Genomic DNA, 72,089 nt, shown 5'->3' on the forward strand with positions numbered 1-72,089 from the left:
TCTTCTTTGTGGTGGGGTGGGGTGGGGTGTGGGGGGGGGGGGGGGGGTGTTATTGAGGGTTGTGAACGCGTCGTCGCGCGCGGCATGAGAACTTTGTGGTCTTCGCCGTGGTTTGCTGTGATAGTGGAGAGGCCAAAACTCACTGCATCTGAGCCCCGAACATTTTGATATTCTTCTCTTTACCACTGTTGTGTTGGTTAATTGTGTTGTGTAGGTTGGACAAAGCTGAAGATGACTATGAGGAACTGGACAACAAATACCTAACACACACACACACACACAGATATATATATATATATATATATATATATATATATATATAGTTTTTTTCAAGTGCCCACCTACCACATCCACCACCATGTCCACCAATGATGTGACACTATTCTATTGGATGTGATAAAAATGTGATAAATTGTAGGTCAATAGAATAGTGTCACATCATTGATGAACATGGTGGTGAGCATGGTAGGTGGGCACTTGAAAAAAACTCTATATATATATATATATATATATATATATATATATATATATATATATATATATCTTACAACATTTTTTTTAGGATTTACAAAAGAAAATATATTACAAATAAATTATAATATATAATATAATTTCTTTTTATAATTTTTTGAAATAATCCACAAACTTTCTAAACATTTTAAAATACCACTCGCGCCATAATTTGTCACAGTGAAGATGTACGTACGTACATATGTATTTCCTACATATATATATAGAAAATAATTAATAGCAGTACCATATATATATATATATATATATATATAATATATATATATATATATATATATTATATAATATAAGTAATAATAATAATAATATTTGTGGCATTAATATAAACTCATGGTCATTAGTCATTGCTGTTTTATATCTAAAATGTATATGTCTTGTGAAGAAAAATGGATTATTCTCTGTTACACATGAAGTGCTTCTTCCTAGGGTTGGGGAAAAATACCGAATACCGAAAACACCGTCATACCGTACCGAAAAATTTACCGAATATACCGAAAAATCGGTATATCAAAAATTTCGGTACGGTATCGGTATCGGTATATAAAATTTTTTATTTCGGTATATCGAATATACCGGATTTTTTTTTAAAATTTTTCACGGTATACCGAGTTTTTTTTCGGTATACCAAATTTTTTTTATTTTCGGCACAGTATCCGGTATAGAATATCTCAATATACCGAATTTTCGGTATGGTACCGGTATGAATTTTTTCATACCGATACGGTACAGTACGGTATACGGTATCGTAGTTCGGTACGGTATACCGTACCGTACCCAGCCCTTTCTACCCCATGATGTGGTCAAATTATAATCATTGGATCATCAAAACACATGTCAATTTTCATTAAAAAAAAATATAAGGGTTCCACGAGATCTGATGGTATTGAAATAAGAATAAAGACACTTCCGGTATAACATAGACTAACCCAAGAAAAAATAAGGCCCCTAATATTTATAAATACTTAATTATATTCAATTTGTGAGCTCCATCATCGCACAAAAAAAATATAATAGAAAAAAAAGAATTAGTTGGGTAGTAACTTATAAGTATAACAACACAACACATAAATTTGATTTTATTGAGAAACCATCTAATTACATACGGAGGATTTGCAAACGTGCACACATGACACATATATGTTTACAAGTTATTATTACAAAAGACAATAAATGAATTTTACAGATTGAATCCAGACAGTGAGAATAAAGAATTAATTACCAATATACATTGAACTGAATAATTAATAAAATAAATTTGCCAATTGTTTAATTTGAGGTTCCATTGATGGAGGTACGTGATTTTGAGTTCGACTGGCGAAGCCTTTTTTCTTCGGATAGCATTTTTGCAAACCTGCAATCAAAAGCGACAAACAAATAAACTTTGTAATACGCGATAAAATTAAATTTGAGTTATATAACTTTCAAATTAATATTAATCTTAAATACTTTTAGGAAAAATAATAAAATCGGTCATGTAAATTTGTTTATTTGCGATTTTGATCATCTATCAAATTTTAATTTTATTTTGCTATCTTTATTTATTCACAATTTTAATGGTCATCTATCAAATTTCAATTTTATTTTGCTATCTTTATTTATTCACAATTTTAATTCTTTTCCGACGTAAATATGAATGCGCTACATCATGAACATTGTCAATGAAAAATACAATTTTCCTATACCATCATTATGATAGAATATATGAATTAATTTAATTTATAAAACAAAATTTTAATTAGAGCAATACGAAACGGAAAACATTGGAACTTACTTTTCCAAAGCTTCTTCATTTGTGCCACCATTTTCGATTGGCTCGAAGAGACCAGTTTCCAAGTTCACCCTTGAAACTGGTTTTTTCAATAGATTTTTCCCAATTTGGACAAGTTTTTCTAAATTCTCATCCGTTGAAAGATCGACCGCGGACACACTCCCTGTTAAATTATCCTCCTAACATAAAAAAACAATATATATATATATATCAGCATGAAAAAGACAAGAATTTTACCAAAAATATAAACCTTTATATGATCTACATTTGGTTAATAACTAACTGGTAATCAATTATTCTACAATATCAACTCGGCATGCATATATATATTATATATAGTGTGATACCTGTTCCACATGAAAAAAATGATAGATTTAAAATGATTTTATAATGGGTTATATTGAACTTCTATAACAACTTGAGTTAATTATTTTTGTAAAACGAGGATGAATACGAACTAGTTACTATAGAGATCACTGTCCAGTCACGCAAAGTTATATTGCACCTAGATTATTCTTGTTAATTTTAATCTTAAACATACTTGGACTCGAAGATAGTTGAGTTCAGAATGAAGAGCTTGGAAAACCACAGAAACATGCAGATCAACCATGTCTGCACTGGCTTGCATGAACACGTCTATAATCGGCGTGGAGCCTCCGTTGAGGAGCCAACCCAGAACGCCCCATTTCGCCGCGCTTTTGGCGCTGTAATTCTCCGACTTTCGGGTACCAGTGCCCACAGATATCACCAAGAACTTCCCATAGTCCATAGGCTTAATGGGGAAGAAGCCTGGATTTCCTTCGAAAACTTGTTTGGTCACTTCGCTGAGAGCCAATAAAGTCTGCAGAATCAGGGTTTGTTAATTACAAGTTAATCTAATCAAGATCATTAATATATATTCTCTGTAAAAAATTTTAAAGGAAAAATTGCATATATCACCCCTGTGAAATCTCAAGTTTGCTAATAACTCCTTATGAATTTTTTTTAAACTAATAACCTCCATGTGATTCTAGATATGTAGCATACACACCCTTTTTAGTTAAAAATTTACAAAAATACCCTTGCTTAAATAAATAATTAAATTAATTTTGTTTTATAATTCTATATTTAATTGAGTAAAATAATCAAATTTTATTTAAATAACTATGAAAATTATATATATTTATTTTATCATAATATTTGTCATACACGAAATATATTTTAATATTAAATTATCTTATAACATTAAGGGCATTTTAGTCATTTTTTAGCCAGAAGGGTGTGTATGCTACAAATTTAAAATCATAAGGGGCTTCTAGCTAAAAAATTTTCATATGGGGTTATCAGCAAACACGCGATTTCACTGGGTGATATATGCAATTTATCCAATTTTAAATTACATAGTATAATATATATGTCAAGTTTGATATAACTTGGAAAAAAAAACATTGAATTGAATATTCTAACATATTATGATTTTCGTACCGGATTGTTTGCTGCAACACCACCATCTACAAGGTTGAATGCCCGGGAGTTGCCTTGTTCGTCTTGGTTCTTGAAGTAATATGCCGGAAGATAGGTCGGAGCTGCTGATGTACCGATGCATATATCTGACAGTCGAGCATCCAACACCGCTCTTCGTTTCGCCTGTTATATATTGGAACATAATGTTAGATAACTTTTGTGTATATATGGGCTTCTTTTCAAATGATGTAATTATTTGTTGAATAAAAAAAATTGTTTGTTCATTTTAAGAAGCAAAAGAAGTATGTATAAATTAGTGGGAGACCTCATAAGTTGAGAAGATTGTGGGCTCCAAAGTCTTGATATCAAAAGTTGGAATGGAGATATTAGTCAAGGTCTCATGCAATCTAGTGTCCCCAAGATTCTTCCTTATAATTTGGTGAAGATACTTCCCATTGTATTTTGGACCCATTACAGAATTCAGCAATCCCATTAACCATCCCAGCAAGCCACTGCAAATATATTATATCAAGCAGCCACGCAAAAATTAATTTTCTTTCAAATTAATTAACACATCAGCATTAATATAATTAACTTCATATTGGCTCTCCCATATGGTTTGTTAATTCCTAAGTTAACAGGACGTATGAAGATGGATAATCATCTTAATTAATACCGTCTTTGAGGAAATATTTTCGGGGAATTCTCGAGATAAAAAGGCATGATATCTTTAGCCGCATAAAGAGGACGATTATTCTCGTTCGGAGCAGCTAACATCGCGGTCACTAGACCACCGGTGCTTGTTCCGGCAATCATGTCGAAGTAGTCTGCTAGTCTTGCATCCTCTCCATCTAGCTCCTGGCAAAGGAAAATGAAATATAAAGTTAAATTTAGGATGAGTGTAGAATTGCCTTCTTCTTATAAGTATGTTTGTTGAGCAATATGCTCACAAAACAACAACAATATTTGTTCTTATGTCGCCAAATCAGTGGATTAAGACTGTACGTTGACCGATGATATATATATATGACTAAAAATGAAAAACATGCAAATTTACATGACCAAAAATATAATTTTCGTTTTGACTTCGGAATTTTGAAAAATCATGCATGCCCATAATGTAATCTCCTGGCTTTTCTATAGTTATGCAATATATTTTTTGTGAAAGGTAAGGTGGGCTAAAAATGAAAAACTTTTACCTGAAGCTGAGCTTCAAGAAATTCAAGAATGGTGGCAGGAATAATCCCTCTGATTCCTCCACCATCGATACTTAGAATTGTGATGAGATTTCCATTATTAGTAAAGGATTGCATTTGAGAAAGTGCACTAATATCCATTTAATTTGTAAATGTAGTTGATTTATTTTAAATAACAAAGAAATTAAATTAAAGAGCCTGAAATGTAAGAATCAGGATATAAACCCTAATCAGCTTTTTCGAGTTTGGTGTTTTGCATGGGGTTATGGTGGGATATTTATAGGAGTTGTTGGACATAAAAAAGGAAAATTTAGTAACATCTTATGATATCATTTCTGGATAATACAGTAATTTAAAATTGGATATGCCTTAAAGACCAAGAATAATTGACAAATGACAATTAATGCATGCATGTTCCAAGTCACCCTGTTTTAAATATATATTTAGGCAACTCTACGTATGTTTGGTTATATTTTGTAAAAATGATTTCAGAAAATTAATGTATTTATTTGGCAGAAATAAATTTGGTAATGTGACATTTGTATATATATGTTCAACTGATTGTGTTTTTGGAAGGAAAATATATTATAGGAGTGGTGAAAAATTGAGAGAATTGGGATTAATTTAGTTTCGTAAGTTGGTATATTTTTTTGGTTTTAATCATGTAATTTATGAAAGTTCGATTTTTATCTAACAATTTGAGTTTTTTTAAAATCTTTACAAACATTATAATTTACTATCATCACCTGAGTCATGTAACATCGATGTCTATTCAAAAATATTTGTTGGATTTAGTTATTTCGGGCCAAAAAATTGACCAAAACCCAAAAAAGATCCAAGTTACTAGATGAAAAAACACACTTTCACAAATTACAGGACTAAATCCTAATTTTTCGTAAAATATGATGTATTGATGATTAGTTTTAAAGTATTATTTCATTATCTTGAAGTTTGAAATATATAATATTATTTTATAATATAGTATAGTAATGGAATTTTTCTTAGGGGTGAAGAGAAGTTGCATATAAAGTTGCATATGCGCATGGTGTAGGGAAATCCAAAATTAATGTGAAATTTTTTATTTTTAGATAAGAAATATATAAAATAATACACTCTGAATGTATATATGCTCAAGTATACTTTTTGCAGGATAATAGAATTTCCCAAAAACATAAACAAAACGTCGATTGAGCCCAAAGTATATGTTCTTAGACGGGTTATACCACATGATTTGTGTATATTGTCTCCGGAATTGAAACGAAATCTTAGTTCGGACCATATATGTTCTATCAGTATGATAACAGTTTGGAAGCTAAAAAAAATGCCGTCTAAAGGTCACGTATCGATCATTCTCTTACTATAAGATTTTTTTTTTACATTTCAACAGTCTATTTATCAACAATTTCACTTCTTATAATAAATTATATATAATTGATAATACGTGACATTGACTTTATACGATCGACATGTAGAATAAATTGATCGTAGATGTTTTTCCAAAACATGTAGCTAGTTGGTAGTGTTTAGATTCAAATATTTTAAATCGTACAAAAAGTGTTGACCACTCTCTTAATTAGTAAGAACAATTATCACGTTCGATAGTTTATCCAATGCGCACCGAAAATAGCGGCCGCGGGTTCCCACGTCACAAAAAAAAACAATTATCACGCCCCAAAACAAATTTCTTATTTGTACGTATTTATTGACTTTTCTTTTTTCTAAAATAGTAAAAAGAATAAGTTGTTTTAGTATTACTTTGAACTGATCGTATCATCTTATATGGTTGCCGAAACGTAAGTTGTTTTCATTAATTAATTAGCATCGTCCAAAAGAAGATAGGTGCATTGAATTCATAACTTAGTCTATATATTCGTGCATGATATCACTCCAATTTCATTGGCGAACACACAAATTATATGAATTTCAATATCTTCTCCATTATTATTAATTAATAAACGAGTCGTTAATTTGACATAATCGTGAATGTTAAGGTTTTACAACAATGTTGTGCTTAATTTTTCATAAAAATATGAATAATTAAGATTGATACGCAACCACATACGTCATCTATAATTAATCAATAATATTTCTATGAAATAAGAACTGATCAAGCACGTGTTGAATTAAATCATATGCAGATCATAATTACTTGGATTTGATTAATGATTATCATGAGTAATATTTTTAAATTAATCTAACTGGGACCTACCAAAAAAATCTATCATAGTATTATTTATAATTAGTATCATACGCGTACAATTAATTTTTATATTATGTATGTATTTTACAACTAATTTTAATTATAATATAATATAATATAATATAATTGTAAGAGATGATATATATTAAAAAGATAGTAAAATGATGCCAAATATAAAATATGCTTCTGAGAAATAGATTAAACTGAAAATGACAATGAAGCGATGCTGATTGTCTTTGTGTTTTAAAATGAGAATTATTTTTCTTACACGATAAAACTTTGGTTGTTATAGATGATGATGATGATGATGATATGTGTGCATGTACGTACAGCTAGATAGATTATTAACGTTAGTTATTAAACTAATTAGTCAGCAAATAAATATCAATATATCACGATATATAGAATATATATTTATAAATATATACACACACTTGACCCATGTAGGAAATCATTGTGTATTTGGTCTCAAATTACATGCATCATCGTAGAATTAAGGATGCAATTGTAAGCAAGCAATGTTTGAATTTACGTACACACATGAACGTTAATTATCTGGTATAAATCAATTCTTGATGACGAGGATGGATCACTTGATTTTTGGGGATTGGTTTAAATTTTTTTAATTTTCTTGAAATTGATCAAGTCATGTGAAAGTTAGAAACGAGTTTATGTGTCGACCGCCTCGAGCTCAAACCCGCACAAGTTTGACCATCTATGATTGGGTTTGAGTGGTCCGTATTTATTTTCAAAGGTGAGAATAACAATTCCCATCCAAAATGGATGGAATGAATATGCTCTTTGTCATGTCAAATACAACGTGTCCATATAAATCTAATCGGTGGGCCTAGACTCTAAAGACTGGGCTCGTGCAATTTTTTTTGCCGAAAGTCGAAATAGTGAATTTTTTTTATTTTTTATTTTGCCAGGGAAAAAAGTCTAAATAGTTTTTTTTTGGTGGAAAAGTCTTCAATATTTTTTTTTTTTTAAAAAAAATATTTGTGTGTAAACAAACTTGGGGAAAAAAAGAGAGGAAGAAAAAGTTTTTGGATTAAAAAACTTAAGATTTGTGGGTTTTGTCTGATATAAGATCTAATCCGTGGCCCAACAAAAGTTGGTGAGGCTAAGGCCCAATAAGAACGCATACAAAATGTTTGAATAATTGAGCCCAGTTAGTATTAGCAAGCTGGGTAGCAATGGAGTACTTGTCTCCTGCAACAACGCTCAAGCCTTCTACTCCATTGCTGCTGAAAATCTTAGCGCCCAAAACAATCCCCAAATCACTTATCAATGTCAGCAAAACAATTTCAAGAAATGGTCGAATCTATAAAAACTGCACAAGTTTGAGCAGGCCGCCCGCCTTCGTGTCCAGAAAAGAAGCTGAATTTGAAACAGAAGAAGAGTACGATTCCACAGAAGAATACGAAGAGCAGTACGAAAGCGAAATAGAAGCGTTAAAGTTTGAGGAAAATGGGCCGCCGCGGGGGAGCCGGCAGCGAGAGCGTAGGCGGTATCGGAAGCAGTATCCCGGTGAAGTGAATGGTATTACTGAAGAGATGAGGTTTGTGACGATGAAACTGAGAAACGGTGGGAAAAGGAAAAGTGAAGATGATTCTGCTAGGGCCGGTGCTGGGAGTGACGCGGGAGAATTGGGAATTAAGAGGAAAGAGGACGAGGGTCTTGAAAATAATGGTGGAAAAGATGAGTCTTGGGAGCCTAGCATGGAGGGGTTCTTGAAGTATTTGGTAGACAGTAAGCTTGTTTTCGATACAATTGAGCACATTGTTGATGAGTCCAGTGATGTTTCCTGTAAGCTCCCTTTTCTCCTTTTTCCCCCCCTTTCAATTATTTACGTTCATTTGATGTTTATCTTTGTATTATGTGCAATATTTTCTTTCTTTCATTTACTTCGTTTTCTATTGAGTAACTCGTCTTTCATTTTTTAATTCCCCCTCTTAATCTGTTTATCTGATCTTACAGGTTGTTTGCGCTTGTTTCAAGAATTTTTTTGGTTGGTTTTGGTTTTCTACTGCTCTCTTTTTTTTCTTCCCGAAATTTTATGTATTGGCCTGTTGGAAATTGAAAATATTGAAACTTTTAAACATCTTTCGAGGTGTAAAAAACTAATTGCTATTCATTCAGCTCACTCGAAAAGATGAGGTTTTGATCTTTGATGCGGTGGGAGTAATCTGTATCATTGTTCTGTAACAAGAACCGCGAGTCATCACGTGATTGTGTGATTGAATTTAACATAAATTTTTTAACTGTCTTCCTCAATGCAGATGTTTATTTTCGTAAGACTGGATTAGAGAGGTCCAATGGCCTTTCCAAAGATTTAGAGTGGTTACGATTGCAGGGAAATTTAATTCCACAACCTAGCAATCCTGGGACCGTGTATGCTCGATATTTGGAGGAACTTGCCGAGAAGAGCCGGCCACTGTTTCTGTCTCATTTCTACAATATTTATTTCTCTCACATAGCTGGTGGGCAAATGATTGCGAAACAGGTACTACTTAGTTCTTCAATGATGTGCTTGTTTATAGCTTATGGTGTTCTGATGCTGATGTTAGTTTATATTAGCAAATGAGGTATTTCATTGTTTCGAAATTTTGTTTTGAATGACATGCATGGTTTTAGCTTTAGTTCTCTGGTAGACTAGTACACATGACATATTCTGAAGACTCCAAGCTTGTTTTCTCGACTAAAATTGCTCAAAACCAGTGGCAGAACCAGATAAAGATGGAGGGCAGGGGAACGGAAATTTTGGAGGGATGAACCTGATTTTATCTAGATATGCAGTATAAAAGATTGTTGGAATCTTTTTTATGTGATTTGGAAATGAGAATAATGGTTTGGATAAAATATCAGTTTGAACTTGATTCAAGAATTAGATTCTTTTTCCTTAAGAAAAGATTGATGTAGACTTGTTTGATAAATTTGGTTCAATCTTCATTAAATGGAACCCAGTTAAATTATTGATGTAGACTTGTTTGATAAATTTGGTTCAATCTTCATTAAATGGAACCCAGTTAAATTATTGGTTAAAGTCCAATAAAGTTGGGTTGAACCAAACTTTTGTGATTCCAGTTTACTACAGAAATGCACATTTATGTACAAATATATAACACAGATACAAGTGTCACCTCTGCTGACCCCTCACTGTCTCCTTCTACCAGTGCTCAAAACTTCCAAAGGTTGAACCGTTGAATTCATGATATGATTATGATAGTGTGTTACAAGCTATGAGCATGCCTGAAATTCTCGAGCCTTGACTTGTTCGCTTGGCTTGAATCTAAACTCAAAGCTACCATGGATTTGATAGACCAGTTTCAAAATGTTCAAAACTTTGTGTCGCATCATGTTTTGCACACGTTCCGCACGCGTAGTTATATCTAGTTCCTTACTTTAAAAGCTTAAAATTTCTACAACTAGGTTTCTGAGAGGCTCTTAGAGGGAAGAGAACTCGAGTTCTACAGATGGGAGGGGGACGCAGAAGAGTTATTGAGGGGTGTTCGTGAGAAGCTCAATGCTCTAGGAGAGGTAAAGGTTCTAATGTTCTCATATTTTGTTAACAGACATTGGGCTTAAAATTTTAGTTTTAATTTGGTTTTGCAGCATTGGTCCAGGGATGAGAAGAACAAATGCCTGAGGGAAGCAACCAAAACTTTTCGTTTCCTGGGGCAGATAGTACGGTTGATCATTTTGTAAACCAGTTTTTTTCGGGGTAACCCAGGTATCTGGGAATCGTCGAAAAAGTGTATGTAACGTGCCTGGATCCCTCTTCGGATTTCTACGCTTTCTTGTATACTTTTATTTGCAAGGGCAGATCCATTTATACCGATCAATTTATAGTCAATTATCGAATGAAAGATTTGTTTATGATTTATTTTCGCATAAAAATTGATATTGCTATATAAATATGCAACTTCGATTTTTATGATTCCCAAAAATTAGAGAAGTCGATTATTTGATTGATTTTCTGTGGTAATTTGGTTATTGATATTGAAGAAGGCTTGTAGCCTATCAAATGACAATTTTCTTAACTTTGTCAAACAATATATTAAGAAAATTTGTAGATCTCAACCGCAGAGGTAACACATATAATCCAACTACATGATACCTTCCATATATAATAATAGTAGAGGGTAAAAGCAGAGCTTGAATATAATGGCATCAAAAAAAGACTGCAAGAATTTGTTTTTTCACAAGAAAGATCATAAAGTTCTCCTTAATACGATGAAAAGGAGAACTTTGATCCCATCATCTCGATTTTCAAGGATAAAAAATGGCTGCAGAAATGTGTGCTTTCTTAAGTACGGATTACATGTAGTAAACATTGTGTTATTGTGTGCTAATATGCGTGTCTGTGTCTGCTTTGCCATTTTTTTTTTTTTTTTTTTTTTACAATTTTATTTTTGTAAATTAAACTTTGTGGTTCTCGTGCATTTTACAAATGTTTGTTAAGGATACTGAATGAAAATGTTTTCCTTGCTCTGAGTTGATATATTCCATGAAGATGATGACTCTGACCCTTTCTTTCTGCATATTTCTCTAACTGAGCAAACACAATAATAAATAAAAAATTAATTAAAAAAACCAAAACCCAATTCAGATTTCTATTTTTTTCCCCATAAGGTTTCATATAATGGAGATTTTTACATGGAAGCCACAGGTTAGGTTCAATAAGCATCTTGTGACCTTACATTTTTCACTAAGAAAAGACAAAACCTTTTTTATTTTGTTTGTAAATGCAGGATTTTTTGGCTGCAAAGGCACCTAAAAGGTCTCCATTGATACTGAGAATGGTGGTTTTGTTTCTTGCCATGATCTGTGGGATATACATATTTTCAATCTGTTTAAACCAAACAAATCCTTTCAAAGAAAGATCTCGTCCCACCAAAATCCAAGTGCTTTCGCGACAAAGTCGAGCTTGTAGACACGTTCAAGTTCAAGCACATGATACCCCTTATGTTCATTTCCCAGATCCTGAAACATTTAGCAGGTAAAAATCCATATGATACTAGATTCATTGAAACGATCGTCGGCGTATTCAGATTCGTAACAAATCTAGCACAGAATCGATATTAGAGTTCCAACTAACATAAGTAAAGATTAATGGATGGAAGGCAATTTACCAATGCTTAAAAAGTGATCATATTCTAATCTATTTAGTTGTTTTAGTTCGATTATGTAATAAATTACTTTGATTTAGTTACACGACAACTTGCATGAACTCAACTCCTACGAGAAACCATTTCGAGATAACTGATTTCTCTACGAAGAGCAAGATTAAAGCATGCAAGAAGGCATGTTTATAGACTAGTTTGGATTTTTTTTTTTCCCTTTAGACAGGAATGTTCCTGCAATCCAGTACGATTTTTCGCTATTGTGTCGATGCAAAGATCCGGGAGTGGATGGTTCGAGACATTGTTGAACAGTCACGTGAATTTGAGCTCGAATGGGGAGATTTTCGGGGCGCAAAGCCGGAGGAACAATGCTTCAGTGATATTGAAGACATTAGACAAAGTTTATAATCTTGATTGGTTTAGCAGTGCATCAAAGAATGAGTGCTCAGCAGCAGTTGGCTTCAAATGGATGCTTAATCAGGTCAGTATTTCGGATCTTGAAAACTAAGATTCATTTAATTACTCGAAAATCAAACACACAAGAAAAATTAATGAAATTTTTATGAAGGGATTGATGAAGTATCATGAAGAGATAGTAGATTACATGAAGAGAAGAGGAGTGTCTGTAATATTTCTCTTCAGAAGAAATCTTCTAAGGAGGATGATTTCATTGCTAGCAAATATATATGACAAGAATGCTAAGCTCTTGAATGGAACCCATAGATCACATGTTCATTCCACTCATGATGTAAGTAGCAAGTTCTTGTCTTTTTGCCTGTGTTCATCATGTTCGTTTTTCGACACGAATCCCGGAATGCGGATTATCATCGATCCAAACAGCATGTTGGTAATGTTGCAGGCTCAAGTGCTAGCGAGGTATAAGCCAACACTTAATGTAACAGTACTCCTCTCGGAATTGAAGGCGGCGTCGCAGACCGTCGCGAAAGCTCTGGACTACTTTAAAACCACTCGCCACATTCTTCTCTACTATGAAGATATTCTTACAAATCACACTGTAAGTACGTGCTTGTTTGATTCATTTTGTTTTCTATTTAATTTGGATTTAATTAATTATTCTATGCCTTTTTTTTCCTTGTTTTGGCAGAAACTTGTAGAGGTTCAAGAATTCTTGAAGTTGCCACGAAGAAATCTAACGAGCCTTCAGGTTAAGATACACAAAGGATCCTTATCTAACCAAATAGAAAACTGGGACGATGTCCAAAAAACACTAAAGGGAACCTCGTATGAAAATCTTCTAACAAATGATTATTAATTCATTGTAATTAAACTTCATGCATGGCATACGTACATACATATATGATATAATTAATAATGTCCCAAAAATATTTCTTTAGATTACAAACGAATCATAACAATCGCGAACAAAATTTTTCACCCGATTCGTTTAATTTGCTTACCACTTAGGAGTTTTAATTTGATCGTAATTTTTCGGGATGTTCTTACACATTTAGTTCGTATGATTGATCGATTTCGAAATAGTTGGAATTACAAATGGTTTTGTGTTCGGACAATTTAGTTTTTATTAGATTTAAAAATTCTAAATTCCATTTTGGTACACATTATTATTAATACATTTATAACCTATCTCATCCAATCTTGTTCTTCTCGTCATATTATTTATCCATCTACTAATTATTAATTTTACATCAATCAAATCATTAATAATTTATCTTACATTAATCAAATCATTGAATTTAAATTATTATATTATCCCTTATAAATAATATTATTTATATTTCATTTAATATTGTTAAAATGACAAAATGGTCATTAACATTTTTTATATAAAATTTAATCAATCAAATCAAATAAACTATAATCTATCAATCAAATTCAATACTATATTAACTATCATTTCTTATTTATTTTTTTATTACATTATATTACTTATCTATTTATTATTTATATTATCCCTCAACCAAATGATACCTAATAAATAAAATAGTTATTACACCGTATAATTTCCCGCTTCCACCTCTAGGAAACTGGAAATCTGGATGAACTTCAAAGTTTATACATGATATCACAGTGCCATAAACTTTATGGGATAAATCTTGGTTATGTTTGTTTGCGTTGGTAGAGTAAGTAAGCGTTAAACAAATGATCACGTGTTCGATTACTTCTATGATCAATACCTTATCGGACGAGTTTGTTGAGTACAAAGATTTAACTGGGTAATGTAATTTGCAAAGCCACTGTATTAGCTTGAGGATTTATTTAATGCATATCTAAAGTTAGTGACTGTGAGTTTCATTTTTCCTCTTGGCCATGAACCTCTACTTTGGTCATTGGATGAAATAATAATAAAATACCATAATTATTAATTCGTGTTTTAATTATTTGAAATAATTCTCTATGGTTGTGTTTGGACTAATGAATTTTAAATTTATAGATTTCAAATGTATCTAAATGTATTTTTTTTTGTTAGTTAGGGAATTAGTGAAACCAAAAACTTCATATTCACCTCTTACATGTTTATACAATGTTTCATATATATTTATTGGGATGAATTTATGGTCTACCCAATAATAATGTAATTTAAAACTATTAACCGTTCTATTCACCATATTACTAATATATGTATAACTCATCTCATCCCATCACACGTTCTTCTCATCATATTATTTATCCATATATTAACTATTTATTTTACATCAATCAAATCATTAATTATTTATCTCACATCAATCAAATCATTGAATTTAAATTACTATATTACCTCTTATAAATAATATAATTTTTATTTATTTATTGTTAAAAGGACAAAATAGTCATTTAACATTTTTATATAAAATTTAATCAATCAAATCAAATAAACTATAATCAGTCAATCAAATCCAATACTATTTTAACTATAATTTTTTATTTATTTTTATTATATTATACTATTTATCTATATATTACTTATATCATAACTCAAACCAAACGGTGTCGAGAAACGCGAAATTGAAAATGATCGATTGCATTTGGGCTTTATCTGAATTAGAGACCCAATAATAAATTGGCTTCCATTTGGAGACCGAAAAAATAAATCGATCTACAATTTGAGTGAGACGGATATGAAAAACCCGGTCTTTAAATTAGAAACCAAATTTTATATTCAGTTCTCAATTTGTGATTAATTATAAAAATTCCATAACAAAAATTGATATTTAATTATAAAAAAAAAACAAAATTAATTTAATGATAGGTGAGTCCAAAAGTGGTCTCTAATTAGAAACCAAATTATAAATTCGCCAATTCCGTAGCAAATTTGCAATGTAGTCACTCTAGGGGTTGGGCGTTCAGATTCGGATATTGGTTATCCGATCCGATCGGGTTTTATCCGATCAGGTCGGTTAATATTTAAAATTATCGGATTCGGGTTTTCAGTGTTGGGTATTTTTTGTTGGGTATACGACCATGTACTGAATTTTGTGTTGTTCCAATATACCAACCCGTAGTCTAGATCTAAACTTGTCTTCTTCTTTAGTTTTCGCCTGCCAAGCTAGGGTTTCAATTTCTCTCTCCCACCGTCCTGTGGCTTTCTATCACGATCCTCGCTCTCTCCCATACGTGACTTCATTACATTGACGACTTGTAGCACTGAAATTGTTCGATCAACACCAAGCAAAACATTTATAGTGGGTTGAGATTTGCAAAAAAAATTTAAAAAAATTATTGATTGTTTGCATTTTCAACAAACAAGAACAAGTTACCGCTTGGCTTCTTCATTTCTTTGGTGTTGGTATAATTTGGATACATCAATTTGATGCTTACGTACCTACGGTGGGTGAGTAGAAGATCAAACCGATAATATATATATATATATATATTTAGATTATCTATTTAAGTGTTTTATTTAGACCACTAAAACCAACCTTTCTCATGCTCACAGCCTAGCACACCTCTTCAACTATTCACAAAAAACCTTCCACTTACTCCATATTTTGATTTTAAAAAAATAAATAAACTTTTATTTTGCGTGTGCATTTTTTTCTAGCATTATATAAGGTAAGAGGACCTTTTATTAACTAATTTGGTCCGACCTAATTACATATAATTTTATATAAATATCTCAAACACCATCATGATATTCAAATATTTTAGGGACAAAATGGTCATTAAAACCTCACCACTTTTTCTCTCACTCTTTTATATATAGTCGCAATAATGCAATTTTCTCTTCCACAAAATTCTCTCATCTTTCATTTTTTTTTTTACGTTTTGTTTATAATTTTTTACTCTATTTCAATTGTACTGATTTAAAAATATTACAGTTTTCTCCCTCATGATTGTTCAAATATACAATGCAAAATTTTTGTTTTCTTTAGATTGTATACACACGCATTGGATGTGTCATAGTTACTAGTATTATATATATAATTTATAGGTAAGTTTTTTGTGAAATGATCTCCCGAGTTGACTCGGTCTATACATACGGTGAAAAACAATATTTTTAGCAAAAAAAAACAATATTTTTCATGGTTCGGATCGAATAAAAGATATGTCTCACAAAAATAAATCGTGAAACATTGTTAAATGAGTTTTGGTGATTATTTATTATATCAAACTAAAGCTCGATCGATCACCTCAATTCTAATTTTTGGATCTCTCTTTGAATTTGTGAGTAACGAATAACCAAACCTAACCCGCGACTTCTGCTCAACCCCACGTGTAGTGGTAGAGAGATCCCAAATTCATTTCGTACCTAAAAAAAGATTCCAAAATTTTTGAGAACATGAAGATACCTTCCCAATTTCGACGGCCAGGATTCATGACGCCCGTAATTACTAAGGTTTGGTCAAAGGTGTTCTTCAAAATTCAACTGCAAGATTCATGAATGTACAACTCAAAAAGTACAACAGTAAAAAGCTGCCCACCACTTACAATGTTCAACAGTCCAAATCACCAGCTTCCCCGGAATTGGGAGCCAACCAGCAAGAGTTTCTTTTACACCCATTTTTTTTCCTTCTATTTATTCTTTTTTAAATAAAAATATTTTTTTTCAAAAGAAACTCTAATCTCCCAACATATGTAATTACAAATATTACATGATAAACTTAAAAAACCAAGTTTACTTCAAATTTCATCACTTCTAAAGGTTTAATTTATATATACTCAGTTACTTACATTATTATTTGATTGTTATAATAAATCTTAAGCCTTTTTAAGGAAATTAACACCTTAGAATTTATTTGTTTTTCATTGTCAAAGACAAGATCAAACATAAACATCATTTTTCAATTTATTTTTATTAAAAAAAATTCATTCGTAAATACAAACATCCAATAACAATGAAAAGCAAAGCAAAACAAAACAAAACAAAACAAAACAAAACAAACATTCATTTTACAATTTTTTTAAACAAGTAAATAAAATGTTTTTTAAAAGAACGAGCCATTGAATGTACTGATCATTATAAGTTGATAATTTTGATACACGATTGTGACAAACTCTTGCACGTTCCTACATGTAACCATTAAGGTAGTGTTTAGGATAATTTTTAGGAAATATTTCTCAGTTTTTTCTTAACAAAATTTTGAAATTGCTCTCTCAAACACTACCTAAAGTGCAACTAAAGATGATTGATAATTCATTAATTTTGATTCGATACACGATTGTAACAAATTCTATGTTTAAAAAAACCCCCAACAGGCAATAAACTTCGAGAGAATATGCAAATAAAATTAAATATGATTTTTTTAAAAAAATTTATGTTTTCAGCAAAATACTTTTTCGTAAGGAATTGGCTGACCAATTGAAGTTAACTCGCCTAGTACTATTTATACATGTAGGACTTCCACTATTTTTATAAAAATAGCGGAGAATAGCGACGAAATTAGCGACATAAGAAATAGTTTGGAAATAGTTTTTTCGCCCGTACTTTAAAATAGAGTTACATCTTTTGTGAGATGATTTTACAAAAATATATTATTCTCATAAAATTCTCATAAAATTAAATTAACTCTTGAAATGCATCTTATAAGATTTTTTTTATTCAAAATGTTCACCAAACCTAAATACTTTTTTGTGACAAATTGTTTTTTACTTGAAATAAATTAATAGGATCAAACACTTGCTACTATAGACAGCGATAATAATACAACGTAACTTCAACACATATCAACTCAAATGTCATGTATTGATCACTCTTTTGGCAAAGACAATTACACTACTACACCAGTACACCACCACGCCACCTTTAAAAGCAAAAAAGACTTCATTAATTTGTTACTGCAATTATAGAATTTTTAATTTTATTGAAGTATAAGTTTAATCTATATATCAATTTCGTAAAATTTACTTTTATTTTCAACATAAAATTTTCGCTAAGATTCATCCTAAACGATTAATATAATAAAAATAATTTCTAGTACAATGTTCTTTTAGTTACGTGTTAAGGTTTTTAATATAGCTGGAAATAAATTAATTTTCCGCGTATGTATGTAGCAGCGTGTACGAAAATTAGACAAATTAAATATGGGGTGGATGAAAGACGCTAAAGTTGACTTTTTTTATGGATCCTTCATTGAGGGCTTTGGAGATCAGTTGATTGTGAAGCCCACGTTCAGAATCAACCAAGTACCTAATTTAATTTAATTTAATTGTATACATTCTGGTAAACTACACGTGTATGTGTGTGTACTTTTTGTGTAAATTATAGCATATATATATATATAAGAGATCTATTAATTAAGACTAGCGATCTAATTAAAGTTCCTTTGTTGAGATAGTATGATGTGACTAATCTATATATTATCATCGTTACATCTAATAATCATCATTGATTCAAAATACGTACGTGACGTTTATATATGACTTTCCGTGAAAAAAAATCTAATAATTGGAAGTATATATTAAGATAATAATAACCTCTCGATCGCTATGAATTCAACCCTAAAATTTAGCATGAAAGTTGATGGTTAATTAAGCCAACTTGTCACGCTTAGCTACATGCACTACTTGGTTCTCCTCTATAAATACTAACAAGAGAAACCAACCACAAAGCACAACAATTCTTCCTCCCAAGAAATCAAACAAATTAAAGCTAAGGCATCATCACCATTATAATAATGGCTATTAATTCCAAGCTCATCTTTGTTACTTTTTTCATTTTTTCACTAATTTTCAGCTATGGAATTATTTCCACTGAGGAAAGGCACCTGATCAACATAGGCAAGAAAGACGTGATGAATCTTGAGGTAAAGATTGATTCGAAAAGGCTCGAGTTGAGTAGAAGCCATGCTAGTGAGGATGAACTCGCAACAGTGGATGATGATTTTCGTCCTACGACACCGGGTCACAGTCCTGGTGTTGGCCATGCTCGTGGACCATCAAGCACCGAGCCATGAACGTTGGAATTAATGATCAGTCATGTAATTGGCATGGTATATGTTATAAAAGTGTGTGCATGTGTGTGTGTATAGTGTGGTTTGGGACACATCACATCATGGTGATATATATTGATGTATGTATAATTGTATAATATATTTGCAATCTTTAATATTCTTATTGTATTAATGTTATTATTGTTTTCCATGGATGATTGTAGAATGTGTTAAAGTTGATGCATACAATATTAAAAAATGGTAGTTGAGTATAAATTTGAAAGAGTTTTTGTAAATAATTTATCAATTGTCCTCATGATCTTGACAGCGAAACTCCACGACTCACACAAGAATTCTCGATCGATTGGTGTTTGTTAATTAATTTGTTAAAACTTCTATGAATTAATAATGTTAGTACCATGAAATTTTATTAATTTATAAATGTGTTAATTAATTGATAAATCAATAATTTAATATTATATATATTAAAGAGTATTTTTTGCGATTCAGAAAATGTAAATTTAATTACGTAAAAAATCACACGTTTCACTAATTAATGTGTATATCATATTTGTTGAATTGATAGAAGAAAAAAACTAATTATGCATGCATACATACATGATATACATATTTATAAAAATAACTAAGTGATATTCGCTGTTTTTAATAATTAAACAATATTACATTGTCTAATCAAATAAAATTCACCGTTTAATATAAGTACAAGTATCTGTAGAACAAATAATTATATGTGTGTGTGTGTGTGTGTGTGAAAGGAAGCATCAATAGCAATGATAATTCCTCACAATCATTTTTTTTCGATAGGAAATATAGAAACGTTTGGATGTAATCAGATAAAATTATAGATGAATCAAACTAGATTTAACTAAATTAAATTTTAATAAAAATAAACAACATTAAATCGTATTTTACTAACTTGTCTGTCCTACTATATATGGATATAATGTTAGAGAATATTGTTATTTAATGAGGTGCCATAACAATTTTTCAAAAAATTATTATCTTATTAATTTATAAAAATTATTAAGTTGGCTTAATCGAGTTTAGAAAAAATATTATCCTAAAAAAATCATTGATTTATCCATTATTAATTTACAGTGTATATATATATACATATACATATATATACATATATAGAAGTTTTCAGCTACCCAATAAATTCCTTTTCACTTCATCCCCGACTACTAAAACACGGTGGTGAGTTTTAGTTGTTTTTGTTTTGATTTTTGCACCACTAAAACACACCACTGAGTTTTAGTGGTCGGACATGAAATGAGAAGGAATTGTTGGGCTGCTGAATATATATATATATATATATATATATATATATATATATATATATATATATATATAAATTTTCAGTTTTTCAACCGTGTTTCCCCACTTGGTCCGCGGCTTTTGTTTTTTTTTTCGCATCACTAAAACCCGTATATATATATTTTCAGCTGCCCAACAAATGATGTCCACTTCATGCCCGACCACTATTGCGAAAAATAAAAAACAAAAACAACTAAAACCCGACACCGAGTTTTATTGGTCGGAGATGAAGTGGACATGAATTTGTTGGGCAGCTTAAAACTTCTCTATATATATTTACTATTTTATAAAACTTGAGTCATCTTTAAAAACCACTTTTATATGTTTTGATGACATCAAAATATATTTATCATTTAACCCTTGATAGTTATTTAAAATTTAATATATTTACATTGAAAAAAAAGGTAAAAATAAGTGAAATAAAAACGAAAAAAAAACCACTTGCATTTTGAAAACTGTATTCTACCAAATTATTAATAACTGCACCCACTTTTCTTATGTTGAAAAAAACTCAAATTAATTTGGTTTATGTTATATTAATCACATAGCGTGTGCACTTTTGCTATTATATATAAAAGCAGCCCATTCTTAAAACCACGAAAGGAACCGATCTGGGAATGATTTAGCCCAACTACTGGCCCGATTCAAAATCTGATCACTCACCAGAATTTTTTAAGGGTATCCAGTATCCTAATTAAGTGATACTCGTTATGAGCTATCAGCTATGCATATCACTATTATAAAAATAAAAAAAAAAACAAAATCACGTGATAAAGAAAACCAATCTGAAATTAAGTAGGAAAAAATTTGAGGATTAATGAGTTTAATTTTTCCATTTTTTTTAAAAAAGAAGGAAATCGAAATATATTGGCCTTTTTTAAGCTCGAATTTTTAAAAGCTTTGATTCCGTTTGGACATGTATTTATAAAACGTTTTTATAAAAGTGTTTTTCAAAAAAAAATTATAAAATATTTTAAAAGTTGTTTTAAAAATAAATATGTGTTTAAACAACTATTATATAAAAACTCAAAAGTAATTTTGTTCATCTTTGTCTTCCATAGTTTCATTCTAAAAATTATCTTAAAATACCTCTTAACTGTTTTTTAAAAACTTTGGATAAGATTTTTATAAAATATTTTTAAAAACTATACTTCAAAAACACCTTTTTTTTAAAAAAAATTCAAAAATATTTTATAAAAATCTTATCCAAACACATTCTTAAAGTTTTCTTCACTTATATAAGATACTAAAAACGTTTTAAAAGTACATGTTTAAATGAAACCTTAGTCTGAATTGAGATTTAAACTTTTCATCAGAATGGAGAATTTTGAGTGGATTGAAATCCATGTATCTCCGAGTCACAGTAGAACGGATGGATCCTATTAGGGTAGTAAACTAGTCGAGTCAAGCTCGACTCATTTTAAAATTTGCTTATTCGAGCTCAATTGAGTAATTTATTTAAAGCTCGAGCTTGAAAAGCTCGAAACTCTTATTTAAAACATATAGAGCTCGAACTCATATTTGAACGTGTATTAATTATAACACAAATATATCTTATTTTTCATTTTTTAAATAATTTTTTTTTTACTACTTAAGTAGCTCGTGAACTACTCAAAAACAAATAAAAAAAACTCGAATTCGACTAAAAAAATACTCAAACTATTTGAACTATATCAAATCAAACTCGAGTCAAATTATTCACAAAATGCTCACGAGCACCTCAGACTCACTCCCACCATCAGAATCCTATATCCTTATCATTAGACATGCTGACATTGGTGTGGGTAAAAAAAAATATAAATAAAATGCAAAAAAACTTCCAAAAAGGAAAATTGCCTGTAAAAGTTGAAAAGGGAATGAAAAATGGGGGCTGACAACTTACCAAATCCGCCAAGTTTATTGTTATGAACTTATGGTGGTTGTAAAACTATTTCAGTTGTAGCTGACTGACATTTTATTCTAATATATATATATATATAATAGTTATTATTATTAGTTATTTTGGGTCAGAATTATGTTAGTATTTTGGTGACTTGGTGATAATTAGGGATTTATATAATAATTATAATTAGTATAATAATTATGAATGAAATATGATTATGATAAAAGAGAATATATTGTGCAGGAATGAACGGGGTAGATTGCAAAGAAGTTTGGAGATCCAACGGCTGTAAGAGGTCACGCGTCATGTAAGGGCATCCTTTCATTCAGCCTCCACAGCTCCTTCTCCTCTCTCAGAAACTCAGATTCACCTATGCATACAACTTCCCCACATCTCTGTATATTACAGTAGCCCGATTTATTCTTATTCTTATTCTTATTATTATTATTTTGGTAATAATTGCACAGTCGTTAGATTTATTTCTTGGAGGGAGATGGAAGCAAATAACGATTCCGAATCTCAGCAGAGTAATTCTCAAGAGAACAGCAATAACGACAATATCAACACCAAGGTGGCGCAGCCGCAGCCGCCGCCTCACGTGGTGACGCCGGTTCCGGCACAGCAGTGGGTTGCGATGCAATACCCAACCGCGGCTATGGTAATGCAGCATGGGATGATGCCGCCGCCGCCGCCGCATTATCCGCCGCACTACATGCCGTACCACCATGCCCACTATCACCCACCTCCTACGCCGCCGCATCAGAGTCAGAACGCCAATGGGAATGAGGAGAACCGCACGCTCTGGGTCGGCGACCTCGATTATTGGATGGACGAGGAATATCTGCGCCGCTGCTTTGCTTCCACTCGAGAGGTATGTGTGTGTGTGCATACGCATCTGCTTTTGGGTAAAAATTTAGTCTTTCTTTTATTATTATTTTTTCCCTTAAAAATGGTTGCTTTTCTTGATGGGTTTCTGTAATTATTATTATTTTTATGTTGTTTGGTTAATTTATGTTGTATGGGACATATTGTGATAGTATAAAAGGAAGGATACTTAAATAAAGGTAGCATTTTTAGTTTCAGAGATTGGTGGTGTAGCTTTGTTATTTATCGTTAAGTTAAGAGAACTTAAACTTACGATAATTGGATTTTTTGGAAAGTTCGTTTCTCAAGGCTGGAAACTTTAAGTGAAGTGATTTTGAATGCACTCTGTGGTGTTATAGTGTTTGGTAACTGATTTGTTATCCCATCTGCGGTATTGTCTTGGATAGATATTTTGGTAAAAGTTAGCACCTTTGGGGGGAAACGATTTCTTCTTTCATCAGTTTAAAGTTATGCCTTCTAGATCTTGTCGGTAAATAAGAAGTATTCCAAATTGTTAAAGTTGGACTTCATTTAATGCGTGGTTTAGCATAAGGAGTAATTCAATCTCTGATTTGATATTTGGTTTGTCTGGTTTAAAGGGACATAATTACCTTTCTGGAAGGTTTCTCGATCACTTTAGTATTGAATGCATGAATTTCAAAACATAGAGGTCAAACAAGTTGTTCAGTCAAGTATTTACATCAGTCTTTAATTGCCGTTCATTTTTCTTTTAAGAAAGATGATCTCGATTTCTCTGGTGAATTTTTTTTAAGATAAACCTTTCTCTTACTTCTTTTATTTATTTATTTTTAATTAATTTGATCATCTTCACCTGAGAAGGAGGAACCGTTATATATCTTCTATCAAAATAACTATTCAGACATGGCTATGGGAGTTTATTCCACACTAAAAGGCTATCTATATCCTTTACGTGGAATTGACTTTGTATCACTTTGGCCTGGAGTTAGAAGGAGTTGCTTATTTATAGGGTCGGAGGTTGAAGATGTTTCTTGAAATAGAGTTGAGGAGGTCAAGACCTTTCGAGCATTCTTTATTAATTTGAAAGGAGATCCTGATTGGAGGATATTAGTAGCAGTTTCTTTCAAATAGGCACATGAGAGCAATACGAATTATTAGTAAAATGCAATTTATCTGCAATTGAACAATGTAAGTTCCTATTTGACTTCCATATGATATCCATTTGAAGATCTACCTTGTCTTCCTTATTTTAAAGTTGGGTAGGCACTTACAATCCCCTGCACGGATTATTAGCCATGGTGCGCCCTTGACTGATGTGGTGTAAGATGTGCCTAGTACACTTTTAACAACTACTGACTTTGACAGAGACACAAATTCAAAGATTTTAATAGATGTGACACCAACTTCTCTAACATAAGTTCAGATACATTGATTTCAAATTCCACATTGTATGTATCTGTTATCCTTGCATCTTCGCTACAAGGAAAATATACCCTGTGCAGGTTGCATCCATAAAGGTTATCCGCAACAAGCAAACAAGGTTTACTGAGGGATACGGATTTGTGGAATTCTTTACTCACACAGCTGCCGAGAAAGTACTGGAAACTTATGCCAGCTTTATCATGCCTAAAACTGATCATCTTTTCCGTTTGAATTGGGCTACATTTAGCATGGGTGATAAACGCTCAAATAATTCATCTGATCTTTCTATCTTCGTAGGAGATTTAGCTGCAGATGTTACTGATACTTTACTACATGAAACTTTTGCTAGTAAATACGCATCTGTTAAAGGAGCTAAAGTAGTAATTGATGCCAACACTGGCCGTTCAAAAGGCTATGGTTTCGTAAGGTTTGGAGATGACAGTGAAAGATCACAAGCTTTAACTGAAATGAATGGTGTCTATTGTTTGAGTCGTCCCATGCGCATTGGCGCAGCAACACCACGGAAGCCATCTGGTTATCTACCTCCATATTCACCACAAGGTATCTTACAACTGGTGAAAACTTTATGTGCAATTTTTTATTTCCCTTCTAGTTTGAATTACCATGTAGAAATAATATTCGCGGATTGTATATGTTTAAAAGGTTTAAAAGGTAATCTTTCGTGTTTCATTCCTGCGTGATTCATTTAAAGAATACAAGGATAAATCTGACTGGTTGCCAAGAGGGGGACTAGTAGAAAACAAAAACATGAAAAATTTTAGTATTTTTACTATCATTATGTGCACTAGATCATGGTATCTTTGTTATGAATCATGAAGCGGCATGTTGATATGTTTCTGTAAAATTATGTTTGGTTTCAATTCAGAGTTCTGGTTCTGCATTGTTCAGTTTAAACAATTTTTTTTACCACCTTTCTTCCTCAAGACCTTCCTATATGTATTTTTTTTTTCCTCTGGTATTTGTCAGCAGAGTGTTAATTATTCTGAATTATTTTAGTAGGTGGGTACTCCAATGGTGTATTAGCTCAGGGCTCGCAGTCCGATGCAGAATCTGTGAACACTACAGTTGGCTATCTAATCCTTCTTGTTCTCTTCTCTTTGTCATGAAAAATCTTGTATAACCTATGATTTTTGTAGATTTTCGTTGGAGGACTTGATCCCAATGTTACTGATGATGAACTCAGACTGCCTTTCCTAGAATACGGTGAAATCATATCCGTTAAAATTCCGGTTGGGAAAGGATGTGGCTTTGTACAATTTGCTAGCAGGTAAATTTCACTAGTTAGAAGTGTCTTAGTTTTTGACTGTACCATATTGCCATGGTTAAGCTACAATTGGAAGAACGTTGTGCATTTTGGCAGAAATGAAGCTGAAACAGCGTTGGAGAAGTTGAACGGTATGACAATTGGGAAGCAAACCGTACGGCTTTCTTGGGGACGCAATCCCATGAACAGACAGGTAACTTGACTTTTCACCTCATATTCTTTCTTCATGTGATTGTATATTTCTACCACATCTACTTCTATTCCAGAACAGTATTTTTTCTCTTGTTTCAAATACTGCTCAACTTAATAGATATTAGACAATATACAGAGTGTACCATTCGATGCAATTCATGAATACGAGACCACCCATCACTCTAAAACGAGTACTTTTACGTTTCATATTAACAAATTGGTATTTAGTCTCTTACAGTTCAATTTCTACTATAAAACGTCATATCCGTGGATCGGAGTAGGCTGTAGTACTGTTAGTTTTTTCCCCAGTGTACTCTCTAACGATGAATTGGTCCGCGTTCCATACCTCCTCTCATTTCTTGAGAATTTAGTTCCCTTTTTTCCTCGCTTAGATTTAGTTTTCGGCATCCCATGTTAACTATTTTCCGCAACCTGCAGTCGAGAGCTGAATATGGACAGCAATGGACGGGGCAATATTACGGAGTACCTTTCTATGATGGCTATGGCTATGCCCTGCCACCACCAGCCCACGACTCAAGCATGTACCCGGCAGCTGTCTATGGTGCCTATCCCATGTACGGAAGCCATCAACAGCAAGTAAGCTGAACACGCTCCCAAAAACAAACACATGTCCTCTCACTGAGGAGCACTACATCACAGATTTCACCTCTCTGTTGAGCGCCTGGGTATGTAGAATCTTGATGTGCGGCTCCAGTGAGCGTTGGAGCCGGAACTGAATTTTGACCTGCTTTAGGTGTTAGCTCCATAGGGATTTCATTAAACATTTGTTTAGAAGTGTGAGACTTGACACGAAACTTCTTGGTTCGAATAAACGAACTTCCGAGGACGATACCATCACATGCTTATCAATATGAACGCTAATTCAAAATCTCCAACTTTATGGCGCCAAACTTGCTTGGGAGGTGCTTGGTGTGAGTCCGGATTGTATTATTTAACCGGTACCCTTTGCATACAAGGCAATCCTGGAACGATTCGGCGAAACGACCAGATTATCTGGAAGATGGTGATGAAAATAAAAACATCCAACTTGCCTTGAGTAGTAATAATATCATCAATTTTCCAAAATTATAAATCAGAACTCGAAATCTTCATTTCTATATATTATTAGGGGGGGAAAAAGAAAGAAAATATTCATACTTAAAAATCATGATTATCAAGGTTGAATGTATTTAGAATGTGGGAGGAGCATTGTGGGCTGGCAAAGGGCAAGATCCAAGGTGGTAGAAGACAAGGACTGGTCTTTACACACATCTTCTTCTTCATTGATTATTTTATTTTTGTCTCATTACTAAATTTGCAAAGCTCCACTGATTTTGGAGTCTTCCTCTAATACACACTCTAAAGTTTTCCCAATTTTATCATGTTTACAAAATGTGTGTCGATCAACCCATTTTGTTGGACGTTGGAATCATTAATTATTACAAATTAGTTGAGGATTCCTTCTGTAAGCAGACAACATCGATCAACCAGTTGTTTTCTTTGTTGGCTGGCGACCTTCTGGAGTTCTGTAGTACATCTTTTATATTTCGAATAAAAATTAAAAATTCTTTAGATAGTTCATCACACAAGACTTATTCAGTGTGGTTTACTTAGCTAACGTGACTTACAGATTATTACGTTAATTCGAGATTTGCCCACTAGAGAGTAGCGACTGCGGTTTTCACGTCATTAAATAAATAAATAAATAAATAACTCTATTATTGAGTTCTTTTTTATTAGCCATTAATAAAGGTGATCACTTTATTTTAACGTTTTGATATACAAATTAAAGTGTGTGATGTTATTATTTGATTAAAACTTTAGGCTTCTAATCTACTATGTGCATAAATATTAATTACCACATTATTATTAGTATTAAATCATCAAACTTAATTATGCATCCAAATACATTGTACGAGACAAAGCATTTAATTGATACGACTTAAGTTTGTTATTTAGTAACATATTTGCAATCCAAATTATGACCAAAAGACAATAAGATTAAATAATTTTATGCATAATTTTTTTTTATGGATCAAATCTAAAAGTTGCCCTTGACAATAGAAATGTATAGTTTGTGGGTGGAATCACTAGCTAAGCTCTGGATGCTTTTGGCATGTGGGATGCTTTCACTCTTTTTATCACCTCCATTATTATTATCACTTCACACACCAAAAAGTGAATGATTTCCTATTTTGTCCTCTTGCTCATAAAAAGTGAACGATCCCAAGTTTCATAATTGTTTGTTGGATAAAAGATTAGCTTCAATTCACCTAAAAGAGGTAAAGGGCATGATTAATTACTCAAAATATCATATTATAATACCCAGTAAATTATAATTTATTGCATGCCTATTTCCTTTCCCCAAGTGTGAGCTGCTGATCCAATCTTGCTGTTTAGTTCGTTTAATTTAATTAATCTGCTGAGATAAAGCAACAGTTGCATAGCAAAGCGTATATTTAATTTGGAGAAAATGTGCTACATAGAACATATTTGATATTTTTTTTTATTAATTTAGAGTAAAATTAGACTCTCTTATTCTATTGAGTAAGGTTTAAATACGGGTCTACTAACATTTTTTTGGGTCTTATTTCACATTGAATCGTATATACAATCATCCATGAAGATGATCACATTGAAATTGTTTCTAAAAATATCTTTCGACGTTCAAGTGAGAGATAAAAAGAGGATCAACATATGTATCTAGTCTAGCTAGAAATGTGGAATATATATAATATTTTGGAAATAGTGAATGAATTTATATGTACTACTTGGCATCAATATATAATTATAGGTGGAGGTTTTATTTTTATTAGCAAGCGGAAGTTTATGTGCCACTGGATTAAATGGATGTTTCTTTATTTACTTGGATGACATGGAATTACTCGATATATTTGAATATATTTCTTTATTTAATTTACCAAAACAACATTATTTACCTAGACAAAATATATGTCGAGTTTGTCGTATAAAATTTACTCTGTTTTTCGAGCTGTGGTAACAGGTTAGCTAAGTTAGTCAACGTGATTTCATATAAGTTACTAGCAAAAGTGCAACCATGCATGCATAATGCATTGGCAATGACGTAAGAGATATACACGATGCTCAGTATATATATATATATATATATATATATATATATATAAATAATTGTATGATCGAACTATATTTATCAAAAATTATAATTAATAATAATGGGGCATTTCGAATATTCTAAACAATACAACAACTTAAATGTCTTGCTCTCCTATCAAAGACAATTATCGCATCTAATAATTGAGTTTTTTTTTTTTTTTTTTTAATCTATGGTAATCAAACACGTCACCTTAACTACTCTGATCTTAGTAATTGTATGATATTGATTATTTGTCGCTCTTTCAAAAGCTATAATTTGTCGTAATGATACAACTTTAATATTTAAAACTGTATAACAATACAAACGCTACATTTGAACGTTCTTGTAGCCGAAAAAATTATTGCACCCAACAGATTGTTTAATGAAAACACGTGAAATTTATGTTGGGGTGCAGGATGAAAATTACCATGAGAGACAAGGACGAAGATGAAGATGAAGATGAAGATTTGTGGAAAGTTGAATGGGAAGAGAGTACAATTATTAAATGAAAATGGAATGATGATATTGATTTCCAAATGAACCATCAAGTAGTCCCCACACAACACATGTCCCCTTTGTGTATAAGCTCTCATCATCATTTTGAAGTACGTATAAAGCTAACATTAATTACCTCGCTTAATTCATCATATATAACCATTAAATTTCAATGCTAAGCTTCATTTGGATGGATCGATCTGAAGTTAGAGGTTTCAATTCCATAACAACAAATTTATTAGTTTGTTTGACAAAATTTATTTGACAAATAATTTCAAATCCCACCAATAATTTAAGTTGATTATATATATATATATATATATATATATATATATATATATATATATATATTGAAACCTATATATATATATATATATTTGAGGGATTGATTCTTGTCCACAACCATCAAGTCAACCCCTATAACATGCCATTAAAGGTGAAAGGAATCGAGGTACCTCAAATTTCATAAAATTTGATTTTAAAAAATTTAAAATCTTATACAAGATTTTTATCATAGTTGAAGTTATATTCTATGTTTAAAGAATTAAAGTTAATAAAACATTTTTCCATGGACACCCGCGGAAAAAAAAGAAGGGGAAAACGAAGAAGAAGAAATTTAGAATCCTCGAGTTTTTAATTTGAGGTGAAAATTATTGTTAGAAAAAAACTTGTACGTTCCGATATTTATTATGTTAATGATTCCTATGCATGAAAAACATTCCTATTTTGGTACAATTAAATGAAATAGAGACAACGATGACATCAAAAGTTTAGTACGGTTAGAATTTTAGGTAATTAATTAAGATGTGGTAGTATGTCTATAATTTTGGAATTATTAATAGCATCGATCCATCGTAAATGAAAGTTGAAATTATTTTTCAAATAGAAAACTTTCTGAAATCGTGGTGATTCTAAAATCACAATCAAGTCTCGGTCGAGCCTGTTATATATATATATATATATATATATATATATATATATGCACATAGTTAACCTAGTGCAGTTTTCCGGCTAATATATATAATTTGCACTCTAGTCCTTAAGTCCGAGAATTTATCCAATGTATATTTGAATGGTAGTAGTTTCAGGTTCCATATTATACCAATTTCAATCTCGATGATCGGAATCATAAAGATGACCGAAAATGGGGTGAAATCTGCAATTTCTCATAAAAAGAAATTAATATCCATTAAAATTGGTGCCAACCATAAAACAAAGTAGAACCAAAATGTTTCTCATAATTTTTTTAAAGTTCTATTTTGACACATAGTTTTAATTACAGTAAAAAATATTTCATTTAATAATATGCTCTTATAAGAACTATTTTTCATGATGCGCAAACTATATCTATCTCGTTCACACATAACCTATATATAATGTGTCCTCAAATAATTATATATTTTCTAGCCAAAGCATCATAATTAGTTACATTAAAAAAAAGTGGATGAAGATCATGATTATATTGATCAATATGCTGCTGGCTCGATGTCCGTAATATGATAAATACATATAATTGAATCAAATGTATAGCAAATGCCATTTTTGTATCAATATATATATTCTTCAAAATAATTTTCCAATGAATCGTTAAATAAAGGGTTAATTGTCAATCACTCTCTAAACCACTTTATAACTTATTTATAAATCCCTACATAAATAAAATTTACTTTCAACTCCCTGAAGAGAGAAACTTTTGTTTCTAAATACCAATTTTACTCTTATCTCTTAAAATTAAAAAAAAAAAAATGAGAGAATGGATAATAAAAATAAAACCAATCCAAATAGTATATATATAAAAATTCAAATTAAAATCAAAGAACATAAACCATATCATATATATGCTTATGTTGATACAGGAGCAAGTATGTGTTTAGGAAGCAAACATATACTTTCAAATCATTATTGAAAGAAATATGATAAAGGATTAAAAGTTCGAATAGGAGATGGATCAATAATCATGCTTAATACAGTAGCAAAAAAATTAAAAATAAAAATAGAAGAAACAAAATTTGTAATACCCATTATATATCAAATAGAATCAGGAATGGACATTATAATAGGAAATAACTTTTTAAGAGAATATCTTCCCTTTACACAATTTGAAGATCACATAACTTTAAACAAAGGATCATCATTGATTTACATTCCCAAAATACGAACAGCATTTCGCGTAGGAAATGAAGGATTTACAAAGAATTTTCATAAACGAAATACAAATCCAATAGAACTAAAAATAGAAAATATTTTAACGATTAATCCTGAAAAAGAAATCATGAGGAAATTTTATGATATTTGTTCTGAAAATCCTCAGGACAAAATTAAGAAAAAAAAACAATTCATTGCTTCAATAAAACTCAAAGACCCTAATATCACAATCCGTGAAGCACCAAGAAGATTTAACATGGATGATGTAAAAATATTTGAAAAAGAAGTTCAAGAATTATTAAAACTTAAGATAATCATCCCTAGTAAAAGTCCACACTCTTCACCAGCCTTTTATGTCAGTAAGAAAGATACTGATAAGAAAAGAATGGTAATTGATTATCGAAAGATGAATAAAGCAACAATTATGGATGAATATTATATCCCAAATAAGAATGGTTTACTATCTTATATAGGAAAATGAAATATTTTTCCAGTTTAGATTGTAAATCAGGATTCTGGCAAATTCAACTAGAACCACAAACACAATTACTTACAGCATTCAGTTGTTTAAAAAGACAGTATCAATGGACTGTATTACCTTTCGGACTTAAACAAGCACCAGGTATCTTTCAAAGATATATGGATGAATCTTTTAAATCATATATAGATTTTTGTTGTGTTTATATAGATGACATATTAATTTATTCAAAAACACTAGATCAACATTATAAAGATCTCATGACAGTATTAGATATTTGTCATAAAGATGGAATTATACTTTCTAAAAAGAAAGCACAATTATTCAAAACAAAAATAAATTATTTAGGATTACAAATAGAAGATGGAAAACATTGTTTACAACCGCATATACTTAAGAAAATTCATGATTTTTCTAGTGAAATCAAGGATAAAGATCAATTAAGAAGATTTTTAGGATTATTAACTTATTCTGAAAATTACATTAAGAAACTTGCAGAAATCAGAAAATCTCTTCAGGTAAAACTTAAACAGGACTATAAGTGGAAATGGTCGAAAGAAGATACTAATTACATAGACACTATTAAAAAGAAAATAATTAGTAATCTTCCTGAATTATATTTTTCTTTAAATAAAGATATAATAATAATTAAAACAGACGCTTCAGATGAATACTGAGGAGCATGTTTAAAAGCTTATACTGGAGAAAAAAATTTAGAAGAACTTACTAAAACAGCTACTAGAAATAATGAAGAATTATGCAACTATGCATCAGGAACTTTTCAAGGTGCACAATTAAATTATCATTCGAATGAAAAAAAATTATTAGCTTTAATATTCACAATTAGAACTTATGAAATTTACCTTATTTCTAAACAGTTTTTAGTCAGAACAGATAATATGAATTTAACATATTTCAAGACAAGGAAAATATCAAGAAATGCAGGGAAAAATGCAGCAAGGCTAATTAGATGGCAATTGGAATTGAACCATTATCAGTTCGAGATCCAACATGTCAAAGGAACAGATAATTCATTACCCGACGCATTAACCAGAGAACTTAATCCAAACTATACTATCCGTAGTAACGGAATAACAAAGGAGATCCTAAGTGATCCAGAAAATGACTGTGAGTCATCCGAACATGCCTCAGAAAGCATGAGGAATATACATTGATGAAATGAGATTTATATTCAGAAAGATGAATTATTTTATGACTTTCAGTCATCCGAACATGTCTCAGAAAGCATGGGGAATATAAATTAATGAAATGAGATTTATATTCAAAAACATAAATTACTCTTTGAGTAAAATAATCAATTTAAGATTGATTCAATTCTTGCAAAAGAATTTATAAATGCAATGATACGCATAATAAAACTATCCGAATTATTCACGAAAAGAGTTATTTTACTAACCATTATATATATAAATATGTTTTTTTGTGCAGAGTATAATCAAGATGGAGCAACTAAGTCAATTAAAAGAACAATTGATTGAATTGCAGGAAGAAATTCAAATTCTTCAACTAAAAGAAATGAATTTGAGTAGAAAAATTCAAAGGACAGAAGAAAAGATGACAACTTCATCATCATCATCCTCACCAAGAACACCAATCAAAATGAAAACTCTATTTGACAAAATAATGGAGATAAAAGAGAAACAGTCAGCGGTCACAGCCAGCACTGACAAAGAAAAAGAAAAAAAAAGAACCGGTGGACACAGCCAGCACCGAAAAAAATAAAAAAGAAGAAAGGACGTTTAAAAATTCCCTTGAAAAGAAAGAAAGAAAGATGGTCAATCTGCGACCACAAAAACCAATTTTTGAAAAAACAAATTTTCCAGAAAAACTCAAGACTGAATTCTTTGAAACACTAAACTATTTGAGAATAGCCAAACCATCTGCAGAATCTTGGCTACAAACTTGTGACACACAGAGCATATCAAGAGCAAGAACACTGCAAGGTGCTCCAGCGCATGAAGTCGCAAGATTCTTTTCAAATGGATTATTAAGTGGATTGGAAGCCAGTCCTAACAATCAAAAAATAGAACTATTTCCATATCAGTTGAGAAATAGTATCATCCAGTTCAAGAAAGCAGTCTTTAAGGACGATCCAGTATTAACATTGAGTATTCACTCAACCCTTCCAGATTGGGATGATAACAAATTCTATCAACCAATGGTATATATTCAATGTCGAAAACAAAAAACAAGTTCTTATTCGAAGGATCAAATGAAGAGAAATCAGTAATGGATATCTCAACACTTCCTGAGATAAGAATAAAGACATTGATTGATATGATCTCAAAGACAGGAAAGATTGATGGAAACTCAAAGGTTAAAATAAATTTTGCAACCAGTAAAATTTTATTAACCACTGGACACAAGGAGACAATCCAAAAGAAAGAACAAGCCATGTTAGCTCAATTCGAAGCTCCAATCTATGAAGCAAGAGTTGACATGACCCGAAAAACCCAACAAATGTTATGTCAAAGACTAAGAACAATGATTTCCACTCACAAATGCGGACATTGCCAACCCATTCAGAAGAAGAAGCAGCTGTCAAAGAGGACAAACCAGCTGTCAAAGAAGACAAACCAATAAAGAAATGGTCCAAATGCACCAGTGATTCAGAGAGTGACACAATGTAAAAACAAATGAAATCGTGGACCACACCACATGTTAAAGGCATCCACTCAGATGTAAAATGAGCTATTTCCATTATGTAGTGTCGGGTGGTCCCCCTCTTTTCTTTTATTTTTAATTATGTATGCGTTTCTCCACGCCTATAAAAGGAGATGTTTTGTGCTGTAAAAGAAGAAGTGAAGTTTGAGTATCGCTCTCTTCTTAAAGTTTTTTACAATCTGGTTCATACAAGACGTATGAAAACTATCAAAAACTAAGAAACATAAAATCAGAAACAAAATAAGCCTTATGACTAATAACTAAACAAGCAGGGCGTAAGGAGGATAAGGTTGAAAACCAACCATTGAATATTCATGGTTAGAGTAAACCTGAAGATCCATAGAGCAAGTACCAGTTGATCAAGTGATCGTTAAGGGAAAGCAAGGATTTGGCCTCTGCTCAAAACCAAGATTCATTCAAACAAGGTAACCTTCCTAAACCTCCTGCAGCCCTTAATTCAAAGAAATAGTCAAAATACATTAATCATGTCATCATCCTTTATAAGAAATGGAAGATTAATAATAAAAAACTGATTCGAAATAGAAGATGATCATGAATATGATACATTTCATGAATATCGTTTAAATACTTCTGATTTAACCATATTTGAATCAATTTATCAACTAAAATTTGTATTAATAACCCATGAATGGAACCAAACTAATATAAAAATATTTATCTGTTATAAATGAATCAGATCTGTAAATCCATGAATCAGATCTGTAAATTCATGAATAAGAAAATTCATAAGAATTTCAAGAATTCCGCAACCTGGTATCAGAGCTTAAATAAAGAAGAATATTAATGTCTGGATTAACTTTAGATATTGAGATTAAAAATTTATTTGATAAAATAATCTTACTAAAAGATTTACGTCAAATAGATCAATTATGGAATAAAATAAAAGATCTCCAAACCTTTTATTTCAAAAATCATAAAAAAAAAAACATTTTTCAAGCAACTGGAAAATGATAATTCAAATTTCTGAAAACGATGAAATTGAAGACATAACAATATGTTATGAATAAGAACAAACTTTGTTATCAAAATTCGATCAACAAAAACAAAATAATAAAAGTAACAATTTTTACTAAATGGAAAATGTATGAAAATACAAAAATGAATATCTTTAATTTATATTCTCAAAATATAAATTTTGATATAGAAAATTGTGAAAAAAATTTGATACATCTTAAAAATTGTCAATCTTCAATTGATAGTTTCGAAGATTTTTAGAATTTATTAGAATAGATAGATTCAACAAAAAGGCTTTTAATAGCCTTAAGAAAATTAAGAAGTTCTATCATCTGTTAAAATGACAGAAGTAACAATTCCAAATCAAAACAGTCAGATCGATGAATCTGAAGAAAACCAAGAGTATAATTTAAATATTATATTCAATCAAAGTAAGTTTGCTGAAATACAGAAAACAGGGTTTTCTAATTCTAAAACAAATCTAATAGACCAACCAGGAATACTAAGTAAGATTTCAAATTTTATTAATACCAGAAAAAATTTAATTTATTATTCGATTCGTACAAAAGAACGATCTTGTAAAATAAATAACGAATCAAGGTCTAATACTATGAAGTTATTAACAACTCAAAATATTAATACCATCATGGCAAAAGCCAGTGAAAAAGAACGATCTGAACTGAAATATGTTCATATCGAAGGAATTAAAATAATAATATCAGCTCACTACCGAGAAGAAATAGATACACCAATTGAAATAACAGTTCGTGACAAAAGAATACGTAATTTCGAGGATTCTATCCTTGGAAAAATTGAAGAAATAAATCCCTATAAAAGATGGAGTTCAGATGACCTCCAAATCACAAAACAGTCTGTACCAAGAAGATCATTATCATTTGCTAGAAATGATAAAGATATTCTTGATAAGATTGGAACCATGAATCAAAATATTCTTAAAATTAAATAAGCTATTGTTAATGAGTCAACCTCATCGCAATGACGTCCTTAATAAAATTAGAAAAAGATCTAGGAGATTTAGAAAATAATATTAATAAGATCAATCTATCAATACATGAATTAGAGAAGAATTTCAAAGAATATATTGATTTAGCAACGACTAGATTAATAATTGAACAAAAAAGACATAGTAATGAAATATTAAACTATCTTAAGGAAGTTCTTCCAATAGATAAAGGAAAAAAAAATGGAAGAAGAACCACCATTCAAAATTGAATCATGGTATAGAAATCCCCTTAGTTATGGCAAACATAAGTATGGAGATGTTTAGTGAAACCGACTCATCTGATTTTGAACAAATAGGAGTAAATACAGAAGAATTATATCATTCACATAAGGACTCAGAACAATACAGAGATATGAATATTTCAGAATCAGAATCTGAAGATGATTCTAGACCACGATTAAATCTACGAACGAATGTAGAAGGTAGTGGTGGAATAGATGATGAAGAATTTAAATATAACAGAGACCAATACTCTGGATCTTATAAAGATGTTAGAGATATTCTTAGAGAATCAAAAACATCAGGATTTGTGAAACAGAATATCTTAGATTTAGGTTGTTCAACAACCAAAGAAAGAAAATCAAAGATAAATCATTGGGCAAATGAACTATCAGTACAAATTCAATTAACACCATTATTAGACAAAAATGAGAATATTCAAGTTTTAACTCATGGGATGATAAAAATGACACTGGTAGGAGCAGTAAGAACTTAGGCTGAAAACCTAGTAATTACTAATCTACCACAAGAAATGACAGGACATCGATATTTTGAACTATTTGTTGATGCCTTGTACCAAGAATTTTTAGGATTTTCTAATAATGATGCTAATTTGGTAGCTAAGAACATAGAACACAATAGAGCAATATTTATTTTAGATAATATTAAATTATGCAATTTATGTTACTTAGAAGAATTTATTTGTGATTATAAAACAAACTATTATCAATTAATAGATGCTGATAAAAAGGAACATTATAAACTAAGCATCTTTAATAAGATACCTAATATACCTATAAACAGTAAAGATGAATTCTTAACTAGTCCTTATGCTAAAACTTTAGGAGGAGCTATTAAATTCATCAAAGACATAATAACAAAGAAATGTCATGAAGTAACACTAAATAAAAGAATCTCTAAATCCTACAAACAAAACAATAAACTTTGTTGTGACAAAATGAAATTCACAGTAAAAGAATATGGTTGCAAAACAAACATGTCACACAAATATTTAAAACGACAGAAACAGAATAAATTTAATAAACCTTATAAATATTTTAATAAAAAATTTATTTCCTATAAGAAAAATAAATTTTAAAAAAATTTCTTTAGAAAACCTTATAAAAGAAAATTTTATAAAAAGTTTGATAACAAAAAACTACTTTGCCCAAAGGGTAAAGGAAAGAATTGCACATGTTGGTTGTGCAACGAAGAAGGACATTATACGAATGAATGTTCAAAACGAAACAAAAAGAAAAATAAAATTAAACTTTTTGAAAAAATATATACTATTGGATTCTATCCCGTAGAAACAATTGAATTTTCATCCGACGATGAAAATATTTATTATCTTGATGAATCAAGTGAATCAGATTTTGAATCCGATTCCATATTTGATAATTCAAGAAATAATAATGATTAAAATAACGACAAGGGCATTTTCGAAAAGACAAATATAGAGAGTAAATTGAAAGTTATGTTTGATTTAGGGAGTTATCTACAAGTTACCCTTAAATAAAATTTTTTTTTTGTAAATCAAACACATAATTTTAGCTCTGAATGCTTGTTGGTTATCAAAAACTGTTCGAAGAACAGTACTCATATCCATCAACAATTTAATTAGCTAGAAGTTGTATTTCTTGCGATGTTTTGGACCATTATTTGACTTTTTGCGTGATGGATACATAAATAAAAATAAATTAATCGCACAAATTATATTATTTATCTCCAGCTACACTGAAAGCAATTTTGGGGGTTCGTGGATTTTGACATGAACCTTCGCCATCAATCGGTTAAAAAGTTGAACCCCTTTTTGCCTTATGATCATGTAAAGGGGAGTTACGGTTTAATTAATTAAAAACAAGTAGGTCGGATTCGAATGACTTATAATCCATAAGATGCAAAGATTTTACGTTTGGGATGAGTCTCAGATTCGAAAACCAATTATAATAACTAGCATTCTCATTTAACTTCAAAAAAAAAAAAAAAAACCAAAATTTGATTGCCTTCATTTTTAAGATTTATTATTATTAGTTTATTACAAGTATATGATATCATAAAATATTTAATTTGTACGTTCTGTCAAAAAGTATATATTTAATTTGTTGGATACCAAACATGTGCAATTTCATTATGCCTGAATTTAAAATATTACCCCTCCATTTATCGTGTATTACACATGCATATATTTTAATTAGATCATATTTTTTATTAAAAAAAAAAAATTTCTGAAGCTTCTTGAAGCATTAGTTAGAGCCGACATGAAAAGAATCAATTTTGTGGATTTAATTTTGTTTTAATAATAGTTACATGGGGTAATTTGTAGCAATGTTTTATACTTTTTCCATTTGTTGTTTTGCATGTTGTCTGGAATCAAGTCTTATGGGACAAACAATTAAAGTGTGATCAAAGGTGAATAATCATAATTAATTAAGTTTAAACCTTTCCATGCACGGTGATGGTGAGGTCTTCAATTGGTAATAAATTAATAATAATATGGTGTCACTTTGATCTAATCTTTCCTGTATAATTCAAATGATATTGTTATTAATGAGATGATAGTTACGGTTTGGTTTGGATGATAGTATAAATAATGCAGAGATAAATAATATAATGTGATAAAAAATAAATAATAAAAGATAATTAATATAATATTTGATTTGATTGATATATTATAGTTTGTTTGATTTGATTGATTAAATTTAATATAAAATGATAAAATGATCATTTCGTTCTTTTAATAAATTAATAAAATATGAATAATATTATTTATAAAAAATAATATAATAATTTAAATTCAATGATTTAATTAATGCAAGAAAATTAATTAATGATTTGAATGATGTAATATAAATAATTAATAGATAAATAAATAATATGACAAGAAAAACGCAGGACTGAATGATATAAATTATGCACATGTTAATAATATAGATAACCAAACGATGTCAATAATACATATTAGTTTCAAATTATATCCAATATCCAATGTTCTTTGTTCATTCTTATTTGTGGGTCCACGGAAGTTTTAGACGTGGATTTTGGACACGTACACAATCTATTTATTTCTTGTATTTAACGGGATGTTGTAGGATTTTTTTTAATCTAATTAAAAAATAACTAATATGTTTAGATTTTAATATACAGTGATGCTTCTTAACTACATATGTTTTCAATACTCATTGAAATAACATTAAAAAAAACTGCAAAAAAATTAAGTGAAAAATACAAAAATGGAGAGAAAAAAATTTCCTACGGAATTTGAGTGGTTAATTGGTCCAATTCATAATAGCTCCGTAAAACTATCATGCTGAACCATCATATCCACCACTTATCATCATGGTTTCCCCCTATCGTTTTCTCTTTATTAACAACTACAATTTCTTAGAAGTGGAATAGGTTCGGGACCCGTTCCGTAAACCCCCTACTCAACTCCCATCTTGAAAAGAATCGGAAAACTTTTTTTTTCTCCCGATCCCATACCCGAAACATTTCGGGATCCGACTATTCGGGATCCCGAACGTTTGGGATCCCGTCGGGTAGGGAGAGAAAATCTCGAATTTTTTTTTCATGTTCAAAATTTCGTACAAAAAATAAAAAAAAATGTGATAATTTTATTAAATATACTATTTAGAAACTTATATTTATAAATAAAAATAAATAATCAACTTAAAACATATAATATTAAAATATTCCGAATAATGTTTCAAAGTTTTGTTAAGAGAAAAAATGTATCGGATGATTATTAATAAAATTTTCGGATACAATCACTAAATAAAATTTGTTAAATAGATTGTCAAATTAATCTCTCGAGTCTTGTTCTACATATTTTTTCTAATTAGATAATTATATATATGAATTAATTAAATTATTAATTTAATTTTTAAACAAATACACAAAAATAAAATGACATTTCGTGATTTTACAATTTGATCGTCCCAACAATAAAAATTATGCGAATTAAGTCCACAATTAAGTGTTATATGAGTTGAAACCTAATAATATTTAGCTTATTATATTAATAAAGTTATTAATAAAATATATTATTATATTATTTCGGAACGGGTCGAGAATCCCGTCGGGATAAAGTTTTATTCCCGCTCCCGATATTAATCGGGATGGAAAAAATCCCGAAAGTTCGGGTCGGGAAAATTTTGGGTTGAGATTTTTTCGGGACGAGAATGAGATGAGATTCGAGAAGGGTCGGGATTTCGGGATTTTTTGGCACCCCTACAATTTCTACTAAAACTTTATTCAACTCCGATTTTTTTTTCAATATACGAGTTAATCGAAATTACTAGTTCATAAATTTTAGAATTCTCTCATTTTATGACTCGTCGAGAACTTGATTCATTGGGAAATAGTCAGAAGACAGTTCTATCATTTTAATATAAGAATGATAAATTTATATATTACTAACATGATAATTTATGAATCTGATACTTTGTGAAACTAAAGTTAAACGTCGGATTAAACATAGACATATAATAATTTAATACATATCATTCACACCATACATATTATTATATCAAGAGCATGTGATTTGCAAGTACAATAACGTATAATATATGCTAGTAATTGTGTCACGTGATTTTCACTAGCTCGACAATTCAATTATTTGAGAAAAAAACAAAAAAAAATTATAATAGAGAAAAAATAGGTGAGTTTTTAAAAAGTGAAGAGAATTTGTAAAAATGTATTTGAATAATTTAATAAAAACGGATAATGAAATTTGAAAAATAAGATAAAAAAAAAATAAGATATTGATATTAGAGAAAAATAGGGATGACAATTTTTCCCGCGGGTTCGGGTATCCGCGGGGAAAACCCGAAACGGGGCGGGTTTGGGGGAGTATTTTTGGGTATGGGTTCGGGTTCGGGGATTTTTAAAAATCCCCGAAACATATTGGGGCGAGTCTGGGGATGCTATCCCCATTCCAGAACCCGGCCCGATAATAATAATAATAATAATAATAATAATAATAATAATAATAATAATAATAATAATAATAATAATACAAATATTTTAATTATCAAATTTTATTAAATCTAAAATATTATTAAAAAATTAAAATTAAAAGTATTATTATTTCATTTATATATATTTTTATACATTATATATAATACATTTGTTTATGATAGCGTAGTTTTTTATAATATAAAAATTTTATTTGAATCTCATTCATGTTACGTACACATATAAAGTATTTATAATAGTCTATATATATATATTAGATAAATTTAGAAACAATATATAATCTTAATAAATTTTTGATACATAGTATTTTTTTAAAATATTAATTTTGATTTATAGAAATATTTTGTATTTAAAATATTTTTATTAATTTTAAAAGTTAATATTTTAATAAAAATTGACCCAAAATATTTTAGGTATTTTATTATAAAATTGAATAATAATTTTTATATTCTTATATAATAAAATTTATTAATTCATATATAAATATATATATTATAATAAAATTTATTTATAATATATATAAATATATATATTTTCGGGTATGAGTATAGGGATGATGACTTGATTCTCGCGGGGATGGGTATGGGGAATCCCCGATAAAAATTAATGGGGATTGAGGCGGGTATGAGGATCGAATTTGAATTCGGAGACGGGGACGGGGATGGGGAAGGCATCCCCGTCCCCGACCCGTCCCATTGCCATCCCTAGAGAAAAATAAGTATACTTCAATCATTTGAGATATAAATTAAAGAAGATATATGTTAAATTTAGGGGTAAAATAAAAAAAAAAATTGGTGTGATTTGACATACCAAAAATGGTTAGTAAAAGGTTCTCATCTATTATAATATATTATAGATATATATAGGATAAAAGTGTATTGAAAAATTGTCAATCCAACTCACTTAGTTAGTGTCGTAACTCGATTTTCACTTTACAAGATTATATTAGTTAAATTTGTGTGCATATTATCAATTAATAAACCAAGTGTTTAAATGAGTTCAAAACCAAGGAATTAAGCTTCGGACCCGTCGGAGTGATCGGACCGTCCGAAGTGCATTTTGGAAGGTTCGACTGATCGAATGCTAAGTTATGGGTTCGAAAGCAGTGGGGATGATCATAATATCCGAACAAGGATCAAAACATCCAATCTGAATTAGTCCATGTAGGTTGATGAGGTGTCAAGAAAAACACACCGACACGTGGGAGATCGGAAGCACCGATCGAGAGTTTGGAGTGTCGAACTGCTGCAGCCAGTGAGGTGTCAAAATGCTATTGACTTGTGGTTTGCATGCGAGTTCAGATCGTCCGAAGACGATCGGACCTTCCGAATTCAAGTTCAGAGCTTCCAAAGACAAGTGTCCAAAGACATGACATACATCCAGGATCGAATCGTTCAGGGAGCTTCCGAACTCCGTCTATAAATAGGACGAGAAATCCTCACAGTTAGTATGATTTGAGATGTGAATGTTTTAGTCTTATACTCGAGGGCTGGGCTATAGCGAGATGCTACGGGACTAGTAGCGAAGCTGTGCCGGAGTTGTGGCTTTTGACATTGGTGGGTTGGCGATGGACTTAGGTATCGTACGAGATACCTAGTAAATAGTGAAAGTATCTATTAGCTTGGTTAAGACTTTTAGATCATGTTGAGTCTATATCTTTGAGATAGTCGTTTAGTGAGGGTGCTCAGTCCTCTCCTCTAGTGGATGGTTGGACCCCGTTAGTCGCTTTGACGACTACGTTTGTCAGGTCACCATTATAGTATCCACATATTATGGTATGAGAGCCACCTCCTGATGCGACGACGCAAAGTGCTACATACCATGGGGCCTCCAGACACGTTCACTCGCATACATGAATTACATAACATTTGTATATTCATACTCTCGTTAGCATCGCTCAAGTCCTCGATTTTGTTCTTTGACACCTCATTTGACAGGGCAGTTGATAGGTTGACCAAGTGTTGGATCAATGGTTGGTCGGTGACCATATCTTGGGAGCAGAGATTGCCAGTTACTTAGTTTTAAGTTATTTCTAGTATCTGTTTATTTCGATTGAGTTGTATAATTGAATTTAGATTTCAGTTTTATTCCGGTTGTATACTCCGGGTTGGTAACTTGTTTAAGTTTCCATAGTTTACTCTGATTATGTTTTATGTTTAAGGTTAATTGCATGCTTAAGTTTCTGATTAATAGTGATTTGGGACGTGTCACTACATTTGACGTGGCGATACGAGGCTGACCAACACACCGATTTTTAATTATATTTGATGGATGACGAGTTAGCTCGTGACCACCATTTGACGAGTCGGCCCGCTATTCAGGCACATTGGCAAAATTATAAACCGAATCGACCTAGTTGACAAAGCACAACGAGCCAACCTACTTAATTTGAAGGATCTAATTAGTAATTACTATTGATTTATTTTTCATGTGCCAAGTACTTTGGCTGTCAATCATGTGATTGTATTCAGCTTTTGCAATTTGTATCCACAATTAAGGAAAAGGAAAAGGAAAATACACCTCCACCAAAATTTTATATTTAATTCGCCATATGAAATTATAATTTTGCCCTTATGTCCTCGCCAAGGTCGGGGAAAAACTGAAAACGGCGCCAAAGGTACCTCATCTTTGATTCTTGTAAATATGACAATAATTTGGGGGCATTTTGGGGTTACTTGTGGCTAAAAAAAGAGGCTCACGTTAACTCATGATGACAGGGAAAGATGGTCTGTCTACTTCGTGCGGTACTATCATGCGCCTAGTTGAGCTTTCGTCTTTCCGTAACACCTCAATTTCTTCACCTTTGCCTTCCTTTTACTTTTATTTTTTTTAACTAAAATAATAATAATAATAAATTTATTTGACATCAGTTCTTCAAGTTAGTGGTGTTCATCGGCCAGTTCGGTTCGATTTTCGATTTTTTATTTCGATTTTTTTGGATTTCGGTTTTAGATATATATAATCTGATATCCGAACCGTTTTTCTTCGTTTGGTTCGGTTTTCTACTAAATCGGTTCGGTTATTTCATTCGATTATTTTAGTTTTGATATAATTATTTTAATTAATATTATAAATATATTTTAAAATATAATATGATATATTTTAAATGATTTCTTTGTGAAATTTTTAAATTCAAAATCTAAATGACTTAAATAAACAACAATCAACTAAAAATTATTAAAAATAATTCTTTATTCATTAGATATCATCTCATAAAATATATAATATAACAGTTATATAAATAAAAGTATTAATTTAATAAAATTTTAGTTTTTTTGGTCGGGTCGATTTTGAGATATATAATCCGAAATCGAACCAAATAAATTTCGGTTTTAACATTTATATCCGAATTTTAAATTTCGATTTTCGGTTCGGTTCGGTGTTTGGTATTTTCGGTTTAAATTTACGATTATTTTGGTTTTATACGAAGTTTGAACACCCTACTTCAAGTAGAATGCAATTCTTATGTTTACTTCAGTTGAAAAATATACATGTTCTGGTGACTCCTCCAGAGATATTCAAAATATTATTTTATCCGTAAATGATAATTTTTTTTTATCAATCTCAGATGTATTTAGTATTATATTAATATTATATCTACTGTTTTATCAATCTATCTTCAATTATGAATTTACATTAAATAAACAATTTTGAAATATATTTAAACATAATTAATAAGAGTAAAATAAAAATTTTCCGTAAATTTATTTTTTCAATAATTTTTTTCATCTTTATGAGAAAAGATGAGATAAGGGTACATGTTTTTCATTTTTAAATCTTTATATTTGGGTAAATTTTGGGATCCAACTTAATCCAGATTGTTTGATCGTGATCTTAGGTTGCCTTTTAATTGAGAGATTTGAGTGAATATGATATTGATGCGAATATCATAAAATGAGTTCCCGAGTAGTGGGTAAAAAACCCGGGTGATGAAGAACCGACCTCCTTATCCTCCCCAAAAAGTTCGAGTGGAGTATGGAGTAGGATTTTTCTTTGAATTTTGAGAAAATGAAGCTTATTCAATGAATCCCTCTTTTGTCTTTTTTCTGATATTTATACCCGACGATCAGGGTTATTAATGATGGCATGACATGGGCTGAACTGGCACCATTTAATACGATGAGACAGCCGTCATACTTGATGGGACACCCCGCAATCCATGGAATGACCCATACTTTTGAATTATTATTAGCAATGACTTAACTGGTAATGATAGAATGATACACACAACATGGGTATGGCCTCCCTTTTATAACCTTAAAAATAAAAGAGCCCTGGTCCCACATGCCTTTCCGTGCTCCTGGCTCCCGGGAGTTTATCCCTGATACGTGGGCTACTAAAGGACCACCTCCCTGTCCCTTGAAACCACCCGGTAGAAGCTAGTGTCCACGTGTTCTTTCCAATTCGGAACCCGAGTGGTTAAGACTACCCGGGTCCTTGAAAAAACCTGGGTTATCTTTTCAGGATAACACCACACCTCCCAAAGGAGAAGACGGTGAGAGGAAAATGAAGGGAACCAAAGGGGTAAAATACTTGCTAAAAACCGAGTAATCTGAACCACATATTTCGAAATAAACGGTGGAGATGTACGAAGCGTGCTCCAGAAGTTGAAGCGACTCCTGACAGGATCTCTGACACACGCACTACGAAAACGCTTTAGGGCTGATGTCAGTTTGGAAAAAACACGTGGACACTAGCCTTTCGGGACAGCGAAACATGTTCTAGCCCGACTATTTTTGGGAGGTGTGGTGTTATCCTGAAAAGATAACCCGGGGTTTTTTCAAGGACCCGGGTAGTCTTAACCACCCGGGTTCCGAATTGGAAAGAACATGTGGACACTAGCTTCTACCGGGTGGTTTCAAGGGCCAGAGAGGTGGTCCTTTAGTAGCCCAGGTATCAGGGATAAACTCCCGGGAGCCAGGAGCACGGAAAGGCAGGTGGGACCCAGGCTCATTGCTAAAAATAATTCAAAAGTATGGGTCATTCCATAGATTGCGGGGTGTTCCATCAGGTATGGCGGCTGTCTCATCGTATTAAATGGTGTCAGTTCAGCCCATGCCATGCAATCATTAATAACCCTAGTCGTCGGGTATAAATATCAAAAAAAAGACAAAAGAGGGATTCATTGAATAAGCTTCATTTTCTCAAAATTCAAAGAAAAAGCATACTCCATACTCCACTCGAACTTTTTGGGGAGGGTAAGGAGGTCGGTTCTTCATCACCCGGGTTTTTTACCCACTACCCGGGAACTCATTTGATGATATTCGAATCAGATATCAAATTCTTATGTTAAATTGATTGCAACTATTAAGCTCAAAATTCGAATAAAAGATTTGAAATCTCTAGCGGTGTTCAAGTATATTATTTTACTTTAATTACAAATTCACTCTAAAACATAGGCTTCATTTGGACAAGTATATATAAAACACTTTTATAAAAGTGGTTTTTTACAAAAATTTATAACATTTTTAAAAGTTATTTTAAGAATAAATATGTGTTTGGAGAATTATTTTATATAAACATTTTTAAATTTAAAAAGTGATATATTATGATTTTCATAATTGTTTTCCATTTTAAAAGTATTAATAAAAATAAATGATTATGAATTTTTTTTAAACAAATCATTTATTTTTAGAAGTTACAAATACGACCTAAATATAATAGCGAACCTGAGCCAATCCGCTCGCTAACCATCAAGTTCTATTTTCACTAGATTATTGATTTTAAATAAAAATCGGTCAACCCCAAATTTATTTTATTTGCTACCCCAATTCTTAAATTATAATAAATAAAATAAAATAAAATATACTATATTATATTATATTTATTTTTCCCACCAATGAGGTGACACACACAGTTGTCCACCCCTCTGTCTTCTCCCCTCTCTCTCTCTCTCTGGACACATGCACGAAATATAAATAAATACAAATACAAATCAAGCGTCTCCACATTCCATTGCATAACTTGTATGTGGAATTGTCATATGTATATAATTGGAACTTATTTTCTTCAAAAATATATTTTATATATAGCTGCCGATGTGATATATATATGGGCTGGTGTGTGTTTGATATGCGCATTTACTCCAGCCGAGCAAGAAAATTTGCAGAGATTGGAGTGGTGAACCGAAAACCATTAAAGTTGATCCTCAAGTTTGCTTTTTGAGGTGGGATTCAATCAATTCAACAGTATTTCAGTCTGCCTTCTGCCACTGCCACTGTTTCTTCCAGGGACTGCCACCATGAATTCGTTCCTCTGAAGGTTTCTTATTAGTCCGTTTTTCTTTTTTCCTTTTTTTTTTTCAATGGCCAATAAATAAATAATGGGTTTAATTTTGTGGTTTGTTTTTGGGTGATCAATGGATTTCATGGTGTGTTTGTTAATGGCAGGGATCATTTTTTTTGTTTCTTTCTTTGGGGAGTGGAGAGGATGAATACCAGAAGCAGGAGCAGTTTGCAGCCTATGAAGGCTCCTCTGAAGCATGAAAAAGTAATGGGAATCTGATTTTTAAAAAAAAAAAAACAGTTTGTGTGGATTGGAGCTTGCAAAGTTGTGATATGGTGGAATTTAATGCAAATTGTTGGATAATTTTCATAGAGGAAAAAGGTTCAGAAAACAGAGGATGAAAATGGATTCTTGATGGGTTTTTGGATCAAATTGGGAAATGGGATGGAACAGGGTATCTTTTGATTTTTTGGTTTCTGTCAATTGTTGTGCTTATTTTGTGTGATTATTATTCTTAGAGAAAAGCTTCTTATCCATAATTATTTTTTTTCCTGTTGATATTTCTTTTTCTCCCTTTTTCTTTTACATATAAGTGCCCCTCAGTGCAAGGAACTTTATCTTTTTCTATAATGTGTAATTCCTTTCTTGTGGATGCTGATTGTTGCCTTCTCTTTGTGGCAACTTAAAGGAAAAAGTGGAAATGAACAATGGTCGTGTGATGGATCCCAAGAAACCGGCCACAAGTCGACGAGGCTCAATTCGAGCTAGGAAGATGGCATTGCAACAAGACGTGGGATTTAATTGATCACTTCTGTTGTTTACGATATCTGCGTCGATATTTCTATGCCATTGTACTTATGATGATGCACTTGTATAGGTTGATAAGCTGAAGAAGAAGTTGAGACACGAGGAAAATGTCCATAGAGCATTGGAGAGAGCGTTTACCAGACCGTTGGGAGCGCTCCCTCGTCTCCCTCCTTATCTTCCGCCCAATGTTAGTCTCAAGCTCATGAATTTGCTTTCTTTTCTGTGTTCCAAATGTGTTTTTTTGCGGAAAACTTTAGCTATTCGTTTAGCGGATGGATCAGGTGGCAGTATATTATGTGATATAGGATTGAGAGGATTGATTCAAACTTGCTTCTGTGGTTCTTTGTATCTGCATATGTAACACAATGGTCAAATCATTTGGACTTGTACACGGTTAAAAATAATTTTAGGTGCATCTTAGCTATAAGCTATAATACAGTGACAAATGCTTGATTCTACAGAATTTAATCGGTTAGTGTATATGGGAATGTAATACTGAATTCATGTGTTTAGACACTTGAGCTTCTGGCTGAAGTCGCGGTCTTGGAGGAGGAAGTTGTTCGGCTTGAAGAGAAAGTGGTGCATTTCCGGCAAGGGCTGTATCAAGAAGCGATCTACATTTCATCCTCCAGGAATAGCGCCAACAATTCCGCTGATTTATGCGACCTTGATCAGGGTAAAGATTTGAAACCGAAGCAATCAAGGTCATCACTCCAAACTGAAGCGAATTCTACGGCATCTGTCAGGAAGAATTTGTTTTCAGTTTCAGGTAATGCCCCTATCTTTTCTTCTTCTTTTTTTTAGGAGTTACATGTTATGTTTGTAAAAAATAATAATGATAATTAAGCATGTGGATCAGATGAAAAGAGAGGTAAAGAAAACTACTCGAGCACCAATTTCTCAAAGATTAAACAACAAACACCTAATATGAAAGGGCAAGGAGCTGGAACTCCGGTAAAACGGCCTCCCACTGAGCGCAGATCCACCGAGAAGTGCTTAGAGCCTCAGAAGGTATGGATGCATGATTTAATCATATCTTTAATCAATTTCCATTTTTTTGGCAATATAATTAAGTTGTTGGCATAGTCCTTTTCGTTAAATGGCCAGTTGGAGAGCCAAATAGTTGATAGCCGGAGTTCAGAAGAGAGAAATCCTGTAACTCCAGAGGAGATATCAATGGTAGATGAGTGTCCAAACAAAATTTCCGAAAGCATTCTGAAATGCTTGATGAGCATTTTCTTGAGAATGAGCTCGAATAAGGGTAGGAGTTCTACCGAAACGTTTCCTTGTGCTGAAAGCTTCGCATATGTTGAGTACAAGGATCCTTATAGTACATGTTCAAAGTTTGAAAAGAGAGACATTGGTGCCTACAAGAATTTATTGGCCATTGAATCTAACTGCATCAATCCAAACCGAACAACAGTTTCGGTATTCCTCGTCCAAAGACTAAAGTAAGCCACTTCATGATTAGCTTAAATCTCATATTCCTCACCGCGATTTGTGTATATTAATGCTTATGCATATATCTCTTTCCTGTACAGGCTTCTAATTCAGAAACTTGCGGCAGTCAACTTGAAAGGCCTATCCCATCAAGGAAAGCTCGCTTTCTGGATTAACGTCTACAATTCGTGCATGATGAATGTATGACACAATAATCTTTCCAGTTATAATCTCTGCTTTCCAACAGCCATTTTAGTCTCCTCCCAAAATCTATAGTTTTATTGAATAATCCATTGCTGGCAGGCATTTATTGAGTATGGCATTCCAGAAAGTCCTGAAATGGTCGTTGCCCTGATGCAAAAGGTAACATTAATTTAGTCCTTTTTTCTCTATCCATTTAATGCTATACATATATGTACAATATGGTTTGAAGTACACCTTTGATCATGCATTATTATCAGGCAACGGTGACCGTTGGCGGGCACGTTCTAAACGCAATAACAATCGAACATTTCATACTGAGACTGCCTTATCATTCGAAATTTGTAAGATAGACTTGAATCTGTATCAAACTTTTGGCCATCTATTGATTCCTGTAACTTGGTTTGTTGTGATCCCATTTGTTTTTTCGCTCCAGACTTTGTCGAAAGGTGCAAAACTTGACGAGATGACAACGCGTAGCAAGTTTGGCTTAGAGTTGTCCGAACCATTGGTAACATTTGCTCTCTCTTGTGGAAGCTGGTCATCCCCTGCAGTAAGCTTAGATCACCATTTTTGCATCAAAGTACTACTTAATATACAAATGAAATATTTCCCATTTTAAAAAAGAGACTATTTTCATATTTTAAGGTTCGAGTGTACACGGCCTCTCAAGTTGAAAACGAGCTCGAAACAGCTAAAAGAGAGTACTTACAAGCAGCAATTGGCATTTCAACTGCGAAAAAAATGATAGCGATACCGAAGCTGCTCGATTGGTATCTCCTAGACTTTGCCAAGGATATCGAGTCCTTACTCGACTGGATATGCCTCCAACTGCCCTGTGAACTAGGAAAAGAAGCCATGAAATGCGTTGAGTTGGGTAAGGGCGAGTCGTTATTGCAGTCGTTTCGAATAATACCATATGATTTTAGCTTTAGATACCTTCTGCACACATGATTGAACATGGTTAGCTTGGGTTTGGTGTTTTCACAATTTCGGCAATTTTGGAGTTGGATTTTCATGTATACAAGTTATAGCTTATAGTTATAGGTTTATAGTGGAAAGTGTATTAATAATTTGGTTATTGTAAATAAATTTTACCATGACACGAATGTTTTTTCTCGAGGATATCATGTGAAAAATAATAAATTTTTTCCTTTGATATTTGGATTATCGTAAAAACTCACGGGTCAATTTCGTGAGACGGATCTCGTATTTGGTTATTTGTGAAAAAATATTACTTATAATTATAAACATAGACATGATTTAACCGTCTCATGGTTAAATATATGATAAACTTCTCACAAGAGACTTATCATTGGATTATATGTTAATTAATGAGTTATTTGCACCAACCACCCTTGTGAAATATTGAAAATGCACACTTCTCCCCTGTGAAATTTTAATAGGCATCTTCAACCCTAGCCTTTTAAAAAATCAGCACACTCGCCCCTTCACATGAGTGTTTGTTGCGCACGCGCCCCCCTTATGCGACTGGGCAAATATTTCACATGAGAAAAGTGTGCATTTTCAATATTTCACAGGGGTGGTTGGTGCAAATAACTCGTTAATTAATATTTGTATGTTTGAAATTTTGTAAAGAAAAACTCATAATTAATTTTTTTATGTATTTGCGAACACTGTAAAATATATACTCCATCGGTCTCAATTATAGTCAACGTTTTCTTTTTTGTTTATCCCAAATATATAGTCATATACAAAGGCGGAGCTATGTATAGTGCCGCCCGGGCTGGCACAAATTTTTTTCGAAATTTTTTATATGTAAATTTTGACTAATTTTGGAATAATTTGATATTAGCCCGGGTAATTCAATTCGAAAAATTAAAGCATTGGAGGGCTTGAAATTCTAGCCCGGGTAGAATGATAATTCTGGCTCCGCCATTGGTCATATACCACATTTATTAATATTTTTTTACATTCTTTTACAAATATACCCCTATTAACTACACCTTGAAAATTGTGCAATTATTTTTGAATACATTAAATAGGGATAAAATAGAAAGTTTGTATAAAATTTATTTTCTCAATTATTTTTCTTAATATGTCATCTGTGTGAAAAAAATGTAGGATTATATAATCGAGACGGAGGGAGTATAACACATCTTATAACTTATTTTCCGAAAATTTTCTAAAATAAATAGCACTATGGCCCCTTACGAGTCACACATACGTATCGCAATCGAATAAAATGAAGACTCAATTTAACGGAAAATTAATAGAGATTCCCATGTCTCAAGATATTAAACATAGGAGTTGCCTTCAAATCCAACATCGTGTGTAATTTGTAAATACTTAAACTAATTTGATGATCACATTCTTCACATTATAATTACTTATTCAACTTTGTAGCATTTGTTGGATTGTGTCCGACGGATTTAATATTTGCCATGAAACAAAGTAAAAATTAATATTTTTATACACGTAACGTGGCTTGCATATTTCTATAATCCAATAACTTACATTTTTTTATTGTACACATTTTTTATCGGAGCGATGATCAGCATAGAAAAATGCTAGCGATGAAAATTACGGACGTGTCTGATATCACGTGAGCACTCCGATAAAAAAGACTATTTTTTTTTTAAAAAAAATGCAAGTTAATGTATTCAGGCCGTACGTGAATTTGATCTATTATATGATTCAACACAATGTGTAAATTGCATTATCAAAGGTGGAAAAATAAAATTATCGTGGATCATAGGAAACTAAAACGGGATGTACTCATGTTTTACGTGCTTATGGATTAATTGTCAAGGTGGAAATAACATTGAAAGGAATATTAATTCCTTTAAATATCTTGCCTAATTGTGAATAGATTTGAATTAAGTATTTTGCCTTCTAGACAAAGATATTCTAGGTTTAAATATTATATGCTATTATCGAAATATGAAGATAAAATATTTACCTAAATTGATTATTATCTTGATAAGGAAATATTGTGTATTATTGATTATCATATATTATCAAGATATTATCAATTATATTTAAAAGAGTCTTGTTCCTAACAAAATATTATTTCTTTATTTATGTAGTTCTCTGAAAATTATATTGAAGAATTCGAAGATTCTGAAGAAGTTTTGCAGCCATCGTTGTTGCTTGTTCCGGTGCTGCCGTTCGTGTTGAAGACATCAGAGATAACACTGTGGGAACTGTGTTGATCGAAGATCTTTTCTGTCTCTTCAATTTAGGCTACGGGAGTTGCATCTGATTTGTTTTTTATTATGATTATTTAGGATGCAAGTTTGATTTCTCAACTTGTTGAGAAATTTAGGATTTATTAATTTTTCGTAAAATCACTAGGATTATTTTTGTAAGACTGATCTTACGTTTACTAGTGATATTTAGCCCTAAAGCACCCGCACGAATTTTTATACTCGTGCAAAATTAATTTCTTGTGTTATTTATTTTTTGTTTATTTTTCGCTGCACTGTGTTGTCGTTGATATTGTGACACCGCGGACAATACTGACTCTTTATTTTAACCTACAATTACAATACGATTTCTGTCAAACATTAATTGTCAAACATTAATTGTCATATTGGATTAAGCATTGGAATCTCTATTATTTCGTGCAAGTGGTAGATGGATCCGTGCAATCTAACTTTAATAAACTTTTAGCTAATCAATGACTTTTGTTTCCAATCTTTTTTAGAGACAAGAATTAAAGAAAAGGAGATGATAAAGTTGAATGTGGTTGGCCTTTGTTGAAACGAGGATTTCGAAGGATTTGGACTGAGTCGGCCTGCGTGGCAATGTTAAGGGTTTTTGTACGTATCTCTTCGGTTAACGTCTACTCATTCAAATAACAAAAAACTCTTATGACATCCTCTCATAGTTAATTTTATGAGGCAGATCTCCTACTCGATCCGACTCATAAAAAAATGTTTTTTTTATGTCATATGTATATACGTTTCACTCTATATATGTCACAGGAAACCTAACTCAATCATAGATACAAAGATCTTATTAAATGAAATTTCTTTTAAAAAAGAGACACACACTTTTCGATACGAAACCTAAAAATAGAGATAAAGACAACATAATCGGTAGAAGTAACATGGTCATAAATAAGTAAAATTTACATTTAAAGAAACACAAAAATGACAAGAATCAAACCTTATTAATTGATGAATAAAAGAGAAGCTATACTCAACATGATATAGTACAAGATAACGAAGTGGTCCAAAATTTTGTCCTCTCCTCGAGGCATGAGTTATCATACATCAATTTCCATCTAAGCAAAGAACAAATCCTTCTTTTCGGCCAAAGTAGGAGAGCCCCTTCACCACTCCACAAATGCCTAAGCCATCCGAGTACCATTCAAGAATACACCATGTGACCTCAACCATATGCCCTTGTTTCATCTTGGATCTTCATTCTCAAATCACATTTCATTATTTAAATTACTTCGTGTTTTAAGAAGGATTAAAAAAAAAAGTCATGGTTATATTATATCAACCGAGTATATAATTCAATTTACATGAATTCAAATTTGTACTTTTCTCGCGTTATTTTATCATTTGAGACATGTACCGTGCCTAAAACAAAGGATTAGAATCAAGTGAAAATATTGCTTCAGTAGCGCTTAAAAATTTTGATCCATGCAAGTTTGACATGCAAATGTGATCGCAGTCCAACTCATGCGCAACTTGGTGCGAATGAATAGACATTGATTTACTCAACTTTGTTTTGTCTAGTGTGTTTAGCTCAAGTTTTACAAACTTGGTCCAACTCATACCTTTATCTTATTCAAATATATTGAATTGTCATACTTATATTATGCATTCTCCGTTATTTCATCGAAGAGCCAAGCTGTCCAGTTTACTTCACAAATACTAAAGAAGTAGTGTACATTTCTTTAATTTATTTTGTGAATCATGAGTTTTTCGGATTTAGAGCGACGATATTTTAAAGCGAAATTGGGTTCAGATTAATCCAGAGAATGAGCCTAATTGGGCCTATCTATAGTTCCGTCTACTCATATAAGCCAGAATAAAATAATGAATTTATTTGGGCTTCTTTGCTGAAAGCCCAAAGCATTACTAGAACTCACCTTGAAAAACTAGCTCACCGATCAAAGGGCCAAGGTTACCACTGTCCAGCGAGCCCATGTGGTGGTGGTGGTGGACTGGTGGTTCTTCTTCTTCTTATTATTATTATTCTTCCGTTGGGGAAGTAATCCTATATGCAGGATTAGAAGGATCGTAATATAAAGATCATAAGTCTGATCGAAGCTTTCTTTAATTTAGATATATACCATAGTATTAATTGTATCTAGCTAGGAGTATTCATTAGTTTTGTCAAACTATTATATTGGTAATCGATAATATTAAAGGAATCCAATTGCCCGATTCGATGGAGACACTCATGATATATATTTCCGGGAAAGAATATAGATTGATTCGAGTAATGCAAAGAGCGTATGATCTCACGGATAGTTACAACGGAGTTATTGAGCATCACGTAAATAGATTGGTTAATAGGTTCGAAATATCGTCATATATATATATATATATATATATACATATATATATATAAATTTTCAGCTGCCCAACCATTCCTGCCCACCTCGTCCTCGACCAGTGGTTTTTTTTTCCGCATCACTAAAACATGATACCGGGTTTTAATGGTCGGGAACGAGTTGAACATCATTGGTTAAGCAGATGCAAATATCTATATATATATATATATATATACGACAAATCTCACGAAGTAGAATTTCATTGAACTGAAATTTATTTATGATTATGACTAGAGCCGTCAATTTGGGTTAGGCCCGCCGGGTCGGCCCGGCCCAACACACAATTTAAGTGGGTTGGGTTGACATTTTTTCAACCCAACAAAAGGTGGGCCTAGATGGGCGATCCCGCCAAGGCCCGCGACCTGCGTGGGTTGGCCCGCCGCGGGCCTGGAGGATTAATAATTTATTTTTATTTTTATTTTTATTATGATATATGTATTGTTTAATAAAAGTTATGAATTTTTTTTGTATTAATTACTTTATATAAAATTTACACACATAAAATCAATAATTTAATTTTTTATTAATATATTTCTATTAATATTTATTTATGAAATGATATTTATAATTAATTATAATTTATTTATTTATTTTTATTTGTCATGAGCCAACCCGCGGGCCGGCCCGCCTAACCCGCAACCCACCTTGGGTTGAGTTGGGTTGAGGATTTTTGGCCCGCCAGGATGGTGGGTCGGCCCGTCATCGACCCGCCAAAAGGTGGATTTTTGGTGGGTCGGCCCGTTTCGCCATGGGTTGACCCGTTTGACAGCTCTAATTATGACACACCAATAACCTAACATATAAGAATGTTAGTGCATGTACAAGAACGTACGTACATGTTTAACAATTGGGACAGTACTTGTTGAGAGATGTTGGCCGAGTGTTAGACATACACAATTGAATGAAGCGAATTTGTTATTTTAGTATTTGGGGTGTGTGTGTGTAATATACTAATAATATATATATTCCTAAATCCCATGCATAATGTCCCCTAGAGATGGGGTCACCTGGTTGTCCATGTTGTTAAGTGTCTTTTAAAGATTCTTTGTTGATTCGAGGACGACACTACGAAGCATCCTAGGAGAGTTTTCATTTAGTCTATTATTGCTTTGATAACAATATTTGTCGTATGGATCTTTTCAAAAATATACAAATACGATACCTCACATATATAAGTAAGATATTTGCAATAATGAAGTGCCATGCAATATGATTTATTAACAACACAGATTTAAGATTTCAGCTTGCCAACCTCTTATAAAAGTATTACATTTCAGTTTAAATATGATCAGAATTGATCTGTCTCACAGTTAAAGATTCGTGAGACCATCTTAAAACAAGAGAATTACTCATATACATATTAAATATCTCAGTAGTTAATATATAGTGAAAAATTAAAAAAAAAATGGAGAAATCATGTCGCTTGTTTGCCTTACGATGGATCCGCCTCGACACTGAATATAAGAGGAGACACATGAAAATTATAAATTATATATACTATATTAAAATTAAATCCCCTATATTAATTACATTTTTTTTGAAGAGTATATTAATTACTTTGATGTGTTAACGTTTGTGAAACTTTCTATAAATATTTTTATACATTCCAAATTTCATAACTTTTATTCTCACTAATTTTCTATCTTTATATAATCTCTTCTTTTATTCAACATCAATTAATATTTAATATATTTATAGATAAATTCTAAAGTTATATACTTTTTCTTTATTTCAACATGTGTGTTGACAACTAGTATATATTAATATTCATGTAATCCCAAAGTCGAGACCAATGGGAACTCAATGCACGTGAGATTCGTCCAAAGTGAGTTTAGTCCACGAGGAAACCATTGACGTCATCCTCACCATACATTGGCAATAACTTAGAGACGACCCCCTTCACGATTTTGTTCGAATTTTGAGTTAGGAATTAGAATCCTCAATCATAATTCGATTTCTATTTATAAAATTAAAATAATAAGTTCAGAGTTATATGGATTATGAAACTAAAATGGGAAAGAAAAAATTAGGGGTGGTTCAATACGGTATATCGTGGTATATATTCGTTGAATACCGCATATCGTACCGAAATTTTTGATATCGATAACGTACCAAAAATTTTGGTATACCGACATAGTTTCGGCATACCGAAATTGTTGGGGAAAAGTTCCCAATAAACTGAATCACAGAATCATCATGCTAAATCATTAAGATTAAATACTGTAAACTTAAGCGGAAGCGTACCTTAATTCTTAATAATTGACTGATGTAGATCTGCATGGTTTGGCCTTCCAGATCAACACGATTTGCCTTGAGAGTTCCTTCAGTTCTCTCACGCTCTCTATCTATCGATGAAAATAGAATAGAATGACTGTATCGATGTAGACGTCGTGTGATCTGGGGACCATAACCCTTTATTTATATTTAGGGCTTCTATTTAAGCTCATCAATCAAATAGAAAAGCCCACTAGTATCTACACATTAAAGGTCACACCCTATTAGATACATTAAAGCCCAAATAAACCGAAACCTTATTTAAATCACTTTTATGGGCTAACTTTATTGACAATCCACAATACATAATTATTTACATATAAGTCCAACGTTGGATTTATGATCCAATAATCTCCCACTGGACTATATGTGAAACTTTATAATTATGTTTTGTAAAATAACCAAATGAGCTCAACTTCGCTGTCATTACCGAAATGTATCTACTGCTAATCCGGTCCATCAATCATACTAACATAGGATCAAAGAGGCCTTTGTCACATTCATCGTAACTCGACCCATCAATGGTCACATATGCCAGAAAACTGAACGACATGGATTATGATGTGGATGTGTAGCATGGAAATTTCATGTAATGTGATCTTAACATGCCTATTTTCAACTGGTCCACCCTTAAACCTTAGTGAGATCAACCAAAACAGAGTCAGAGTGTGAATAAACCAAAACCTTTATTTCTACAGAAATAACTTTTCCTTATGTATCCATAAACCAAAAACCGAATCACTGAAATATGTCTATAAAAGCATTTAAAATTACAAACTCCCACTGAAACTGAATATCTTTAATTGACAAAACACCCATATAAATAATGTGCACACAAAACCTTTTGGGTGATAGTCCCTTAGCAAATGGATCCACAAACATGGAGTTTGTACTGAAGTGCTTTATAGACAACTATTCACTCTGGACTCTTTCTTCAATAATCATAAACTTGATTGGATGCTTTATAACACACTATAAAATCTACTGTCATTACAAAAGATACTATAACAAATGACTTTTTAGTACTCTTTTGTGAGATAACACCTTTTGACAGTAGTTTAAATAGTCCAACATAGTTTTTATACTATCTAGACATCCCTTAAATCAGAGTCAGTATACCAAATGATCTCAAAACCAATCTGACCTCTGATATGTGAGCATAAAATTCCTTATTTTCTGTAAATTCCATAATACATAATTGACTATTTTCCAATAGTCTATTCCTGAATATTTAAATATTTGTCCAACATCCCAGTCACGCATAGAAAGACTTTACGTGTATATATCTTAGCAATACATTAGATTCTTCACTGCTAAGTCATAAAGAATCGTTTGTATTTCTTTTTTTTAAATCATTATTAGGGCACTGATTGAGACTAAATTGTCTCCCTCAACTTAGGGTATCAACTGGTTTACAATATTGCATTCCATATCGCTTTACAAATTTCTCGATATAGCTTTTCTATGATAATCCAAGAATACATCGAGAGCGATCCCAATGTATCTGGATACCCAGTACAAAAAATGCATCACCAAGATATTTCATCTCAAAATTATTAGCTAGAAATCTCTTGGTGTCATGCAACATATCTATATCGTTGTTAGCGAGTAGGTTATCAACACATAGAAAACCAGAAAAATATTTACTCCCACAGACCTTATGATGTATACAATTATCGACCAAATTCATCTCAAACCGAACGAGATGATCACATGATAAAATGTAAAAATACCATTTATTGATTGAAATTCAGTACTATGCCAATATAATCCTAAAGAGTCCTTCAAAGAAACCAAAGAGAAAGACCTTTACAATTATATCATATTACTGTGTAAAACCTCATTAATGACAAGACGAGCCTTATATCTTTTCACACTACCTTTTGAGTACTCATGGTTTTAAATATCCATTTAGAACCAATAAACTTCACACTTTAGGCAATGAGACAAGATATCAAATGTCATTGTCTTTCAAAGATTTTATCTCTTTATATTGACTTAAATTAAATATTACGAGAGTTGGAATTTTTATGACTTGATAGAAATTTATAAAATCATTTTTATCATGCCAATGTTGACCTTATTCTCTTGGAGACATACAATCAAATTAGCTAAAACTGTATTTCTTCTCTTTTGAGTGGAACTCCATAATGACAAGGTTATTGAGATGTAAGAGTTTGTTCTTTTAGAATATTTCTTGAATGAGAGATTTACCTAAATTGTCTTACCGTATTATGTTGTTGAACAAAGTCAAAAAACTAATTTTGATCAATGTCAATAACACTTGTAAGAATATTAAAATATTCTTTCTTAAAGACAATTTTCAAACTTTATCTCCCCCCACAAACTCGACATCCTCAAAAAACAAGCATTTTCCTAAATGAGAATCAAATTAATTGTGGGACCATAAAACTTTTACCCCTTAGATCTTTAAGAATCACTTTAATCAAACTTCGTTAAAGATATATGCTGCAGTCATTAGTGTTTGTCCATAAATGAGATATAAAAGTCATATCTAAAATAATCATCTATGAACAATATAAATTATTGTTGATCATTCCAAAAAACCATTTGGAAGACCCACTAATATCCATATTTATAAGTTCATAGACATCCAAATTCTTGTTGACTTCAGATCTCCTTTAATTTGTTTGTTTTCCCTTTATACATTTAAAACAAATATCAAAATATGTTAAATTTAAAGGATTGAGAATTTTGTCATACATAAATTTTTTTATTCTCCATCCGGAGATATAACATAATATCTTATGTCACGACGTAACTGTATTCTCATTTACTTATTTTTATCTTTGAGTCTTGTAAACTTAATTGCAATGGCTCATTAAATGAAACAATTGTATCAATCGAAGAAAGATTATTGTAACAAGATGAAAAACCAGAGCCAACCAATTTTGAATCATGAAACAACCAAAATTTTCATTTTCAAATGAGCAAGATAAACCGAATTTGCCCAAAATAGAAATAAAAATTATTCCGTCTGAAAGTCGGTACAATAAATGTTTCATTCAGATTCAAATAAAACTCAGGTTTTAACAATAATCTAAAATTTTCAATTATTTCAATTTTAAATGTTTTGCCATTGTACACTGATGAATCTTTCATCATCATTTGAACTTTAGCAATAATAATAACCCCGCATAGACACTGATGATGACACCAAAATCTATCCATCAGATGTGACATCAAAGATAAATTAACCTTAAAACAAACCAAATTTAGAAACTTTATTTTCATGAGTCTTTTAGCTCTACAAAAGAAACAATATTATTTTCCGATTAACTCGGTTTTTTTTGTTGTTTCTTTTGAAGTGCTATATCTGCAGCTTACTTTATCCTTAATCATTTATCTTTATACCTCATTGAAAATAAAGTTGTCAAGAACGTACAAAATTCACTCTTTCATTCTTGACAAACCTCATTTTCAATATTCTTAAGGTGATTCTTAACTGTAGTTATATCTCTTCGACATATTGCCCTAATGATTCCTAAATGACTACCTTAATGATCATCAAACATGCAATTTAATTTCTCATACCTTTCTATCTCCCTCCTTTTAAAAGAGGTACTCTGATTCAAAAAAGGTATGCTTGAATAAATCTTTATTGCAATATCTTTGATCATTATTCCAAAAACTATCAAGATGTTAACTTTTTCATAACTGGAAGTAACGATAATCTTTGAAAGTCAGAATAAAGTTGATGCGGACAGTAAAACTAGCAGAAATATTCAAATAATAACTGAACAGAAAATTATCAATAAATTAAATATGCTCACAAAAAATGCCCCAAATAAGTAGTATTAAATTCAAATAAAGGCAATTCCCATCTCAAGATACCGGGCACTCCATTAATATTTCATCTTTGGACAAAATATTAACTTGTAAATGATATCTTGGTGTAGTAATCAAATACTGATCATAAGAACATATCAAATAATAAACCAAATAATTATCCATATATAGAGTGAAAAGTAATACTTTTGACATAAAAATTAATATTTTTTTATTGGTTGTGTTGAGTGTTAGAACCTAATGGGGGGGGGGGGGGATTTAGGTTCTATTGGCAACTTTAGCAATTTAAAGCGATTATGCAAGTACGCAAGCGGAAGACTTAAGCAATCAAATAATAAGTGCGGTAAATAAATGCGTAATGTAAATAAAGCAGTAAAAGGGATAAGAGATGTTTATGAAAGTTCGACGATAAATTGTCTACGTCTCCCCTTCTTGGTTAAGTCGATTAACCAAGGATCCACTAGCACTTCGAACGTCTTGGCCTTGATGGCTCCAAGGATAGCCTTACAACTTGACACGATCACCGCGCCGATACAACTCAACACTCTTGGCCTTAAGGGCTCCAAGGATAGCCTCAACACTCGTAAAATACACTTGGCTTCACACACAAGTGTTTACAAAACCGAGCAACCAACTCACAAACTAACAACCCTCGATTTTACAATCCCGTATACAACTCGATATGTGAATATATTTTGAACACTCAAAAGGGGCTACAAATTGCTCAACAAATGGCTTGAATAATGCTTGAGAGGATTGAGAGACTTGAAGATGTTGGGATGGATTGAATGGCCTCGGAATGCCTCCTTTTATAGCTGAAAATTCGGCATCGATCGGAGCTTCCGATCCCTGCATCGGAGCTTCCGAAATTTGAATTCTGAGACACGCGGGTGTACTGGATCAGAATGTCCGATCCACTTCGGAGCTTCCGATCAGCGCAATAAATGTGTTGTCGACAAAAGTCTTCCGGACAGGATTATCAGGCGGCCGTTCAAGATCGGAACGTCCGATCACGTTCGGTGCTTCCGATCTGCTTCACTTCGTTGCCTCCGATCTGCTTCCGAACAATATAATATTCCTTAGAAAATGATCGGACCTTCCGATCATAGATCGGACCTTCCGATCATAGATCGGAGCTTCCGAACCTGTTCTTCGTAGCTTCCGTTCTTCATTCCGAACAATATAAAACTCCCTGAAATAGATCGGAGCTTCCGAACCATGATCGGAGCTTCCGATCTACCCTTAGCTTTCGAAGATGCTTCTGATCATGATCGGAGGTTCCGATCTCCAATCTGAGCTTCCGATCCCTTAGCAGTATACTTCTTCGAATTTTGTTTCTGATCTTGAGTATGAATTTAGTCTTAATTCATCTTGAAAATTTTAACTCTGTAATAAGCTCAATGTAAATATTAGTAACATTTTAACCTAGTTTTGTTAATCATCAAAACATAGAGAAATAAGACTTGTTAATGCATTAAAAACATTAATCTCATAATTTGAGATTTATATGCGTTTAAGGCGTAACAATCTCCCCCCCTTTTTGATGATCACAAAACTTGGTTAAAAACAGGAGATAAAATATATGATAATCATAAAAATTTTTTATAAGCAACAGAGTTTAACGGATAAACAAATTTTATCAGATAAACAAATTTTATCCCAATTAATATTTTAACCATTAATTCTCCCCCTTTGTGATAAGCAAAAAGTAATGAAACATAGAATTAAAAAAATACGCAACAATTTCATTACAATAATAATTTTTTAATACAACGCAAGAAAAAAAATACAAATAAAAATAAAATAAAAATCTAAGAGTCATCATCATGCTGCGGAGGAGGGTAGCGAGCGGCAAAGTCATCAAATCGAGTCTCCATAGAGGCAACTCTAGCAGTCAACTCGGTAAAAAAATGAGTGTGCATACTCGTCTCAATGCGATGAAGAGTCTCGAAGAGTCGGTCGCTAGAAAATTGGTTTATTGGTGTAGGAGGAACCTCAGGAGCCTGGAAAGAAAGATCACCAATGGTAGACGCAAAGGCCTCAAAACTGGAAGAGGATGGAATATCAGTGTTGGGCGGACCAGTCGGAAAGCCTTTGGTTTGGATAGAGTGAGGAAGAGAGGAAAAGTCTCGATGAAAATCAGAAATAGGAGAAAATCTAGAAAAAGCTCGACTAGGATCATCAACCCATCGAGAATACACAGGATTCCAAGATAAATCCATCCTGATAATAGACTGATGGTTGATGATATGACTCGACTGGATTTCAAGAGAAGGGATCCCCTCAAAATCAATATCAAAACGACTCAAAATCCGGTTAATAAACCGGGCAAAAGGAAAGGAAACCTTTTTAGCCGTCGTTGCCGTGTGATGCATAGTCTGCATAACAAGGCGCGGAAGGTTAAAAGGTCGAGATGAGATGATATGAAAAAGAATATACAAATCCAGATATTTTCAAGTGGAGAGGTCTCCACTGCGGGGAACTATGGATGTGGTGATGAGTTTTTGAATGATTTGGAAATCAGGACAAAGACTCTTGAGATGGATTCGATCGTCAGCAGCAGTGGCTTATCGACCGAGAATAGTAGTAAGAAAGAGATTACGATCAAAGTTTGGATCATTTTGTGGTCAAGTTTGGGAAAAGTATTCACCGGGTCCATTCCTGGGAAGATCAAACCAGGAGGACAGATCAGCAGAAGAAAAGATGATATGCCTACCTTGAACGATGGTGGCAATGGTGATATCACCATGCCCTAATTTGAGTTCAAGGTTTGCATAGAACTCGTGAATCAGTGAAGGAAAGATTCGGTCGGGGACAGATGGCTGAAAAAAGGATTCCCAATGTTGAGCATTGATTAAGTTCAACAGTAGGAGATGAGATTGGGCCAAGAAGGTAGTATCTAAGATACGACCCGGATGAATCTGACGATGCAAATAATCATCAGAAATGGGCCTAGAAACAGCTGGTTGGGTAGGATCACGGATAATAATAGGGCAACTAGAACTCGCCTGATCGCGACGGCGTTTGACAGGCATTTTTATAGGTTGGAATCGGATGAAATAGAGAAAAGAGAAGAAATTTAGGTGCAAGAAATCGGACTGAGCGATCTGATATTTATAGGGGTTGGAACGATCGGAAGCTCCGATCTGGATCGATCGTTCCGATCGTGCGGTCCACTGAGGTAAGGCCACGTGTCGATCGGAAGCTCCGAACAGGCTTCGGACGTTCCGATCCTGAGGCGGTAATTAAAGATAAGGCGGTGAAAAGTAATTTGAAAAGACGGATCAGATGGGGATCGGACGTTCCGATCGTGATCGGTGGTTCCGATCCGCATCTTGGAGGGAAAATTTACCGCGCAAGTTGAAAAGTGGCGGGATACAGATCGGAAGTTCCGATCTGGATCGGTGGTTCCGATCTGCTTTAGGAAGAAAGCATGATTTCGACTCTTTAAAATTTATTTTATTTAACATTTAAGCAAATAATTCACATAATAATAAAAAAAATGTGAGCTTCTTAATTTTGCATAAATACAATTGATTTGTATTATCCAAAATTAATTTGCTCGAATTTAATATTAAGCTCCCCCTTAATATGACATTAAATTTAATTTATGCCTACAAGTGATTACAACTCAATCATGTCAAGTTCACCACGCAAATGAATAAAAGTATTTTCATCTAGTGGTTTTGTAAAAATATCAGCAATTTGATTAGTTGTGTCAACATATTGAAGTTCAACTTCATTTCGTTCGATGTGGTCACGAATAAAATGATGACGAATGTCAATATGTTTGGTGCGCGAATGTTGAATCGGATTCTTTGTAAGACAAATGGCGCTAGTGTTGTCACAGAAAATAGGGATTTTTGAAAAAGAGACGCCATAGTCGAGCAATTGATGCTTCATCCAAAGAATTTGCGCACAACAACTACCGGCAGCCATATATTCGGCTTCGGTTGTTGATAACGCAACACAGTTTTGCTTTTTGGAAAACCAAGAAACTAAACAGTTTTCTAAAAAGAAACAAGTTCCACTAGTGCTTTTTCGGTCCACCTTATATCCACCAAAGTCGGCATCGCAATAAGCTTTTAAATCAAAGAAAGAATTTTTCGAATACCACAAGCCGAGATTTGGAGTATTTGAAAGATATTTGAAAATGCGTTTTAAGGCGAACAAATGTGATTCCTTTGGACATGATTGAAATCGTGCACACAAGCAAACACTAAACATAATGTCCGGTCTACTAGCAGTAGCATATAATAAGGATTCAATCATACTACGAAAGGAAGATTGATCTACAGTTTTACCATTTTCATCCTTGTCGAGTCTGATTGCTGTGCTCATCGGTGTGGATGATGATTTGGTGTTCTCCATCCCAAACTTCTTTAGAATCTCCTTAATGTATTTGCTTTGGTTCACAAAGAACCCATCTTTACACTGTTTGATTTGCAATCCGAGGAAATAGTTAAGTTTCCCCATCATGCTCATCTCAAAGTGTTCCTGCATAAGCTTGGAGAAATCTTGACAAAGAGTTTCGTCAGTAGAACCAAAAATTATATCATCAACATAAATTTGCACAATCAAAAGATCATTTTTGATATTCTTGGTAAATAAGATAATGTCGATCTTTCCTCTTGAAAAACCATTTGAAAGCAAGAAAGTAGACAGTTTATCATACCAAGCTCGAGGAGCTTGTTTCAAACCATACAATGCTTTGTTTAGTCTAAACACATGATCAGGCAAAGAAAGATCAACAAAGCCATCAGGTTGCTCAATATAAACCTCTTCTTTCAATTCACCATTAAGAAAGGCACTTTTGACATCCATTTGAAATAACTTAAAATTTCTAGAGCAAGCAAAAGCAAGTAGCATGCGAATAGATTCTAGTCTAGCAACAGGCGCATAAGTTTCATCATAATCTATGCCTTCTTCTTGACTATATCCTTTAGCAACAAGCCTAGCTTTATTTCTAGTGATAATGCCATGCTCATCAAGTTTATTCCTAAACACCCATTTAGTACCAATGATAGATCTATCATGCGGCCTAGGAACAAGAATCCAAACATCATTGCGTTTAAACTCATTCAACTCATCTTGCATCGCAATTATCCATGCATCATCTAACAAAGCATCATCTAAGCATTTAGGTTCAACATGCGAAACAAAGACAAGATGATTACAAATATTATTAAGAGAAGAACGAGTGGCTACTCCCTTCGAAGGAATTCCGATGATAAGATCCATTGGGTGATCTTTGTGAAGCGTCCAATCCTTCGGAAGTGGTGTTTTCTCAACGGAAACATCTATATATTTTAGGCTTGAGGAAGCCAATTCTTCTTCGAGTAATTCTACATCATCAATGTTAGTGCGAACAATAGTAGACATAGATTCATCAAAAATAACATGCATAGATTCTTCAACAAGTAAAGTGCGTTTATTAAAAACTCTAAAGGCCTTACTTGAGGTAGAATATCCGAGAAAAATACCTTTGTCGGATTTGGCATCAAATTTGCCAAGGTTGTCCTTACCGTTATTATGTATGTAGCATTTGGAACCGAAAGCTCGAAAGTAAGAAATGTTAGGCTTTCTCCCTCTCCATAATTCATATGGAGTTTTCTTGAGAATTGGCCTTATTGATACGCGATTGATAATGTAACAGGAAGTGTTCATTGCTTCAGCCCAAAAATATTTTGGTAGAGAATGCTCACATATCATGGTCCTCGCAATCTCCAAAAGTGTCCTGTTTTTCCTCTCAACGACCCCGTTTTGTTGAGGAGTCCTAGGACAAGAAAAATTATGACCGATGCCTTTCTCTTCACAAAAGTTTGAAAAACTCTCATTTTGAAATTCAGTTTCATGGTCACTACGGATCTGCTTTATTGAAAGATTTTTCTCATTCTCAACACGTTTCACAAAAGTTTTAAAATAATCAAAGGCATCATTTTTGTGGGCTAAAAACAATGTCCACGTGAATCGTGAGAAATCATCCACAATGACAAATACATAAAGCTTCCCTCCTAGGCTAGCGTTCCTCGAGGGACCACATAGATCTAGGTGAAGAAGTTCAAGGGGCATAGAAGTTGATATAAAATTTTTGCTTTTAAAAGATTTCCTTGTATATTTGCCAAGTTGACATGCATCACAAATAGAATCTAATTTTAAATTGAGTTTTGGCATACCAACAACTAAATCAAGTTTAAAAAGTTTTTCTATGGTATTAGGACCAACATGACCTAGTCGTCTATGCCAAAGAATGTTGTCATCAACATTCAAGGATACAAGGCTTTTAATATTTGATAAAGATAAATTGTTTAAAGAAACCTTGTAAACATTTTCACTTCTATATCCTTTGAAATTTATGGATTTGTCAGTCGTGAGTGATATAGTGCAGTGTTGGGGAGTGAATTTGACTTCATAACCTCTATCGCACAATTGACTTATGCTTAGTAGATTATGCTTAAGCCCTTTCACTAGGAGTACATCATCAATCAGGCAAGATTCAGATATACCTATTGAGCCGATTCCTTCAATGATTCCTTTGCTGTTGTCTCCAAAGGTTACAGTTCCCTTCTCCTTTGGTTTGACTGATTGAAGTAGCTCCTTGTTCCCTGTCATATGTCTAGAACATCCACTGTCTAGATACCATATGCTAGGGAGAACAATATTCCTATTTCCCTACAAAAAGATATTTTGGTACCCTTTAGTTCTTTTGGGTCCACAGTGTTAGAAAAGAAAAATACAAAACAGATTTCCAAGAGTTCAGTCTCTCATAGCGACATCATCGCCACTTTCTAAGAGTGCTCCCAGTAGTAGGTAGGGCTATGCCTCTTTAAAAACCTATTTTCTTGGACAGAGCAGTGTTCATCAGGAAGACCAGTCGCATCAAGGCAATTTAAACCGGTCTATGATGAACTCTCTTAGATCATGATCTCATAATGCCAACTGATGAGTTGTTAAGTACTCTTAGGCCTCCATTTCATATAGCTCTTTTTATCATATTGATATTTAAAAGATCTACACTTATGTCTAGCATGTCCTATTTTACAACAGTAAGAACATGCAGAGGGTGATCTCATTTTTTCTTTAGCAATTAGACTAGTGAAATCTATAGATTTCTTTCCATACCCTATTCCACCCTTATCAAAACTACATTTTTGCATACTTAGTAAATTATTCAAGTTATTACTACTTACATTGAATTTATCAAAAGATTTCTTTAAGTGAGCTATGTCATCCTTTAATCTTAGGTTTTCATGCTCCTTAGTTTCTAATTCATGTTTGAGCTTTCTATTTTCTTTTCTAAGAGATTTAGCCATATCAAACATGTTTTTATATGCATGTAGTAGTTCTTCATAGGAAGGTACCTCATCATCGTCGTCGGAGACGATGCATCACTTTTAGCCATGAGGCAGATGTTGGCTTCCTCCTCGTCATCGTCGCTATCGCTCCAAGTGGCTAGAAGTGCTTTCTTCTTTCCCTTTTCAACTTTCTTCTTAAGAGGACACTCATTTGCATAGTGGTCTTGTTGTTGACAGTTGTAGCAAATAACTTCTTTGTCCGGCTTCTTTTGGAATTTGTTTCCTCGCATGAATCGTTTGAACTTTCTTGCGAAGAGCGCCATATCATCATCGTCATCATCTTCTTTGGATTGGCTAGATAGAGCAATTCCCTTTGCCTTGGTATCTTCTTTTTTTAATTCCTTCCTTGTTGATAATTCCAGCTCATGGGTTTTTAGAGTCCCATGTAGTTGATCAAGATCGTAGGATGCAGTGTCGCCTTTGTTTGACTCGATGATGGCCGTCCTCTTGGCATCCCACTCCTTGGGTAAGGCGCGTAGAGCTCTTCTCCACACTTGTTTGGTTGGATATTGTTCCCCGAGTTGGGCTAGCTCATTGATAATTTGAGTAAGCCTTCGGAACATAGTATCTACATCTTCGTTTGATTCCATCTCGAATGTTTCATATTTGAGTTGGAGTAGATCGATCTTCGTCTCTTTGACTTGATTAGTCCCTTCATGGCATATCTCCAACTTGTCTCATATCTCTTTAGCGGATGAGCACATTGAGATCCGGTTGTACTCATTCATATCGAAGGAACAATGAAGAATATTCATGGCTTTAGCATTTTTAGAAATTAATCGCATGTCCTCCTTGGAAAAGTCGTCCATTCCCTTGGGAATTTTGACACCCACAACCTCTTTAGTAGGTATGTAGGGACCTTTCACAGTAACTTTCCAAAGATCATAATCTACGGATTGGATATATAGGGACATTCGGTTTTTCCAATATCCGTAGTTTATGCCATTGAAAAGAGGATGACGATTTGTTGATTGCCCTTGAGCATAGTCGCTCGCTAGATTTGCCATAGAGCCTTTTTTGAAAATATTTTGTAAAAAGGTGGCTCTGATACCACTTGTTAGAACCTAATGGGGGGGATTTAGGTTCTATTGGCAACTTTAGCAATTTAAAGCGATTATGCAAGTACGCAAGCGGAAGACTTAAGCAATCAAATAATAAGTGCGGTAAATAAATGCGTAATGTAAATAAAGCAGTAAAAGGGATAAAAGATGTTTATGGAAGTTCGACGATAAATCGTCTACATCTCCCCTTCTTGGTTAAGTCGATTAACCAAGGATCCACTAGCACTTCGAACGTCTTGGCCTTGATGGCTCCAAAGATAGCCTTACAACTTGACACGATCACCGCGCCGATACAACTCAACACTCTTGGCCTTAAGGACTCCAAGGATAGCCTCAACACTCGTAAAATACACTTGGCTTCACACACAAGTGTTTACAAAATCGAGCAACCAACTCACAAACTAACAACCCTCGATTTTACAACCCCGTATACAACTCGATATGTGAATATATTTTGAACACTCAAAAGGGGCTACAAATTGCTCAACAAATGGCTTGAATAATGCTTGAGAGGATTGAGAGACTTGAAGATGTTGGGATGGATTGAATGGCCTCGGAATGCCTCCTTTTATAGCTGAAAATTCGGCATCGATCAGAACTTCCGATCCCTGCATCGGAGCTTCCGAAATTTGAATTCTGAGACACGCGGGTGTACTGGATCGGAACGTCCGATCCACTTCGGAGCTTCCGATCGGCGCAATAAATGT

General features: G+C 32.5%; 5 protein-coding genes across 8 annotated transcripts; 4 read left to right on the forward strand and 1 right to left on the reverse strand.

Moving 5' to 3' along the window:
* Nucleotides 1–1,658: 1,658 nt before the first annotated feature.
* LOC140875535 (patatin-like protein 2) lies at nt 1,659–5,079 on the reverse strand. Its single transcript, XM_073279246.1, has 7 exons — nt 4,942–5,079; nt 4,419–4,600; nt 4,068–4,254; nt 3,764–3,925; nt 2,841–3,140; nt 2,303–2,478; nt 1,659–1,882 (listed from the first exon to the last, which is right to left on the reverse strand). Exons 1-7 carry the CDS (start codon nt 5,077–5,079, stop codon nt 1,798–1,800), a joined length of 1,230 nt encoding a protein of 409 aa, XP_073135347.1. The 3' UTR covers nt 1,659–1,797.
* Nucleotides 5,080–8,334: 3,255 nt separating this feature from the next.
* LOC140875558 (probable inactive heme oxygenase 2, chloroplastic) lies at nt 8,335–11,017 on the forward strand. The gene is made up of 4 exons (XM_073279277.1): nt 8,335–8,947; nt 9,421–9,644; nt 10,571–10,678; nt 10,754–11,017. Exons 1-4 carry the CDS (start codon nt 8,335–8,337, stop codon nt 10,844–10,846), a joined length of 1,038 nt encoding a protein of 345 aa, XP_073135378.1. The 3' UTR covers nt 10,847–11,017.
* On the forward strand, nt 10,769–13,537 carry LOC140875544 (uncharacterized). 2 transcript variants are annotated; one of them, XM_073279258.1, is made up of 6 exons: nt 10,769–10,895; nt 11,893–12,140; nt 12,487–12,745; nt 12,833–13,012; nt 13,124–13,279; nt 13,370–13,537. In XM_073279258.1, the coding sequence occupies exons 2-6, from the start codon at nt 11,941–11,943 to the stop codon at nt 13,535–13,537; spliced, it is 963 nt and encodes a 320-aa protein (XP_073135359.1). In that variant the 5' UTR covers nt 10,769–10,895; nt 11,893–11,940. The 2 variants fall into 2 exon arrangements, with proteins under 2 accessions (XP_073135359.1, XP_073135368.1); XM_073279267.1 differs by having other exon boundaries at nt 13,124–13,283; nt 13,370–13,446.
* A 9,636-nt stretch (nt 13,538–23,173) lies between these two features.
* LOC140880785 (polyadenylate-binding protein RBP47-like) lies at nt 23,174–27,468 on the forward strand. 2 transcript variants are annotated; one of them, XM_073285593.1, is made up of 6 exons: nt 23,174–23,686; nt 25,161–25,641; nt 26,098–26,165; nt 26,238–26,368; nt 26,462–26,558; nt 26,996–27,468. In XM_073285593.1, exons 1-6 carry the CDS (start codon nt 23,309–23,311, stop codon nt 27,161–27,163), a joined length of 1,323 nt encoding a protein of 440 aa, XP_073141694.1. In that variant the 5' UTR covers nt 23,174–23,308; the 3' UTR covers nt 27,164–27,468. The 2 variants fall into 2 exon arrangements, with proteins under 2 accessions (XP_073141694.1, XP_073141781.1); XM_073285680.1 differs by having other exon boundaries at nt 26,101–26,165.
* A 21,076-nt stretch (nt 27,469–48,544) lies between these two features.
* On the forward strand, nt 48,545–52,502 carry LOC140892857 (uncharacterized). 2 transcript variants are annotated; one of them, XM_073301884.1, is made up of 12 exons: nt 48,545–48,931; nt 49,060–49,159; nt 49,584–49,685; nt 49,773–49,889; nt 50,216–50,471; nt 50,562–50,713; nt 50,789–51,153; nt 51,244–51,343; nt 51,446–51,505; nt 51,604–51,687; nt 51,780–51,896; nt 51,992–52,502. In XM_073301884.1, the coding sequence occupies exons 2-12, from the start codon at nt 49,100–49,102 to the stop codon at nt 52,295–52,297; spliced, it is 1,719 nt and encodes a 572-aa protein (XP_073157985.1). In that variant the 5' UTR covers nt 48,545–48,931; nt 49,060–49,099; the 3' UTR covers nt 52,298–52,502. The 2 variants fall into 2 exon arrangements, with proteins under 2 accessions (XP_073157985.1, XP_073157993.1); XM_073301892.1 differs by having other exon boundaries at nt 50,810–51,153.
* The last annotated feature ends 19,587 nt before the right edge of the window (nt 52,503–72,089 follow it).

This window comes from Henckelia pumila, chromosome 1 (genome assembly GCF_033568475.1).
Source record: "Henckelia pumila isolate YLH828 chromosome 1, ASM3356847v2, whole genome shotgun sequence".
Classification (NCBI taxonomy): domain Eukaryota; kingdom Viridiplantae; phylum Streptophyta; class Magnoliopsida; order Lamiales; family Gesneriaceae; genus Henckelia; species Henckelia pumila.

Bases quoted from the DNA above. Each gene is read 5' to 3' on its own strand.
- LOC140875558 (XM_073279277.1), top strand. From the start codon at position 8,335: ATGGAGTACTTGTCTCCTGCAACAACGCTCAAGCCTTCTACTCCATTG. The intron at 8,948-9,420 runs GTAAGCTCCCTT...TCCTCAATGCAG, and splicing joins TGAGTCCAGTGATGTTTCCT to ATGTTTATTTTCGTAAGACT. The intron at 10,679-10,753 runs GTAAAGGTTCTA...TTGGTTTTGCAG, and splicing joins AGCTCAATGCTCTAGGAGAG to CATTGGTCCAGGGATGAGAA.
- LOC140875544 (XM_073279258.1), top strand. From the start codon at position 11,941: ATGGTGGTTTTGTTTCTTGCCATGATCTGTGGGATATACATATTTTCA. The intron at 12,746-12,832 runs GTCAGTATTTCG...ATTTTTATGAAG, and splicing joins TCAAATGGATGCTTAATCAG to GGATTGATGAAGTATCATGA. The intron at 13,013-13,123 runs GTAAGTAGCAAG...GTAATGTTGCAG, and splicing joins ATGTTCATTCCACTCATGAT to GCTCAAGTGCTAGCGAGGTA.
- LOC140880785 (XM_073285593.1), top strand. From the start codon at position 23,309: ATGGAAGCAAATAACGATTCCGAATCTCAGCAGAGTAATTCTCAAGAG. The intron at 25,642-26,097 runs GTATCTTACAAC...GAATTATTTTAG, and splicing joins ACCTCCATATTCACCACAAG to TAGGTGGGTACTCCAATGGT. The intron at 26,369-26,461 runs GTAAATTTCACT...GCATTTTGGCAG, and splicing joins TTTGTACAATTTGCTAGCAG to AAATGAAGCTGAAACAGCGT.
- LOC140892857 (XM_073301884.1), top strand. From the start codon at position 49,100: ATGAATACCAGAAGCAGGAGCAGTTTGCAGCCTATGAAGGCTCCTCTG. The intron at 49,160-49,583 runs GTAATGGGAATC...GGCAACTTAAAG, and splicing joins CTCCTCTGAAGCATGAAAAA to GAAAAAGTGGAAATGAACAA. The intron at 51,506-51,603 runs GTAACATTAATT...CATTATTATCAG, and splicing joins TCGTTGCCCTGATGCAAAAG to GCAACGGTGACCGTTGGCGG.
- LOC140875535 (XM_073279246.1), bottom strand. From the start codon at position 5,079: ATGGATATTAGTGCACTTTCTCAAATGCAATCCTTTACTAATAATGGA. The intron at 4,601-4,941 runs GTAAAAGTTTTT...TTCCTTTGCCAG, and splicing joins TTCTTGAAGCTCAGCTTCAG to GAGCTAGATGGAGAGGATGC. The intron at 3,141-3,763 runs GTACGAAAATCA...CTGATTCTGCAG, and splicing joins GTGTTGCAGCAAACAATCCG to ACTTTATTGGCTCTCAGCGA.